Below are 72,089 nucleotides of genomic sequence, written 5' to 3'. Positions count from 1 at the left end.
TGTTTTGTTTTTCTTATTTTGTTTTCAGGTAATCCGGAATTCTGGGAATTTAGTGATGAGAGATAAAAAAATGAAGTTCAAGCTTCTTAAAGTTAATTCATTTTGTTTAATAATATGACGTAGGTTGCATTAATTTTTGTTGTATTTGGATTGTGGCGTTGATTTGATATCTGTAATAGTAACACGTTAGCCTGTTCCGTGTTGGGGTGTTACATGGGGTATGAAGTACTCACCTTCAAGTAGTAAACTTGAAAGATGATAATTTGGAGATTTGTCAGAACGACGAGTTTAACGCACAATGCCTAAAAAGAAAACAAGTCTTGAATTTAGAAAGGTTGTCTTGAAGGTCTTTAAACAAAATAAATGTTGAGAAATGTAAATAATTAAAGTTCAAGGTTTAAAATGTGACTATTTAAGAATTTATAATAATAACCCTTTAAAAATGTAAGTTTGCTCGAAACCGGGTTAAAGTATCTAACCTTAATATTCACTCAACCTATGTTAAGTAATAAAGTGGGTAAAATGCAAGAATGCAAATCCCTTTGGAATAAAGATACTAAAACGGTTTTTTTTTATCAAGTGTTCGGGTTGTCGGTTCGGGTCTTGATAATTGGTCAAACCCAAAGTCAACTTTCCAAAATATTGAATGTTATGAGATAACTCAATAAAATTTAATAAGACTTAACCAAGTATGTAGTTCCATTGTTTTAGAACTAACAAAAGCGAGTGTTCGGTTTTGTCGGTCCAAACTTTGTTATGAGATCAAGTTGGATCCAACATTTCCAAGTACTTAAGAAAATATTTAAAAATCAATTTGTAACTATTTTTAAAAAAATATACAAGTCTTGATGGCTAAAAAAAAACACACTTGTGTGTCTTAAGCGAGTAAGAATCGGTTTGGTTTCCACATGTCCAACCACTAAAGAACTTGTATAATAATGTACAAATAAAAAAAATACTTTAAGTTTTACAACCAAAAGTTAACAATAAAGTTTTTAAACAAAAGTTCGGTTTTCGGTTCGGATCGTGTTTCGGCTTAAGACCGAGGTAAGATTCTACAAACCCATAACCATAGAATTTGTAAAAATGATTTTAGAAACTTAGATCTAACAATAAGCATGTTTAAACAATTATTTAACAAAACTAGTAACAAAGTTCAGTTTACGGTTTAGAGCTATTTACGGTTAAACCGAAGCATAGACTCTTAAAAACCCATAACCATGGAACTTGTAAACATGACCAACAAACTAAAATAAGCAAGATTAATATCTATGAACAAGTTATATAGATGTATACATATCAAGGACACGAAGTCCTCCATGAAGCCTTGCTTTATGAGGTCCGAAACCTCACCGACCGGAATCGAAGAAGTAACTACCAAAGGTAAACAAGGGGTGTATATTATATATATGTTGCACAACCATAAACAAGTATTAATATGGCTACATAAACTAATTAAGATGAAAGACTAAAAACCTTCAAGAACACTTAAGAAGATAACTTTGAATCTTTGATGTTTGAGAGAGTTTTTTTTTTTAGAGTTGTAGCAAGGGAAAATGAAGTGGAAATGTTGTGTATATATAGGGTAATGTTGGTGGTCAAATATGGGTGTGAGACATAAGAGTTTTCATGCAAAATGGATCAAGACAAAAACACAAAACAAAAAATAATAATAAAATACGAATAACGGGAATCAGTGGTTGCTCGAGTAGACCAAAAGGTCTTTGATGTTCGGCTTTAACTTTTGAGCAAGTAAGACATTTAGATACGAATAACGCTACGTCCTTTTTCATACCCGGCCACCAAAAGGTAGCACGAAGATCGAAATACATCTTATCCGCACCGGGATGAACGGAATACCGCGAATTGTGAGCTTCGTCGAGTATACAAGTACGAAGGTCGTCGCGATTTGGAACCCACAAACAATTGAGAAAGTACAAAAGACCATCGGGTTTGGTTTCGAGTTGAAGTTCGGCTCCACATGACATTTCGTCATACATGTTACCTTCTTCAACGGAGGTACGTTGAGCTTGGAAGATTCGAATTTGAAGATCGGTTTGAATGACAACGCTTAGACGCAGAACGGATTTAACATTAACCTTTCGACTTAGGGCGTCGGCGACAACATTCGCTTTACCGGGATGGTAACGAATTTCGCAATCGTAATCACTAAGTAATTCGGCCCATCGTCGTTGTCTCATATTGAGATCTTTTTGGTCAAAATGTGTTGAAGGCTTTTATGATCGGTAAAAACCACACATTTCGTACCATAAAGGTAATGTCTCCAGATTTTGAGAGCGAAAACAACGGCACCAAGTTCGAGATCATGAGTCGTGTAGTTCTTCTCGTTGACCTTAAGTTGCCTTGATGCGTAAGCGATGACTTAACCTCGTTGCATGAGGACACAACCAAGACCTTGATGAGAGGCATCGCAAAATATCACGAAATCGTCGTTTCCATCGGGAAGGGTTAAAATGGGAGCATTGCAAAGCATGTCCTTGAGAGTACAAAAGGCTTTTTCTTGCTTCGAACCCCAATCAATTTGTTTTCCTTTATGAGTGAGGGAGGTAAGAGGCAAAGAGATCTTGGAAAAGTTTCGAATGAAACGTCGATAATATCCGGCTAAACCGAGGAAGGATCGAATTTCCGTGGTAGTCGTTGGAGTTTTCCAATCCTTAACGGCCTCAATTTTAGCGGGATCAACATGAATACCTTTGTTGTTTACGATATGTCCCAAAAATTGAACTTGCTCCAGCCAAAATTCGCATTTGGAGAACTTGGCTTAAAGTCGTTCGTTTCTAAGAAGTTCGAGAATGGAACGCAAATGATGCTCATGTTCGGATTTGGATTTGGAAAAGATGAGAATGTCATCAATAAAGACAATAACGAATTTATCGAGGAATGGTTTGCAAACGCGGTTCATGAGGTCCATAAACACCGCGGGTGCATTTGTTAACCCGAAGGGCATAACCAAAAATTCGAAATGTCCATATCGAGTACGGAAAGCGGTTTTTGGAATGTTTTCTTCGCGAACACGCAATTGATGATAACCTGATCGAAGATCGATTTTGGAGAAGCAAGTTGCGCCTTGAAGTTGGTCGAATAGGTCGAGGCAAGGGATAACGATTTTTAATGGTGAGTTTGTTAAGTTCCCTATAATCGATGCACATACGAAACGAACCATCCTTCTTTTTCACGAAGAGAACAGGAGCGCCCCAAGGAGAAGAGCTAGGACGAATGAAACCTTTATTGGAAAGTTCTTCGAGTGGGTTCGATAATTCTTGCATTTCTGACGGGGCTAAACAGTAAGGAGCCTTGGCCACAGGCATCGCGCCGGGCACAAGATCGATTCGAAATTCAATCGGACGAACGGGTGGAAGGCCGGTGACATCGTCGGGAAAGACATCGAGGAAATCACGAACAATAGAAATATCTTGGATTTTCCTTTCCTTTTTGTCTTTTGTCGGCCAAGAGAGCCAGGAGCGGAGCATACTTTTGGCGTAAGTATTTTTGCGATTGAGAGCACGACATGAGATTAAGCCTTCTCGAAGTAGCTTTTCCGAAGACCTTAAGGATTTTACCGTTAACAAGCGGAATGCGAATGAATTTATCGAAGCAAACAACTTCGGCACGGTGCAAAGATAACCAATCCATGCCTACTATGACATCGAAACTTCCCATTTGCATCGGGATGAGATCGATGGAGAATTTATGGTTAGCAAGAACGAGAGTACAATCGCAGACGACGGAATTTATGGTGATGGAGTTCCCATTGGCGACTTCAACAGAAAACGAACGGGAAAGCTTGGTTCGAGACACTGCAATTTTTGACTCAAATTTCAAAGAAATGAAACTTCTATCGGCACCCGTATCGAATAAAATGGAAGCCAAATGTTGGTTCACTAAAAACATACCGTTCACAACATCGTTTGCCGCTTGAGCTTGATTAACATTCATCATGAAAGCTCGTCCTTGATTGCCTTGGTTGACTTGAGGTGCTTGCGGTGGTGGAGGAGGTGGTGCTTGTATGGCTTGGATGGGTTGGATGAGTGGTGCATTGTGTTGGGAAAGTTGAGGTTGGTAGGTTTGAACTTGGTAAGTCTGAGTTTGGTAGTAAGGTGCGGTCATGGTTTGGTTAGTAAGGATGAGGCGAGGACAATTGTTGCGGAAATGGTTAGGGTCACCGCAATTGTAGCAAGCCCGGGGTTGTTGAGGTTGGTTTGGTGGGTAAGGTGCATATCGGTGTTGAGTATTTTAGGGAAAAGTTCTTGGTTGGTTTGGTTGGTTAGGTTGGGTTCGTTGTGCGGATCGGCATGTGGTGTTGAGATGACCAAGTCGGTTACAAATGGTACAATGGCGACAAGGCATGTTTGGTGGGTGATGGAGTTGGCAAATGTTGCATAGTGGGGCGGTACCGGTATAGGGATTTCGGGTTTGGGGTGGAATTTGGGTTTGTTGTTGAGGTTGGGGTTGGGTAACGGCATAGTTTCGGTAGTTGGTTTTGGGTTTCCTCTTGTTGTTGTTATTGTTGTGACGGGAAGAGTTGGAGTAGTTAATGGCTTGTGGTGCGGGTTAAACCTTGGCTTGTGGTGCGGGCTCGGGTTTGGCTTTTTCGTTTGGTTTCTTGAGGGTTAGGGTACCCGCTTTCACATGATTCTCCGATAGCGCACCGGCTAGAGTAATGGCATCCTCAAGATTCACGGGTTTGCTACTCATGACTGAGTCCCGGATTTGCATAGGTAAACCCCCAATGTATTTGTCAAGCTCACGCTCAGCCGGGGTAAACAAATGAGGGACGAGAATGCTCAACTCGTGGAAACGGAGTGAGTAAGCGGCGCTATCACCACTATCTTGCTTGAGGTTCCAAAATTCCTCCTCAAGATTTTGAAGTTCGTGTTTGGGACAAAACTTCTTCATCATGAGTGCCTTGAGGTCGGACCATGGAAGAGCCATAGCTATTTCCGACCCCTGGAGATGCATGACATTACCCCACCATGTTATAGCGATTTTTCTAAACATGCTTGAAGCGAAATTTGTCTTTTTCGCTTTGGGGCACTCGCTATATCTAAACACATTCTCCATAGACTCGAACCATTGCAACAAGGTAGTCGCACATTTCGTACCCCAGAATTTGGTTGGGTTGGCACTAGTAAATTGCTTATATGGGTAGGATACGGGTTTGGGTTCAACGGGTGCAACAACGGGTGGAGGAGGTTGGGTAGCTTGGATTTGAGTTACAAGTTCGGGAATCACAGCGGCCATTTGCTTGATGATAAAAGCAGCCATACGTCGGTTGGTGCTCTTGCGCGGTCTTAGTGGAGGCATGCTAAAAGATTATAAAGAAATGGAATAAGTTTTAGGTAAAAAAGAAATGGATATGAGAGTGTATAAAATAAGAATAAGGTAAAGTTAAATTTTCTTTTTGATTGTGAATCCTAAAGTTAGTGAGGAGTAGATGTTAGTGTTAGATAAAATATAAATCTTTGTATATAAACAACAAACTGGAAACAATCGTAAATGATTTTGAGATTTTGAGGGGTTAAAGCTTAAAAATTTGAGATTTTGAGGTTTATAGAGTCGGAAAATCGTACATGAACCACCATGATTTGATATTCCAACTCAAAAAAAAAAATTTATAAAACACAACGTTGGAGTCTAAACATGTGCACGAATCACCGCAATTTTTTTTTTCATGTTTTCGACTCAAATAACGATAATAACACCATAAATCGGGATACAACGTCATATCAAAGCACTAGTCCACGAATCACCGTAGTTCTATTGTTTTGACACCGAAAAATTAGGAGGCGACCGGAACGCTCGCATTCGACTACTTAAAGTATTGACATGTATAACATGGTTTGTGGCCTAGAAAACGAGCACTATAATCCCACCATTCCAGGTAAGTAAATCACCTTCGATTCTTGGAATCTTTTTGTCAAATGGTCGTTTTATAATGTCTCGCTTCCTATGAGGGCTACGAACCCGATATAAATGCAACCTTTAAGGGATTATAGACAATGGGATCCAAGTTAATCTTGTAATCCATAAAACACAATGAAAATCTACTTTTTGCGTTTTAAGGTAAGGATACCTTGGAAATACTATGAAAGTGTGTGTATGTGAACATTTGGGATATTGGTGAATTTTAAACAAGTTTATAAAGAATATGGGATATGAACAATCAAAATAGAGTAAACACGTATGAGCACACGTATAGGACCCTAAGCATAACAATACTAGGTCGTTACGTCTAACCACCTATCCTATTGTCATGGCTCTGATACCAATCTGTCACACCCCGACCAAAGGCGGCGGAACATGCCGAGGTGTAACAATTGTCCATAAGCACATAACACTAATTAAAGTGACAGTATTTAATAAACTCATTTCATTTCACAACATCGAAAATGTCACATAACAATTATCCATAAAGTAACCATAAACAAGACATCACAAAATATGGCAAATTGATATTGTTCATTTTTACTAATATCCTAAGGTCTTTGATATCGTTTCCTTCACAATCATAAATCAACCAAGATGCAAACCTGCAACATTTCATAAAATAAAGTTTGTCAACACAAAGGTCGGTGAGCAATTCATAAGTTTGATCATATTAGTATATAACAAAGATAGCCACAAAACTTGCATACGAAACGATAAATAAAAGTGGTAATTTGGATAAATAGATATCGCTAAAAACATTAGCGACACCTAGCTATAAGGGGATGCCAAATAGTCTAGGATTTTATAGTTATCGTTAATTGCATTACGTTAACGACACCTTGCTATAAGGGGATGCCAAATAGTCTAGGATTTTATAGTTCCACCAACCAAAAGCGATAAACACATAGGCATATAAGCATAGAACACCAAATCGAGCAATTATTTAGGTAAAGTATACAACTACGTTTGTGATTTAAGATTCAAATATAAAGCATTTTGTTGAATAAGTATGAAATGTCACCCCCAAAATAAAAGATGGAAAATGGGGTATGAAGTACTCACCTTCAAGTGGTAAACTTGAAAGATGATAATTTGGAGATTTGTCGGAACGACGAGTTTAACGCACAATGCCTAAAAAGAAAGAAGTCTTGAATTTAGAAAGATTGTCTTGAAGGTCTTTAAACAAAATAAATGTTGAGAAATGTAAATAATTAAAGTTCAAGGTTTAAAATGTGACTATTTAAGAATTTATAATAATAACCCTTTAAAAATGTAAGTTTGCTCGAAACCGGGTTAAAGTATCTAACCTTAATATTTATTCAACCTATGTTAAGTAATAAGGTGGGTAAAATGCAAGAATGCAAATCCCTTTGGAATAAAGATACTAAAACGGGTTTTTTTTTATCGAGTGTTCGGGTTGTCGGTTCGGGTCTTGATAATTGGTCAAACCCAAAGTCAACTTTCCAAAATATTGAATGTTATGAGATAACTCAATAAAATTTAATAAGACTTAACCAAGTATGTAGTTCCATTGTTTTAGAACTAACAACGCACGTTAAGCGAGTGTTCGGTTTTGTCAGTCCAAACTTTGTTATGAGATCAAGTTGGATCCAACATTTCCAAGTACTTAAGAAAATATTTAAAAATCAATTTGTAACTATTTTTAAAGAAATATACAAGTCTTGATGGCTAAAAAAACATACTTGTGTTTCTTAAGCGAGCAAGAATCGGTTTGATTCGGTTTCCATCTCACAACAAGTTCATAGATGGTTTCCACATGGCCAAACACTAAAGAACTTGTATAATAATGTACAAATAAAAAAATACCAAAAGTTAACAATAAAGTCTTTAAACAAAAGTTCGGTTTTCGGTTCGGATCGTGTTTCGGGTTAAGACCGAGGTAAGATTCTACAAACCCATAACCATAGAATTTGTAAAAATGATTTTAGAAACTTAGATTTAACACTAAGTATGTTTAAACAAACAAAACTAGTAACAAAGTTCGGTTTACGGTTTAGAGCTATTTACGGTTAAACCGAAGCATAGACTCTTAAAAACCCATAACCATGGAACTTGTAAACATGACCAACAAACTAAAATAAGCAAGATTAATATGTATGAACAAGTTATATAGATGTATATATATATCAAGGACACGAAGTCCTCCATGAAGCCTTGCCTTATGGGGTCCGAAACCTCACCGACCGGAATCAGAGAAGTAACTACCAAAGGTAAACAAGGGGTGTATATTATATATATGTTGCACAACCATAAACAAGTATTAATAAGGCTACATAAACTAATTAAGATGAAAGACGAAAATCCTTCAAGAACACTTAAGAAGATAATCTTGAATCTTCGATGTTTGAGAGAGTTTTTTTTTTTTGGAGTTGTAGCAAGGGAAAATGAAGAGGAAATGTGGTGTATATATAGGGTAATGTTGGTGGTCAAATATGGGTGTGAGACACAAGAGTTTTCATGCAAAATGGATCAAGACAAAAACACAAAACAAAAAAATAATAATAATAAAATAAATAAATAAATAAATAAATAAAAATAAAAATAAAGGTAGGATGTTTTCAAGACCCAACAAACAAGTGTGAAACAATATTGTAACATAAATCCATCATTTTGATTATAACATAAGCTTCAGTTTACAAATCGGGTCGGTTTACATAATAAACAAATACAAAAACGAATACAAACAAGACCCGAAATTGACGAATGTCACAGACTGTACTGAACTCGAGATATGCTTATTTGCACCCATTACGTAATTTTATGTCTTACATTTTACGTCATATACTTTTATACGTAATAGGGTTTACCTAGTAATAAACAATATATTTTATATAAATATATAAAACATAAATATTAAAGTTTACTTTTAATCGGTTTATAATATGGCAATCTTACGATTATTTTTCTTAGTCATACACTTCAAACCCAAAAACTATATGTGACACAACATAAGACGATATGTAGCGGGAAACATCACCCCCTCCCCTTGGGCGTTATGGATACAACTTTGGTCTCAAGTGTGATCTGGGCAACATCACCCCCTCCCCTTGGGCGTTATGGATAAACTTTTTTCTAACATTACTATAGATAAGCATTTGATTTTTTATTTATTGTAGCTTTATATGATATTTTGAAATTTTGTAAGTGAAAGTGATATGAGGGATTATTTAGTTTTATAAAATAGAAAAATGTGAAGAAACAATAATAGGGTATTTGATCACGTGGGAGGTCCCACAAGTGGGACCCAAGTATGTATACACCAAATATGACCTCGTCTTAACAGGTCAAACACGCATTCTCTACAAACCTCCAATCCAACTACGCCACCAAATATTATGAATATGAATACACTCCAATACTCCATCAAGCTTTTATTAAATGAAATAGGATAGATTTATAGTTAATACTTTAAATGAGTAAATATAAATGATTAAGCAAAAAATAAAACAAGTAAATTTGTTAGAAAATGTGTAGTGGGACCAATATATTTTGAAAAAAATTAATCATGATATAAATCATCTGCTTTTTTATTATAGTTTATTTTCTTAAAATTACTTTCAACTGAGTATTTAAAAGTAGATGCAAAAAACTATCATGGCCTCTCGGTTGATTTTTTTTGTCACCTCACTTTATCAATCAATAGTTTAACTCTTATTGGAATGTATAAAAAGTAGGTCGAATTATGAAAGGAATAAATATGTCTAAGCTATACGAAAAGTATTGTTATGCTAGTCAAAGCTAAGCATGGCAAAATGGGATGGGTGGCGACGACAAAGATGATGGAGGTGGCAACATTTGTGGGAGAAGGGGTGGTGGAAGGTGGTGATGAACGCAAATGCGATGATGGTAATCAACGACAACTGGCGAGGTGACAATTACGAGAATGGGTGACAACTACGTTGGTGGAGGCAATAGTGGTAGCCTAGTGGTGTGGGACTGTAGGTGACGGTGACACTGTTGGTGGCAGTAGTGAGAGAGGGCGTGGTGACAACACATGATGGTGGTCGGTGGTGTTCTCTCAATTGGACTGACTAAGCTAATAAATTTTATAACAGTGACATGGTTAAACTTGAATCGTATGATTGTATGTTCTTAACAAACACAAATTGTTTGGTACATTTGATGCGTCTGTCCTCGTATGTTTTGACACTTTCACAATTTATACTTATTTTAACCCAAATAATCAGTTTTAAGTAGTTGCCAATATATTATGTAAAACCTTCTAACATGCTTTCAAAGGTGGAAAGTTGGGTGATGAATTGGTTTTCAAAAGTTTTGAGTAAGTTAAGTTATTATGTAACTAATTATCCAACCATCTTGAGTGGTTGCTTGCTATTCAAGTTTCAAGTTTTTAACAAAATCTTTTCACCTTAATTCAACCACCGTCCACCATCAAAGTTGTCCTAGCTTCCATTTTCACCAACCCCCTTCTTTGTTCATAGTCTTTAAATGTTTAGCGTCTTTCCAATACATACACGATCTAATCATCACCATTTTTCATATTTTCAACGTCATCTTATCAGCTGTTATACCAATAAACTTTATAAATAACATAAATATTTGATTTTATAATAAAGTATCTTATTTTTTTTCTTTTGCATAAGTGAAACCAGAACCACCGAAATAATGCTTCTCTATAGAAAACTCAATAAACGTACACTTGGTAACTAGATGTGCTAGAGAATTCTAGAACTTTAGCAAGGATGCCAAACACTTACCCATAAACCACCCATGATGTGTTATATAAAGAAGGATGACTGTTTCTCAATGACTCATAAGTCATAAGCATAATACAAAGTCAGCACAAAAATAAGCATGTTTGGATTTCGTTAGTGTAACACGTAACAAATAAGTTTGTGTCTAGATTGACCTATCTAGCACACTTGACAAGCATGTTGTGTCAGACTATGCTAAAATTAAGCAAGTCGACCCAACTAACCTGTTTAATGTTAAAATGCAAAAGTAAAATAGAATCTGTTAATTCAATCTAGGTAACCGCTTATAACATTTTTACAACTCATTTACGACTTGATTACAAATGTCAACCTGTTTTGAGCCGCCAACTCATTTAACTTGTTTAGCTAAATGGGTCACATGCTTGCGTTTTGCTTAGATGGTTGTAAGTGTGTTGGATCCAGTTTTAATTTTTTTTACACAAATAAATATATGGGCGGTGTTTAGGCTCAAGAATCTTAATTAGTCAATCTAACACAATTCTCACCCAAGTTATAAACTAAGTGATTTTCTTGCCACACTAAAAAATATTTGTTGATTACATATATAATATTAGGGTGATATCATATATTTTCAAGCTATTAAATGGTAATCCTAAAAGAAATAGGTTATTACTTTGAGCAAAAGTTAGTGTACACTCAAAAATGTTAAAATGGTAAAGGAAGCTAGCTCAAAAGAATCATACAAGTCATCCAATGTCAAAACCAACCACCTTAAATGCTATTTATTTGGGACATATTTTGTTTATTATAAGGATGGGTTGCTTATAATCTCTGCAACAAGGACATCACCCAATTGGCCAATTGCATACAAGATGGGGTCTTTGATAAAAATAAAATAAAATAAAATAAAATAAAATAAAATAAAATAAAATAACAAGCATTTGGTTTTATTCAAAGAGCTAAAATTAAAAATGACAAAGGCAAGTAGTTTGTACATATTTTAGTGCATGATTTACAAGTCACAATAGCAGGCTTGGTTTTGGCCTTTGGGAGTTGTTTGAGAACAATTTGCTTAAGAAGACATCAATGGCTGGATATTTGTCGGGTATCACGAGCCCCACTTTATCACCAACCGATCACATGCAATTTATTGAACTACATTTATGGCTCCTCTAAGGGATATTCACGGCCCATGGCCGGGTTAGAATGGTTTTGATGAGATTTTTCGCCAAACCGTTAACTATGATTTTGTTTGAAACTAAACCAAACTGGTGGGCTGTCCGGGTCGATCAAAACTGGTTGAATTTTAAGGAAAGGTTTCAGATTTGGCAGCCCGAGACAGGTTTTTTCCAATGTTGTTGAGACCGGACCGGTTCAGCTGGTCGGATCGGTTCGACTGGGATTCGGTCTATTAACCGGTCCGGTTCTTTACAGTTTGCTTGGATCCCAGAGAACCGGCCGGTCCGAACCGGTCAAACCGATCCCACCAAAAACCGGACCGGTTGGACCGGTTTTACTATAAAAATATTTCTTTTGAAATTTTTTTTAGCCATAACAGCCATTTTTTAGACGAAAGTTGTTCGGCCGGTCGGACCCAAGGGCGAAGCTTCCTTGGGGTTGCGGGTGGTCCCGCCCCCTGTTTTTTGCGTAATAGTGCAAATTGGCCCTTTTTTGGCCTGAAAATTTGTATACATAGTGTAAATTTACCCGTTTTTTACCGAAAATCTGAGCACAGACCCCTCGTTTATGATTTTTTTTAATACATTTTGAGCCCGGCCTCCCCGACGATCTCGTCCAAGCTTCGCCACTGGTCGGACCGGTGAACCGGTTATCCGTCATCCGGTTCACTGTCCGATCCAGTTATGAAAATACTGGGTTTTTCTTAAATATAGAATCGTACTATTAAATCTTCAAAAGTTAGATAAAATGGGACACTTTAAAAAAAGACCCAACTTTTTACCTTTAAAAGGTGGGACACATTTAAAATAATAATCCACATGTGTTATAAATAAAACTCCTAATGCACGTTAAAACTTATAACTGTTAGATTCATATATATGTGAAGAAAATATTTTGTTTTAATATTTCATTATAGTTAAAGAGATCGAATTTTTTTAATTAACATCTTGGCCGGCTCAAGTTACATGACTGGTTTCAAACCGTAAACTAGACCCGTAGGAGAATCTGGTTATCACTTGGCTAAAGCATATGGCTAGCATGGTTTCTATTTGCTCAGAGAAACGATTGCGTCTCTTGTTCATATCTAGGTTAATTTTTTTTGCTTCATGTCGTTGTTCATGTAATTGGGTTTTACAGTTGGGTACGTTGGTTTCAATATAACTTTGTTTGTCGTTAAAAAAATGGTTTTCAAATCATAACCGAATCATATTGCTCCTTAAATAGTTAAAAAAATGGTTTTCAAACCATAACCGAATCATATTGCTCCTTAAATAGTCAAACTAGCTGATTTAGAACGGTTTAGACGATTCAGTCTGTTTCAACGGTTTTTAACATTTACGCTTACCCACTTTCTTCAATATATGGAGTAATGCTAAATCAACACTTATCGTTTCATATTATTTGATAAGGGGTAATTCGACTTATTTGCTTATTATCTAGTCGATAAGGGAAGGGCGATACAATCCACGACCTATTTATAACTATACCGAATGATGAAGTATTTATTTAAAATATGTAACGGCTCAACATGTTAAAAGTAACTAGTTACTACAACTAGGGGTGCAAACGAGCCGGGCGGCTCGTGAACTATTCGAGATTGGCTCGTTAAAAAGCTCGATCAAGCCGAGCTTAATCGAGCCTAAGCTTCACTTATCAAGCTCGAGCCAGCTTGCGAGCCTAAACTAGCCTGCCATTTATATGATTTTTAATAATATATATTTAACAATTATATATATGTGTGTGTGTGTGTGTGTAATGTTATGAAAAAAATAAATAAAAATAACTAAATAATATATAGTATTTTATACATAAAATTATTATAGAAAAATTATATAAAAATATTTATAATTATATAAAAAATAATTGATAAATAATAAATGAGCCGAGCCCGAGTCGAGCTCGAGCTTAAAAATCTACCCACGAGCCGAGCTCGAGCTTTGAAAATAGAGCTCGAAACGAGCCGAGCTTGAGCTCGAGCTCTGTGTAAGTTAAACGAGCCAAGCTCGAGCTCGGGCTCAGATCGGCTCGTTTGCACCCCTAACTACAACCTCCTAAATCATTTATAAATTAAACTTTAGTTTCTCTAGAAATTTTCTTAAGTCATATTTAGGCTTAACAAGTTCGAAAAAAATCTATAAAAGCAAACACGAATTTGTTTTGCAAGTCAACCAATATGAATCACCACCTTTGGTCCAAACAAAACATGACAAGCAGATCCATCTTGACCTATGTAATCTACACAAACAATAGTATGCATAAATGGGAGCAACAACCAACGTACGATACATAGTTTCCGTTAGTATTTCAACTAATTACATCGGACAATTTGATCACGTAATGTCTTTTAACAACTTGAGAGGGGACCTTTCTCTCCCACTTGGAGGCAAGAAAGAAAAAGCCAAAAAAGGTAAGATAATTGATTAAAAGACTTCCTACTTTACAAATGTTAAACCTTTTGGCAACTAGTTGTTGCGGTTTGTACGATTCCCTTCGGCTTTAATTCGTGACGGGAAGTTTTGGTTACTGTGATGCCTAGCTGATCAGTTCGGTTAATATTGATTTTCAGTTGAAGGTTAGGTATACGAGTTAACTGATCGTTTTTTAGGATTGGTGAAGCCTTTTGTGCTTCGACTATATAGTTGACATGGAGGAACATTTTTTTGTTTTGTTTTGTTTTTTTTATTTTTTTTTTTGGGGGGGGGGGGGGGTTATTAAGTTAAATTATACCTATATTTATTTTCTTATTGGCTAAGTTAGAAATTGTAATCTTGTACTTAGCTAATAAAAGAATATCCCAGTTGCATCTCGTGAACGTAGGCTGACTTGAACAAACGAAGTAAAATCTCGTGTTTTGTTTGTTGCTTTTGTGTGTGTGACAGTGATTCCGTTGTGTTAATTGCTCTGATCGATGCCTAACATTGACCGCTCAGCTTCACTTTTGGATATTGTTTAACGGGTATTGCATAGTAATATTATGACTCTGACTATACGAAAAGCCTGTAGTTTTTAAAACATTAGGTTTTGTAATTCAAAAAGGGGTAACAGCACAACTTGTTGTCCGTTTGCCTTCTGTTTCGATGTAATTACTACTTTATTTTTTAATAAATCGTGCAATTTGATGCTGATATTGTAATTTTAACAAAAATAAAAGATTTCAACAAATTTAACATAGGGTAATCGTCTAAAATTTAGACTTCATAAAAAAAGTGAAAAAAAAAAATAAAATATATCCGGTCTGATATTTTGGTGAAAGGTTAATTCGGTTATATGGGTGTTCTTATCATAAACCGAACTATCGGTTATTCTTGTTGTTTGGTATTTTCGATTATGGTTATCTTCAGTCAATTTTTATGATCACCCTACTAATTCTGTCCACATTTGTTGTGTTATTTTCCAACAAATCTAAGATAGATCTTCATTATCTTATATCAAGATTTAGAATCACACCCTTTGCTAACACCAATAGATATTGTTGCTAATTCATTAAAACCCAATCCTGATCTATCTCAAAAGAGTGGTATGGAATGAATATAAGGATGGGCTCCCCAATCAACAATTTACAAACCAATCAAACCTCATATGATACAAAAGCAATTTATGAACCATGACATATGTGAATAGGACTCGAGTATAGCCTATCTTCACTATATGTTGATGCCACTATCTTAAAGATAGATAATAGATAACGGTTAAGGATGCATGTGTAATTGCAACATACCAAATGTGATGCTTGTAAATGGTAGAATATCTTATTTGTAGAGACGTGACAAACCAAACAGTTTTAAAGGGTCAAATTAAAAATTGGCTAAAAAAGAAATAGTGACGTAATATAGGATTTATTTTTATGAAGGGTGATTGATGGGCTTAACCAAGAAAATTATTATTATTATTATTATTATTATTATTATTATTATTATTATTATTTTATATTTTTTTTGAGGGGGGGGGGGGGGGGGGAATCCGGATTATGGGTATAATAACAATAGTAAAAAATTTTATATGTGGTGCAACTGCTCTTGTCCTTTGCATGTAGGCTAACCATATTGGCTACTTCCATTTATTAGGTTTGTCACGTGTAGGTGATCGGGTTGGATTTATTTGGGTGCTTGGGATTTATTATTGATGTAATTGATTTATGAGGTTGCAATCAGGGTTTTATGATAGTTGGTATTAGTTGTTGGTCAAATCGGGTCATCCTTATGAATAAATAGCCATGATTTAGGGTTATTGTGTGAAGGATAGTTGTAAATTCGTAATCAAGTTTTGAGCTAGTATATTGATTACAATAATACGAAAGTTCATCCTAAGTTGTGTGTTTGTTATGTGTTTCTAATTACCAGCTTGCTCTTGACGCTAATGAAAAAAATTAAACATGCCAATTTGATTAAGGTTGACTAATATTGTAATATATATGGCTTAGAATGGTTTGTTGAAATATTCATATTGCTATGAATTTGAATCGGATACCATTGGTTGATTCGAGGGATCACATTAACCGACGAGGATAGGTGGAAAAAAATTTATAAAAATGACAAAAGAAGTTTATAATTTTGTTCTGTGTTTTTGATTACTAGCTCGCTCTTGACGCCAATGACGAAAAAACATGTCAACTTGATTAAGGTTGACTAATATTTTAATACATACGACTTAGAATTGTTTGTTGAAAGATTCATATTGCTATAAATTTGAACCAGACATTATTGGTTGATACAAGAGGTCAGAGATTAACTGACGAGGATATGTGGAAAAAAATTGGTAAAAGATGACAAAAGAAGTTTTATAAAATTGGAATAGTGTGAGATGATAGCAATAATGTTGGAGAAGCAAAAGCAAAATTAAAAAGCTATGAAATCATGCATAACGTGGGACCTAAAAATACTGAAATTGAACTTGAGTTATTGTTGTTGATGTTAGAAATAAATCTAGAAAGATACTCCAATATTAATACTTGGGTCAACAAAATTAATTTATCTATTAGATTATTAAAATATATAGGTAAAACATCGCTATAGGAAAGGTAATCAGGTTAGATGGTGTGAATGTTATAGCCTACTATCACAAAGATGGCAAATTATATTAAAAAGCAACAAAGTCGTGTGAAATACATCATGAGTTTACCTCCTAAAAAAAGACTCATAAATAGTTATTAATAATATTATAGATTCAAACATGTTAGACCTCCTTAATCCTTATCTCTACATTTGCCAGTATCAGAGATGTATACGAAACCGGACTGGGCCCATCGACTCGGTTTATAACCCGACCCACTTTATAAAAAAGGTTAAAAGTGGTTTGGACATGACCCAACGCCAGTTCGTAGTCTTGTTCCCTTAAACCGGTTTGGACCCAATTCGATTGAAAAACATGCCAAAAAACCATTTTTTATGTCCAAACTGATTTTAACCCGATCAAAAGCACGCAAGGTCTACACCTAGCTAGGCGCTCAAATAGACACAAGGCAATGTTCTTTCTCTAGGCGTGCAAGAGGCGCACACCTCTAGCCATACACATGAAATAGTAGGCGTGAGGGAGATCGAAGGCTTTTCTTTTAAGGTGTTAATTGCTAAATGATGACAATGAATGTTATGAGCTGTTACTTATTTTGTCTTACTTTTCTTATCGTTTGGGGCCTGTTATACGTTTTAGCTATGCCTAGTCCAGCCTGGATAAACTTTTTACGTCTTGAGTTGGTCCTGACTACTATGTATATAAATTGTGTGAATTTATCATGGTTGTTTTACTTTTATTATCATGGTGTATAAAAGTGTAGATTTATAAGTATTATTAGGGATGAGCTTGATACCGTATCGGTACCGGTAATGAAAATACCTCCCGAAAATCACGAATTCTTGGTACCGGTACCAAAATATTCGGTTAAAGGTAAAAATTCGGGACGATACCGGTACGGTACCGGTACCCGAAAATACCGATACCGGGACGGTACCGGTATTAAAGGTAAAAATTCGGGAAATACCGGTACCGTACCGTACCGGTACCCTACCATCCTGAAACTCAAAACTTTGGTACAAATTCGGTACCGACGATACCAATTTCGATACCAGTACTGGTACCAATCGGTATCGGTACCTAACTTACGAATCTCTAAGTATTATAAGAGTGTGTACATTAGCATTAGCCGTTTATAAAAAGTCTAGCTAAAGATGCCTCCAAACGGCTATTGGGCCATGGATACTATATCAGTGGGTTCCAATTCCAAGTTTTTGAAAGACTGGATTGTTACTCAGGCCCAGATTGAAGCTACATGGATCATTGGGTAGAGGTGGGCAAGCCAGTTTTTGTTTAGGAACCGGCTCCAGGTTTAATCAGCATAATATGGTTGGTAGGACCGGTTCCGGTTATGATCAGGTTTTTTTACCGGTTTTTTCCCAGGTCGGATTCGAATAGAGGTGGAACAGGTTCTGGTGGGTCCAGGCAGCTCCAGGTTCGGGTACACTCGGCCACTCGGGTCAGGTCTAGAACTAGGTTTCATGCCCAAGTCTGCCAGGGGACGTTGGCGCCTGGCGGCGTGTTGGAAATTCCTTAAAAGCCTTAAAGTTTATATATTAGCTTTGGAAACAACTTTTAAACCATCGATTTAAAAACATTTTAACATCGTCAATACTTTATAGTAACTAAACAACATGTTAACAAAAATCAACTTTGGATATAAATGTATTAAAACTTATATATACATTGTAAAACCATATTTGAAATGTTAATTGTATTAAGAAAATGAGGTACTAGATTGAGACTTCAAATCCAATGAGAGAATGTCCTCTCACCCAAACAATAAGCAACCAGTTCCTTGTTGATTTGTTTTCTGTAAGATTGTGACAGAGAAAAAGCTTGAAAGTGCCATCATCTATCAGAAGTTTGTATAAATATGTATTAGATACAAAACAATGGAACTAGTAAACCTTAAACTTTACAAAACATAATAATAATAATAATAATAATAATAATAATAATAATAATAATAATAATATAACTTAATCTATACAAACATACTTCTATAATTTATGGTTTCTTACATACCAAACAATTTGAGCGGAAGAAATTTGCCTACCCCTTGTGAAGATGTAATCGCATGCAGGGCTGACTCTGATAATTCACGCATCCAAGCGAATCACAAAAAAATAATGTAAATCATCTTTTTGAAACGATGATTAAAGTGATAGTATTAAAGATAACAATTAGTAAAATCATGATATTAGAATGACTTTATGACATACCAAATAGACGACAAAGTGTTTGGGTTTTATAAAATTGTGGGCTTATTAGAGTCCAGTTATTTTAAATATATTAGATCAGATTTTTAAAAAATTTTCATGCCCCCGGAAAACACGTACCCCGGTCGGCGCCCACATTGCCCACCCTCAATCTTACGTATTGCAAATTTGACGGAGCATAAAGAACATGTGATTGAACGTAGGGATGAGACCGGTACCGAAAATCTCGATCCCAAAAATTGCAAATTCTTGGTACACCGGCACCGATATCGAAATATTATCGGTTTGGTATGGTATGGGTATTGAAGGTAAATTTCGGGAAATACCGGTACGGTATCGGTACCAACGGTGCCAAATCAGTGCCGATTTCGATATCGATTGATACCAGTACCGAATTTGCTCTGTCGAACGACGGTCACTCTTTGCCGATTAAAGTGTATCAATCCAAGTATATTTGGCATGGTTGAATATTTGGGAGTTGGGACATCAGTATAGGTCCAATAAACAACACCTTGAAGTCTTGAACTCTAAGTGAAGTGAATAGAAGGCCCATTTTGCATCCCCATAATTGCGATGTTGGGCCGTGTTAACAAATATGGGTGGTTGGGGTTGGAATGTTGGATAGTCGAAAGCTGTCTTTTGGAACAAGTGAAAGGGTAGCTGACTTTTAGAAGAATCAAAAGCAAAATAGTCAATCATCAAATGTTAATTCATTTGTATAATAATGCTGAATTTTCATAGTATTAATATTAAAGCCAGTTTACCTAAAGAGGAAATGTTTAAAAGCTAGTATATGTTCCTTTAAAAGGAAAAGTAGTTGTGTATCTATTGTGTAGCAGTATATTTTTATGTTAACCGGGTTGTTAAAAATATACGGGTGTGTGTATTTAACTTGTTCTGTAGTGTTCTCAAGTGTTTCTGTAAATATGTTTTTTACAAACATTTTGTGATACGATAAACATAATTTTTTTAAAACACATAATTATAAATCAATTTTCTTCAAATCATTATGCTACTACACAAGGCAGATAAAATATTTATACATTTGAAAAACTTTCACTATCACGTAATGACGTAAACCGTAAAGTTTGTAACGTTATTATTTATTACAGACCTCTTTCAACCGAACTCAATCTTCTCTGTTGTGACAGTATCCGACTGTTCTCCCTAAGGATGAGCTCAGAAAGGTACCGTTCCCAATCTTGAAATTTAAAAATATTTGGTACCGATATTTCATGAAAATATCCGAACATACCCATATCAGTATCAAAAACTCAAAACTTACCGATTCGATACCGGTACAAATATCGAATCTGCTCATCTCTAATCCGCTCTACCCGACCCCTATCTATTTTTCACAACCTTACCCTAGAGATGGGAAAATTCGGTACCGGTACTGAACATCGGGACCGATTTCGTACCATCGGTACCGAATCGATACCAAAGTTTTGTGTTTCAGTACCGGTACCGATAAAATACGGTACCTTACCAGTGTTTCCCAAAATTTACCTTAATAACCGGTACCGACATACCAATCTCATCCATACCTTAGCACAACATATTTAATAACTTTCAAATTTCATAAAAAAAAATAAAAATAAAAATAACTAATTTAATTTCATTTCATTAACCTACTTTCACAAACACAATATTGGGCCACTATACACAAATTAAACACACCCTTTACACTTTCTGAAGAAGCAGCAGCATCTCTTTCAACCTTCTCCTGCTGCCGGTGATCGGAAACCAGTAAGCACCGATTATTATTATTATTGTTATTATTATTATTATTAATTCATCCTCATGTTTATTCTCCATTAACTCAAATCAATTTAACCTAATCATATTAATCAAACTTATATTAGTCGTTTCATTCACCGTATTTCATTTCTTACGATTAGGTTTTTCACGCTTATAATTTCCGATGCTTAACTGTTACAAATCCGACATCGTTTTGTTAGCTTCTTCGAGAAACTGCCAATTATTTCGATGCTTATATATATATATATATATATATATATATATATGTTACGATTAGTTTTTATACAGCATGATTCGATGTGTAATTGTTACGGATCTGATATCGTTAGGAGCCGTATGTTAGTTTCGTAAATTGCTTATTCGTGCTTTGTAATTGTGCTCTGTGTTTGAATTTGAATTTGTGAAAGTGTGAATCATACTTTAGGTTATTGGATTTGAAGTCTAGGTCATTCACCGTAACCGATATGTTACATTGTGGTTTTTCACGCTTGTAGATTTCGATGCGTAATTGTTTTACTGATCGGACGACATAACGATCCGTTTGCTAGCTTTTTTGTGGTTTGTGCGTTCTGTGTTTGAATTTGAAATCTAGGTTATTGTTTCGAGTAACTGTGAATTATACTATATGTTCCGTTTATTAGCTTCTTCATGCTTTGTAATCGTGTTTTCTGTTTGAATTTGAAATTTAGGTTATGATTCGTTTACTAGCTTCTTCGTGCTTTTTGACCGATTTCTGTGGTTGAATTTGAAATCTAGGTTGTTGTTTTGGAAAACTGTATATTATAATTATGATTTTTGATATGTTTGTTAGCTTCTTTGTGGTTTGTAATCGTGTTCTGTGTTTGAATTTGAAATCTAGGTTATTGTTTCGAGAAACTGTGAATTATACTTTATGTTCCGTTTATTAGCTTCTTCATGCTTTGTAATCGTGTTTTCTGTTTGAATTTGAAATCTAGGTTATGATTTGTTTATTAGCTTCTTCGTGCTTTTGTGATTGTGTTCTGTGTTTGAATTTGAAATCTAGGTTATTGTTTCGAGAAACTGTTAGTTATGCTTTATGATCCGTTTATTAGCTTCTTCGTGGTTTATAGTTGCAATCTGTGTTTGAATTTGAAATCTAGGCCATTGTTTCGAGTAACTGTGAATTATACTTTATGTTCCGTTTATTAACTTCTTCATGCTTTGTAATCGTGTTTTCTGTTTGAATTTGAAATCTAGGTTATGATTCGTTATTAGCTTCTTCGTGCTTTTGTGATTGTGTTCCTAGGTTGTTGTTTTGGAAAACTGTTAATTATACGATGATGGTGATGATGATGATGATAATTTATGATATGTTTGTTAGCTTCTTTGTGGTTTGTAATCGCGTTCTGTGTTTGAATTTGTAATCTGGGCTATTGTTTTGAGAAACTGTTAGTTATACTTTATGATCCGTTTGCTAGCTTCGTCGTGGTTTTAATTTGTGCTTTGTGACCGCGTAATTGTCTCTACTGCAATATGATCCGCGTTCTGTGTTTGAATTTGAAATCTAGGTTATTGTTTCAGAAATGAGAAACTGTTAAGTATACTTTATGATCCGTTTGTTAGCTTCTTCGAAAATCTTCGTGGCTTGTAATCACATTCCGTGTTTGAATTTGAAATCTAGGTTATTGTTTCGAGAAAGTGTTAATTATACTTTATGATCCGTTTGTTAGCTTCTTCGTGGTTTATAATTGTGTTCTTGTTTAAATTTGAAATCTAGGTAATTGTTTAGAGAAATTGTTACTTTTGCAATCCGTTTGTTAGCTTCTTCGTGGGTTATAATCGCCTTCTGTGTTTTGAATTTGAAATCTAGGTTATTTTTTCTAGGAGCTGTGAATCACACTTTCGTTACGCTATCTGTTGTACTTGAAGCTTTTTGACGTACAATTAGAAAGATGTGGGGGATTTTGAGGCAGAAAGTTGGAGCTACCGGATTATCATCTCAGGTAAATGAATTGATGTAGCATCTGATTTAACAAATTAAAATGTTGTTAGTAGGAAAACTGGTTGATGCTTTGTGTTTATTTAGGGTTTGGGGAATCAGATGTTGAGATTAAGGCCTGTTACATCAGCTGTGAGGAATTATTCATCTGCAGCAAAAGAGGTGATTGGAGTTTTGCTTTGTACGCTTGTTTGTTATTCTAATTTTTGTTTATTTTTATGCACAACTGCCCTTGAGGATTTCTGACTGTTGGTTGATTAACGAGTTAAGGTTGATATGATTTTTGACACTTATGACTTATAAGAAGAAATTGTTAAAAAAGAGGTTAGAATTATAGTTCAATTTTGTTATATTGCAGTAGAAATAAATAGATGCCACAGATACAGAATGTAAATGATATTTAGCATGTTCATGAACTATCTGGCTTCTTTATACCGGGACAGATTGAAACTCAAAAATAGGCCTCAAAAATAGGCCTGCAAATGAACAAGATTTTAAGGTCATTTAGCTAAACAAACAAACATGAACACATGTCTTGTTTATTCATTTATGTTTGTGAATGTTTGTTTACATTTGCTCATATACGTTTGGTTATGCTTGTTTGTTTACATATTCCTTCAAACTTTTTAGGCCCATTACACTTTATTATAACTTTATGCAATTGAAATATCACCAATTACAGTTTAGTCTAGTTTTATTAATTTTTTAGGGCTAACACATTGATGCTCATTCATCTATGTTAAGTTATGTTCGTTGACTTTGTATTTGTATTTGTTTATACTATTAACGAACGAATGGACACAAACAAACACGAACACACTCATTTTCTTAACGAATGAACATGAACAAGAAACTCTGTTCGTTTAACTGTTTGTGTTCCGTTAAAGTTAAACAAACGAACACGGACATGCCTTGTTTGTGTTCACTCGGTGAGTTTATAGGCCTACTCAAAAGTATCACTGCAATTTAATATCTACAATTTATTTCTGTCAAGCAGTAGAATTTTTTTATGTAGATTTAGATTTTAGATTTATAATCCAAGTTGTTACAGATGACAGTACGAGATGCTCTGAACTCTGCTCTTGATGAAGAAATGGCTGCTGATCCCAATGTTTATGTTATGGGCGAAGAGGTAAAAGTGTTTTTACTAAAAGCTACTGAGAGCTCTATTTTTATTTGTTTGTTGTTTATCTTTTTGTAATGCGCAGGTAGGAGAATACCAAGGGGCATACAAGGTTAGAATTTTATGCTTCTCAGTTCTCTCAGATTCCTCAGATTCTACAAATAAATAATATAAATTTATGTGTTCTTGTCTCACTAGCTGTATTTTTAATTTCTAGATAACCAAGGGATTATTGGACAAATATGGTCCAGAAAGGGTTGTTGATACCCCTATCACAGAGGTATGCAAGTTATTCTCATCAGTCTTACTATATACTTTTACTTTTAACCGCTTATAGAATTTATATATTTGTTCATTATTTCAGGCTGGATTTGCTGGTATAGGAGTTGGTTCCGCATATCATGGTTTGAGGCCCGTGATTGAGTTTATGACTTTCAACTTCTCTATGCAGGTTTCGTCTTCAATCTTAATTCTCTTTATAATTGTTGTCCCTATTTTATCCTTTACATTTTGGTGATCTTCTGCAGGCAATTGATCATGTCATCAATTCTGCAGCAAAGTCAAATTACATGTCTGCTGGTCAAATTAATGTACCCATTGTTTTTCGTGGGCCAAATGGGCCCGCTGCTGGTGTTGGTGCTCAACATTCACAGGTTTGTTTGTGTGACCTGACTTGACTCTTTTAGTTTCTCATCAATTGCCACGTGGTCCCCACACGAGTGATTAACAATGTTATGCAGTGTTATGGTGCATGGTACGGGTCAGTCCCTGGTTTGAAAGTACTTGTACCTTACTCTTCTGAAGATGCTCGTGGGCTTTTAAAAGCTGCAATTAGAGACCCTGATCCCGTTGTTTTTCTTGAAAATGAGTTGCTGTGAGTAAACCATCACATTATTGAACATTTATTGCTCATTATTGTTGTTACAATTCCTTTGATTTTTTTATTTATAGATATGGCGAATCTTTCCCTGTTTCGGCTGAGGCACTTGATTCAAGTTTCACTCTTCCCATCGGAAAAGCAAAGGTTTATCACCAAAACCGATTTTAACTTTTTTTGAAAAATTGTTGTTCATTTTATTGGATTTGTTTACTGTATTTATTTGTCACAGATTGAAAGAGAAGGCAAAGATGTCACAATTACAGCTTTCTCTAAGATGGTTGGCTATGCTCTTAAGGTTTGTTGGAACAGTTATTGTAGCCTATGAGGCGATCTTTGTTGTTATACATATATATATCTATATGTATGTATGCATGCGACTGTGTGTGCGTATTGAGAACTGCGAGAACCGCATAATAACTTGAAGTTTATACACACACATACGTGACGATCATTTCAGAACTTTCAAATATTTTAAGAAATGTTAGATTTTTAGCAACCAGTCCTAGATGTGTGTGTTTGTGTGTGCTCGCACACATGTTAATTGGGTTTCTAATCTGATGTAATTGTGTTGTGCAATTTTAGGCTGCTGAAATACTTGAAAAAGAAGGTATAAATGCAGAGGTAATAATATTTATATGACTAAAAGCAAATTATTTTTCTTTTAATAAAAAATATTGTGCTTATTTAAGTAAAAGTTGCAAAATATTTCAGGTTATAAACTTGCGGTCTATTCGACCTCTAGATCGAGCCGCAATCACTGCTTCAGTCAGAAAAACCAACCGTCTTGTCACTGTTGAGGAGGGGTTCCCTCAACACGGCGTTGGTGCTGAGATCTGGTATCGTCTTTTTTCCAATTTAATTTCTTTTAATAATTAGTTTGTGAGGCAAGTTTGATTACAAAATTAAATTATTTTATAAGTAAATGACACGGATGGTCCTTGTGGTAAGGCCATGCTACGGTTTTAGTCTTTCCTTTTCAGAAATTACATCTATGGCACGTTTGGTCTTTCGCTAACTGACATGACCTTTTTACCCTTACCGTGCTGCAGTGCATCGGTTGTTGAAGACAGCTTTGGTTATCTAGATGCACCCGTTGAGAGGATTGCAGGGGCTGATGTTCCCACGCCTTATGCTGCCAATCTCGAGAGGATGGCTTTTCCTCAGGTAAAAAATCTTTACTATTTTAATACTTGCCATTAGTTTTTATAAATTATATATATTTTTTTCCGGCAGATTGAGGATATTGTTCGGGCGGTTAAGAGGGTATGCTACAGGTCAGTATAGGTACTTCAAATGCTTCTTGAAGGATATCAAAATGCGGACTCTTTTTGTTTGAGAGTGCACCAAATTTTATTTTTTTACTTCCTGGTGTACCGTGTGAATTAAACATGTCGAATTCTCTCTACGCATGAATTATTGATTCAATAAGGCTGGATGCAAATGCAATGCTAAAGATCTCGTGTTTTGGGTTCTTGGCATGTATTTTCTTTAATAAAACAAAGTTTACTTAGAAAACCGAGAATATGAAAACTTATATGATGATCATAAGATCTAAATTTGAATGTTAAAACGAGGTTTGCTCGAAACAAGTAACAAATAGTTATTGAGAAAGTTGGAGGGGCTAGGCGAGATTGCTTTAGTTTGAATGTTTAGAGTGATTGATATTAGTGTTATGCAATAAGGTGTCAAGAATTATAATAAAGAGTTGTTTTGTGTTCGTGTTTTTGGACACATGATTTCCAAAACAAGTGGGCTTGAGTTCAAAGCACCAATTTCTATTTATAAGGTTTTATCACAGATACGTAATACGGTTTCATCACAAATACATATATAGTATATAATTATATATATTACAAGAGATTGAAACTAGATAGCATCAAAACACAATACACTACACAAGTACTAGAAGTAGTAGTGGTGGTGGTACTTCATTTGACCACCATTTATTATTGTTTGCACTTTGCAGTTCAGTTGTGATTTTCACCCCAAACATGATCAGTTCCCGTCACTATCATTGTGCCTAACTGAACCCATAAGTTCTGGTCCTTGGAGTCTTGGATTGTTCTTGAAACTGAATCAAAAACAGCTTTCATATGTTTATTACAAGGGCCACATTCAGTACACAATTGTTTAATTATAGGACCACATAAACACCAGGTATGTAAAACAATGCAAAGAAGATAAACAAGATTGTTAAAAATGGTAGGATGTATCACATTTATAGCAATAGTTATAAAAGTGTATATGCAGAATGCAGTTCTAGCAGCTCTCTATTTAAAAAGTGGTTTTGTATTAAACGCTATATAAATATATTCATTTTTCAGTATGTTTATAAAATATGTGAACAAATCAGGCATCTTTATAATATTTTTATTTTTACTTTATTTTCACATATCCACTTTAATTTTGTCCATTAATTTTTTCGAGAATCTGATTATTTTGTAAAGTATGAAGTGTGGAAGTTCTGGTTATTCGCTAATATAAAATGGATACTTGCGATTTGTTCGCATGTACTATTTTTGGTTTTGTCTTATTAAAATTCGAAGAAAATAATGTGACTAACACAAAGCTACAAACTATATCAAGAAGACTCACCTTTCTTCTGTCAACTTAGAGAAAGACCCCCAAGTTGGAAACGTGCCGCATAAATCGTTATTCGATACATCGCTGCATAAATGTAACTATAAACAGAAAATAATATAAAAGTTTTAGAGAATTGTGAGCTCACAAAATCTTAAGGTTAGGAAGCTTGGTAAAATCTTTTGGAATTCTTCCTGTCAATTTGTTGCCATTGAGTCGCCTACATTCATAGAACGGTTTTCTATTCATTTCAGTTGTCTTCATCCCATTTAATGATGAAGCGGGTCAAACAGGTTAACACGTTTAAAAGCTGTAGTGTTTAACACATTCAAACTATATCTATATTTTATTTAAAATGGGCAAAAAGTGTTTTGGGTCAGCCCAACCTGTTTTGACATGCACCAAAAATACGTGTCAAAAACCACTGTTTTCGTAACCAGACCGGTCACTGAACCAAGCACCTTACTAGTCCATTGATCAAACCGGCTTAAAAAAACCAAACTGCATAAAAAATAATCTAAAACGTTAAAAACAAAACATGAAACCACCATATCTTTTGATGTCGATTTATAATGTTAAAAAAATATAACGCCTATGGCTATAACACGCAAAACATGGTGTTGAAAGAAAAAAAGTAATTTTTATTTTCCAAAATCCAATCGAACCATTGGTCGGGTTTTTGAGAACAGTGGTTTTGACAAGTTACCTGACCTGACCTGACCTGACCTGACCTGATGTGACCCATTTTCCCACCTCTAAAGTGTATTGTATATATGAAATATATAAGTAAAACATACATGAATTTGATATGGGAAAGCTTGGAAAGAGGAGGAATAAAACCAGTGAGGTTATTAGGAAAGAGATCTAAGCTTATAAGATTCTTAAGTCCTCCAAGTTGAGATGGTATTGTCCCCACAAAGTTGTTCCTATACAATTCCCTGCAAACAAACACGCCATCTAAACATGTAAGAAGCGAAACGAGCATTAAAAGAACGCTATGGCCCAAAAGCCCGTCGAGTTATGGAGTTTGATGAAGCATGTGTTCTTAAGTTAATTTAGCATGATTCAAAAGAACTCAGAAGTGTATCGTGAATAATAATATCTTTTATGTATTGCAAAGAATAATGATAAAGCTAACCAACTAATGCTAATAATAAAACAGTAATAACTATCGCAATATTCAAGCCAAATATAATATAATAACTAATAAATAAACGTACATATAAATGATAAATCAAATAATAATTATTATAATAGATAATAAACTCGGATAAAAACTTACAAGTATTCAAGATGCTCAAGCTTCCCCAATTCAGGAACAAGATTGCCCGACAACTTTGCATTTCCAAGATCACTACACCCAAAATATATAACATATAGTTTAAAAAGAATATATTAGATATTTATATCTCATCAAACTCAAAATGGTTATAATATTATTAGATAGTAATTATACAACAATAAACCTTATAGGAATTAAATAACATAACATAAACAAAGTCTAATAATATATTATCTCATGACTATATAATAGTATTCTACTATATTAAAGAACCCTTAAACAAGTCTAAGCTTACAGTCGGCTAACCCGGTTATCCGAATCACAAGTAACATGAAACCAAGTACATGGATCAACCAAAGTTGGATCCTAGCTTTGAAGAACATTGGTGGGGTCCTCCACTGCTCTTCTAAAAGCATACAAAGCATCACCTATTTAAGCATTCAATTTTTCATCAATAATATTCAAAATCAAAAAAGGATTTTAGTGAAGATGAATGATTTATTTACCTTCAATGTTGGCATTTGCACATATGAATATTTGAAGAACAAGAACAAGATGAATAGAAGTTGCCATTTTTAGAAAGTTTTAAAAGGTTTGAGTTGTGTTTTTTGTGTACTTGAAGAAGCTTTAAATGGGGAGTGAGTTGGTGCGGTGGGAATTTATGGAGACAAATATGGGTTATACCCAAACACAATATGATGACCGTCCAATGTAAACTAAAAAGAATCTATGTTGTTTTGACTTTTTTTTTTCTTTTTTTCTAAGAGAATATTATGATTTTAGAATGATGTTATGTTGTTTAATGGATGTTGATATCTATTGTGGTATGATATTTATGGGTATTGATTCCTAATACGATATAAAAACAATTAGGTATTGAGTTGCTATGCATAACTCGTTTAATAAGCATATCTTATTTGGGTTGACATGTTTACTATTTGATTCCAGGTATGATATAAATATAATGAGGTATTGAGTTTTATGCATAACTCGTTTAATACGCATTTCGTGTTTGGGTTGACATGTTTAATTAAGTGGGTCGTGTTCAGGTTCCCCATTAACCTGCTTGCTTAAATAAATTGACCCTTTAACCTATCTAAGACATGTATTACAAGTTTACAACACTCCGGCAAGGACAGCTCAGCCTATTTCGAAGTCTCAAACAAAATTGTAACTTTCGAGGATTTTTCTGTTAAAAAAAAACTTAATTGAGACGAACATCAATAAACTAAAAGTTTATAGTTTACAAAGTTCAATAATTAACGTTTGAGTTTTATGCATGTAGGATTAAAAATATATATCTTATTAACACGAGACTGGCCATGTCCTCCAACTTGTTTAACACGTTCATAAATTCATTTAAACCATTTAATACATCATACATGTCCACCACCGTAAATTAAAATGGGTTAAACGCGTCGTTTTCAAGTTACATGATTTTAAATTCTTGGTAACATACAACTTGATACATTGAATTTGATGCATGACTTAGTGTTAAGACCACTTGATGTTTCACAAGAAGGCAATATAATATTCTTTTAACTATTACAACACAAAACTCGTATACATCATTCAACATGAAATCAAACAAAGTAACACACAAGCATGGCTAAAGTAACAAATAAGACTCACATTTTATTTTATTTCTTAACATACACCATCTAATGGATGTACGTCTTTTTAACTTCCATAGAAGCTTGGTGGTAGACCTGAAAGAATGTTCACATTAGGCCTCCTTTAATCAAGATATTGTTGTAATCATAAAAACCATACCTCAAATATTTTGAAGTGTATCCAAAATATGTTGCAATTCTTGTACAACCCTTTTCATACCCATCCTTTCTGATGGAGAATCAAGAGTGCATGATATTCCAATCCTCAATATTAAAGCCAAACACTCCTCAATTTTCTTTACATTTTCTTCTCTGTTTCGCATAAAAGTTTCATTCTCTTCATAAACATTTAACATGCTAGCTTTAATAGCATCCATTACATGGTCTGGCAAGGACATGGCAACAAATTTATGAAGGCTAAGGCTCTCTTTAAAAATATCATTAGTCGGTTTTTTTCCTGTCATAACCTCTAGTAATAAGATTCCAAAACTGTAGACATCTCCACTACTTGACATCTCATTTCCAAGAATTTACAAGTACTTTAGAAATAAAGGTAATACTATGAGTAAGTACATGCTAAAAGTTTAATTTACCTGGAGCAACATAACCGATTGTTCCTCGAATCCCAGTTGTGCTTTCTAGGTGTGAAGTTCCAAGTAAACGAGTTAACCCGAAATCTCCAACATGAGCCACCATATCATCGTCGAGCAGAATGTTGCTAGGTTTCAAGTCACCGTGAACAGCACTTGGTATGCAATGATTGTGAATATAATCAAGTGCAAATGCTACACCAATGAGAATATTTATTCTCTGGAGAAGGCTGAGTGCGGACGTGCCTTCACTTGAATGCAACCAATCTTGTAAACTCCCTTTAGGCATGAACTCGTATACCAAAGCTTTGAAATCGTTTCCTTGAAAGTCAATGCTTGAGCATGAAGTTAGAATCCTCAACAGGTTTCGATGGCGAATGCTACGCCATGCTTCACACTCCCTCATAAAGCTACTTTGAGCACCTCGATTTTGAAGATGTAGAACTTTAACCGCAACATTCCTATTATCATATACATCAAGGATTCCTTAAAGAACAGAACTGAACCCACCTTTACCAATCAAATTGGCTTCGGAGAAGTCGTTGGTAGCCTTGAGAAGTTGATCATATGAAACTTTCAAGAATCGATCTGCTGTTGATGATTGAGATGGTTGACTCTTGCTTTTTTTCTTAAGCCAAACATATGCCAAACATGTTATGGTGAAAAGTGTGGATGAAATCAAAATGACTACTACAAACATAGGAAACTTCTTTTCATGTTTCTTTTTTTCCTTGCATTTGGGTAACCCAAGTTCAACAATGCCACCGCAAAGTCTACTATTACCCAAAATAGAGTATGCACTTGCATTGGCAAACACTCCTAAAGTTGGAACTTCACCTTCAAAATCATTATATGAGAGATTCAAATATTCTAATAATGAAAACTCTTCTAAGAATTGAGGAATTTGGCCTGATAAATTGTTTTGAGAAATGTCGAGTTTCTCCAATCCTTTTAAGGAAGCTAATGATGGTGGTATCGTGCCTTGAAATAAGTTACCTTTGAGAATTAACCATGAAAGACCAACACAGCCACCAATGCTACTAGGAATATTACCCGATAATTTATTATCAGATAATTCTAGTGCAGCCAACATATTGAGGTCTCCAACTTTTGTTGGCAATGGACCAACCAAATTGTTTTTTGAAAGACTCAACTCCATGGTTAAAGATGAAAGTTTAAGAAGTTTTATAGGAATGCTCCCTTCAGATTATTTTCATCAAGGAACAACCGTACTAGTTGATGACAATTTCCCAAACTTGATGGAATAACCCCTTCCAACGTGTTTGAATTTAATTCAAGAATGAACAATAATGATAAGTTCCCAATGGCATCAGGAATCTGCCCTGAAAGTTGGTTGTCAAATAAAAAAAGGCCTACTAGCCTTTTAAGGTTAACAATGGTTGACGGGATGCTACCGGTGAATTGATTCGAAAACAAGGACAACGTGGTCAAACCGCCAAGGTTACCGATCGAACTAGGGATGTTTCCATGTAACCGATTTTTATATAAGTATATATATTGGAGTTGATTAGAAAGATTACCAATTGACGTGGGGAGCGCACCTTGAAACTTGCAACTAGGAAGACTCAACTCCTTTAATTTGGTGCAATTTTTCAAACTATGAATAAACTTCATTTCATCTGCTTCTTTGCTTCCAAAGTTGTCATTACCTAATCTTATATAAGTAATATCTCTTAGGTTTGCAAAGTCGATTTCCAACTTTTCACTAAACTCGTTGTAACTCATTTCAAGATATTCTAACCTCGAACAATTAGAAATGGACGGTGGAAGAGGCCCTGCTAGTTGGTTATCCCGTAACTGAAGGAAGACAAGATAAGGAAGCATTATGGTTAGAGGTAGACTGCCTGTGAGTTGATTTTCAGACATGCTAAAATGAGTTATGAGTGAAAGGTTATAAAGAGAACGAGGGATGTCTCCAGATAAATTACAACCCCCGCAGTAAATTCCTTCTAATGTTTTCCAATGGCCTAAGGTATTTGGAATGCTCCCACCCAATGGGTTATTGACAACAGCAAACTTTTTCATTGTTGTGATATTTCCCAAGAAAGGCGGTATTCCACCTGTTAAGTGATTATTCGCAAGGTTAACAAAAACAAGTTTGGAGAAAAGACTAATCTCTTTGGGTATGCTTCCCATTAAATCATTATTGGAAAGACCAAGCACTTCACGAACAGCACAACCAGATATGTTAGTCGGAATGACCCCGCTGAATTTGTTTTCGTACAGATAAAGAAAACGCAGCCTTGAAAGACGACCGATTTCATAAGGGATGACTCCTTGAAAGCTGTTGTTAAAGAGACTTAGCTCACGTAGGAAGCTAAGGTTCCCTACATGAGGAGATAAAGAGCCTTTCAAACCTTGCGAGTCCAATGCTACACGAGTCACTCTTCTATGCCGCTTTCCACATGTAACACCAGTCCAATCACAAAAATGAAGGGATTTGTTCCAGGAGGTTTGAGCTCCTTGAGCGATCATGGACTTGATCTGGAGCAAAGCGTGATGATCGGTCTCATTTCCGCGGTCATAGGAAGCTGAGATGGAGGTGAAATTTAGAATTGTAATAAATGCATAAAAGAGAAAATGGCTACGGGAGGAAGATAAGAAAGACATGGTTGGTTGCTATGGATTCATTTTTGGAAAGAAACTTAAGATCACAAGGATAATCGTTGGCCTTTAATATGCATGCTATCGACTTATCGTAGAGTACGGGATTCGATCACACGAAGACCCTTTCTTGGAAAGTTACTCTATTGTTATTTGTTAAATGTTATTTGTTAACGAGTCTTGCACATGGCATGAAGATATTTAATGGAAAAAGTATTGATTGAAGTCAACAACTCTTTTGGTTTCCTCGGTCTTAATATGTGGAGTTACTTACCCGTATTCAATGGGTCGTGCATAGTAATATTATGATTTCAAGATTTAAATATAGTTTTTAAAAGATTGGGTTTTATTATTCAAAAAGGAACAACAGGTCTAGCGACGCAGTTTGTTGTCTGCTTGTCTTCTGTTTTGATGTAAAAATAAAAAATAAAATTTGAACTGATGTTAGTTAAATATGATTATTATTTTGAAACAATAAAATATTCGTTCTAAACTTTTGTTAATTGAACAATTCATATATTTGATGCACGTGACATTGTTGTAATACATAGCTCAATTGTAATACGCGATATATTAACGTAATATTCTAAACCATATTTTATTTATTTAAAAATAGGCCAAGCCATGAGCAAGGTGGGCCTAAGCAACCACTCAGGGCCGGGTGGCCGATCGACTCCGGCCCAACACAATAACATAGGCTCGAATATTCTTTTTAATTTTAGTTATATATATAAGATGGGGTTATTATAATAAGAAAACCAATGTATCTAAAAAAGATAGGAGATTGTGAGCCCTTAGATGTAGAGGTTCATAACTAAGATTAAAGTTACTAAAAATTATAGTGTGTTATATTTTAAAACTGTGTTTTTTTACTTTAAAGGGGCATTATGGTCATGTGTTATATCATTTCCTATAACTTAGCCTTGATTCAAGAAAAAAAAATCTTTTCATATTTTGAAGAAACAACTCATCCGGACGCATGAGCTAAAACACTATGGTTATGAACTAAAATACTCCACATAAATCTTGGTAAGCTAAAACACAATACGATGAACTTTATTAAGTAAAACACACTATCTTAAAGATCATGAACTAAAACACAATATAACATCATACCAAAAACAATATCACGTCTATTTTATAATACTAAATAATTGAACATGCAATCGTATGAACTAAAACACTACCACTTTAAAGTTTAAACTAAAACACACATCATTATATAAACTAAATTGTGACATTTGTCAATTTCGGGTTATTTTATACTTGTATTCTTAATGTAAACCCGACCCGTTTTGTATCTCGAACCTTTCGATATTATCAAAATGATGAATTGTATGTTAAATATTTGTTTTATAGTTGTTGGATAAAAAAACACCATTTTCGGTTCTTAAAATTCCCCGAAAACGTTCAAAACGAACTCCAGGGACTAAAACTACCAAAATGGAGACTTGAATGACCCATTTGTAGTTTGTGCTTTCTTGGGTCTATAACCAACCCATTTTCATGAAACACCCTTTATGAAAGACCCATTCAACTTACCCTATATATACACATCCATCTTCTTCATTTGTGCTTGCTCATTTCTTCATTTCTCTCTCAAATTCTTGAATTCTAAGGTTGTTCTTCATAAGCTAATCTTTCATTTTAACTAACTTCTCAATACTTAAAGCTTGATGTTACAACATATATATAATATACACTCCTTGTTTACCTTCGGTCTTTCATTTCTCCGGTCTCGGCCGGTTGAAATGTCGGACTAGTAAGGCAAGATTACATGGAGGACTTTGTAGTCCTTGTTTATATATTTAACAAATCTAACCATATAACTTGTTATACTTGCTTAAATTCTACATATTTTAGTTTATTTTTCATATTTGTCAAGTTCCATGGTATTGGGTATGTGGTGACTAGCCTCGGTTTCATCCCGAGTTGAGAACCGAACCAAAAACCGAACTTTTGTTTAAAAGCATTATTGTTAACTTTTTGAATGTAAAACTTGAGTATTATTATTTATAAGTTATTTTACAAGTTCCATGATAATTGGGTATGTGGTAACCATCATCGGTCTTATTCCGAGTCAAGGACCGAACCAAAAACCGAACTTTTGTTTAAAAGCATTATTGTTAACTTTTTGAATGTAAAACTTGAGTATTATTATTTATAAGTTATTTTACAAGTTCCATGGTAATTGGGTATGTGGTAACCATCCTCGGTCTTATTCCGATTCAAGGACCGAACCAAAAACCGAACTAAACCGAGTTCACTCGCTTAAGACACACAAGTGTGTTTTTAGCCACCAAAACTCATATTTTAAATCAATTTTAGTTAATTTCTAAACATACTTGGCATGTCGGTAACCAACTTGATCTTATAACAAGTTCGAACCGATAAGGTCATATACTCGCTTAACGAACGTTAAGGTTCTTCACAATAGAACTACATACTTGGTTAAGTCTATTTTGATTTTATTGAGTTATCTCATAACATTTATTATTTTGGGAAGTTAACTATGAGCTTGGTCAATTATCAAGTCTCGAACCGACAAACCCAAACACTCGTTTAAACCTCGTTTTGGTATTCTTATAACCAAAGGTTTTGCAATATCGCATTTTAACCCACATTATTACTTAACATAGGTTGAGTAAAAAAAAGAAAAAAACTAATGAATAGAATACCGAGACCCGGTTTCGAGTAAACTTATTTTACAAAACTTGTTTCTTTAATTTCTCAAATATTTACATTTTAAATCCTGAACTTTATTTATTTACTTTATTTGTCATGTATTTTATTTTAAACCCTTCCAAGACTACCTACTAATACAAGATCCGTTTAATATAGGTCTTGCTCGTTAAACCGATCTCTCCGATTATTCACGACACTATCTTTCAAGTTACTTGTTAATGTGAGTACTTTTTCATCCCCCGTTTTCCATCTTTCGTTTTGGGGGTGGCATTGCATACTTATTCAAATTCAAATGATTTATACTTGAGTCTTAAACCACAACACGTATTGTATATGTTTACTTAAATAAATGCTCGATTTGGTGTTATATGTTTTACATGATTATGTGCAAATTCTTGAATGCTAAGGCGGGTAGCCTCTTGAATGCTAAGGCGGGTAGCTTCATCAAAGTATGATCATACGTTAATTCCGAGTATATATGGTATCCCCATATAGAAAGGTGTCGTCAATGTATTCTTATTGACGATTTCATTATTGTCATCAATGTATTCTTATTGACGGTTTCATTTATCTAAATTGTTGCTATTATATTGTTTTCATATACTAGTTGTGGATTTCATACTATATACTTATTGTCCAAAACTATGAAAATTGCTCACCAACCTTCGTGTTGACAAACTCTATTTTATGCAATGTTACAGGTTTGATGTTAGCTTGATTGGATTACTTGAAGAAACTTATTATCTTGGCTTTAGGATATTAGAAAATAAAAGAACAAGTTATTTGTTTATCTATCTATTTGACATTTTGTATGAACAATTGTTGTGTTAATTATGATGATATGGATTTAAATGAGTTGTTTAAATATTCTAACTTTATAGTGTCATTGTGCAATGAGCAATCATGTCGCGCCTCGACGTTTCCACCTTCATTGGTCGGGGTGTGACATAAATGAACCAAAACAATGTACCATCATTGATGAATAAAAACACACTGATGAATACCATTATTGATTTCAAATCACGTGTATTGACTTTTTTATTATTATTATTTTTTTTTATTTTGTTGCTGTGTAGATGATGTCGTGTGTTTTGTGTTTACTTGACTATATGTCTGCTTGAGATTGAATGAATTATTAATAATAAATAGTAAAACGTACAATCTGGGACCAATTTCAGTCTTGAAATTCTTGAGATTTCCAACTGGACTTTAATCCTAGAAATGTAGAATACCATTTGAATAATAAACAATAGAAAATACTATTAACTGGAACTCCTTCCAATACGGAACATTATTGAGTGGAGCTCTTCATCTATTATATATTCTAAAGAAATATGCAATCAAACGGAACTAAAAAAGATTGTTTGTTTGATGAAATCGCATGGAGGGAGGGAGACTCTTTAAAACCAAAGTAAAACCAAAAGACAATTATACCCTTTTGTAATAAAATTTCAATTTCCGTATATCAACTTGTCATTGCTAATGCTTCCTACACTTTCTAGGAAACGAAGACTTTTTATTTTAACCTTCTAGAGTTCCAGGAAACAACTTGTCATTGCTTCCTACACTTCCTATATATATTTTGATAAAAAATATGCATTTTTAATGTTTAAACCTAATTATTCAATTTACACAAGGCCAAAATTTTGTTTGTCTTCAGCGCAAAAATTTTAACGATTTTCAGAGACTCACCGCTGTAGCCCGTTATCACTAGGAGCCTAAAATTGTTTTCTAGTCTTTAATAACTAGTTTGCGTATGAGACTTGAATATTACTGTGTATTAGATTGATTACATAACATAATGCATGTGCTAAATCCGTTGCAAATCCATAACAAGACTCTTTTGCTACGGATTTAGTTCGTAGGTACAAGTCTCGTAGCAAATTTTTTTGTTACGACTTTTAGCTACGGAATCATCATTTGCAACCATTTTTGCTATAAAAAGAGACGTCGCTATTTTAGCTATGGATTTGCTAGAGAAATATTTTCTACGGATCTTTAGCTTGTTAGCTATGGAGTTTTGTTACGCTTTTAGCTATGAAATTTTGCTACAGTTTTTTAGCTACGGAATTTTGCTACAGTTTTTGAAACAATGGAATTTTGTATGGGTTCTTTTAGCTACGGGTTTGCTATGATTTTTGCTACCAATTCAGCTATGAAATTTAGCTACAACTTTTGTATGATTTTTGCAATGAATGTAGATACAAACTTCCGCATTATTTTGCTATGAATTTTTTTTAAGATTTTAGCTACATATTTAGCTATGTATGAAATTTATCAATTTTTTATATATTTTTTTTCCAATATTTTCATGTAAACGTTATTTTCACGTTTTGTAAAATATAAAATATCACATAAAAAATAAATATTCAAACTAAATAGAATCAAATAGCTAAATGTAAAACAAGAATAACCATCCAAAAAACTATACAATATATATTCAAAATATAGTTCACCAACATAAACCCGTATCTTCACTTAGTTGAAATTTTCTTCAGTTTTTTTCCATCATAGCATGTTTCTCTATATTTTCTGTTCTAATTCAACTATTTTCTCCACCAACCGGTGTACTTGTAATTATTAAAGTCGCGCTAACCACACATCAATGTTTAATTCCTAATATAAAGATCTTATTACGACTTTTACCAATTTACAAGCAAATATAACTCAATTTAAATTACAACATCCAAATATGAACCATTTATACTCGTAATGATACATTCTAAGAAACGTTGACTTGTTAACATTTGTTTTGACCCGTTATAACTAAATATAACTTAATAAAAGCCATTACACAAATATGAAATGTTACACATTACAAACTAATATAGCTTAACATAAAGCCATTCCTTTAAATAACTTTCTTTACATAAATATGATAACAAGATAAAAAAAAAGTTAAAAATTTTTAGTTTTTAACGGATGGTATAATTAATGATATTTTTCTTTTATGATATTGATGAATCTGAATGATCACTACAAAAGGCTATGTGGTCTTAATTCTTATTTCAGTTTTTCCCCCGAAAATGTAAATTTGAGGGTGGAGTTTAATTACTTACCTTCGCTTTTCTTTCCTTTTTTCCCCCTAAATTCCCTTTTTAAATCACAGATTCAAACAATGGAGACAAAACAAGACCTAACTCAATTTTTACTAAAGAAGAACGCAAACCTTATCACTTCTCGCAGATAGATTCGAACTGCCATACTCAGCTTTGACAATGCACCCTGGAGTACTATGATTCTTATCAGTTCCTTATCAAATCCATGTAACAAACATATGAAATCATTAAAACAATAATTGCTAATGCTAGAGATGTAAATTAAATCCACTTATTTATAAACAGACCGACTTAAAAAGTTTAGCCAATAGGAAACATGTAAAAATCACCCAAATTTTTATATTCAAAAACTACGTATTATAAATAAAATTATATAAATATGTACTCATAAGAAATGCCCAAAGATGATGTTTGTTTTTTAAGTGACAAAAACTCATGTAGTTCACCTCTGATGCGTCAGAAAGTACTTTTGTTGAACAAGGCAGTTTGTTTAATTAAACACATTAGATCCACATTAAATGTCTTGATATTCAAATCAAGCAGCATATCTGTTAAATCATAAATGAATATATAATATACATAAACACATACATACATAAATTGTGTATATGAAAACAAAAATCCAGTCACACGGATTAACAAGAAAGAAAGTTTGTGTTACCAATGATGCGCTCATTATTGCTTTCCATTTGAGTTTCCCATTTCGCTATACAGTTTAATACGTGACACGTGACATTTACTACTCGAAAGTATCATTGGGGTGGTGCATGAATATGGGTCAATCATCAGTTTACTTACATAAGCGCAAATAAACTTTTGAAACTAAGAAACTTTGGGGGTCCATGATTTAGTTATGAGCTCAAAAATGAGTAGCTTTGAATGTGAAAAGCCCATTTATGATCGGCCAATTCGGTCTACGACTCCACTATACCGAGCTCCGATTCTATTATGCATTTATAACAACGATTGTGTACTTTTATTATACATTTGAAATTTAATTTGGTTTTATCTTTTTGTTATGTTATTCGACCAGTTGCTTTCCGAATGTTTTCTTTTTTGTTTTTGTTTTTCATAACAATTTTAACATCAGTCTGAACAGTTTGCTGTTAAAGCGGTTTTAACTTTTAAAATGATATACGTTAGAACGGGTTAACATTACACATTTTTTAAAATTAGAAGGAAAATTAATTGCAAAAGTCGTTTAACAGATATTATGGCAGAGCCTGTTCGACAGCAGTTTAACAACAAAAATCTGTTTAACAGCATTCGTTAACAGCAGTTTAACTACAAAATCTGTTATTAAATAGCTTAACAAAATCTGTTACGAAACTGATCGACTCACTTCAGGTAAGCCGGTGCTACTCAATAGTTGCACTTCGAAGCAATATAAGATGCAGACAGGCAGTCACCAAGCTTCTATAATACTAGCAAAATACACGTGGGCGGTCCCAATACATAAAGACAAAATACCTGCATATCACCATAACTTTCTGCCACACGAGCTGCTGCAGACCCGCAGGGCCGTCTCCGAGAATTTAAATACCTAGGACGAGCACTAAAAAAGGGCCCGTAGGCCCTAACGAGTAACGAAATATATAAGATATTTTTTTAAACGAAAATAATAGGCCATATTTTCTGTTAGTATTAGTATTTTATTTCTACACATGAAAATAATAACAAAAGGTTATATACTTTTGGAAAATTATTAATGAAAGTAATAATTTATATAATTAAATTTAGTGAGTGTAAGTTAAAATGTTAAATGCTCCGATAATATCCAGTAAAGAAAATTTATATTTACTTCAATTACAAATAAAAAATAAAATCACTTAAAGAAATATATATTTAAGAAAAGTAATGGATAAACTGTTTGTAGCCATTGGCCTATTTTCCCTTCTCTCTAAATTTAGAATCAAACACATAGCCCTATAAAGTTACTTTTCTTCTTCTTTTAATCTTTCTTTGATCTTCATGGCATAGAGTCGCCTCCTTGGCCGGAAAACTCATAAATATTATGTCTTTCTTCTTCCTCTTTTCTAACTTTAGATGCCCAAAGAAGCATAATATTGACGGTGGGCACTGATCAATTGCTTTACTAATTTGTATCTGCAAACACGGCTTTCCGGTAGTCAAGCTCTAAATCCGCCTCATATGTATATAAAATTTTGTGCCAAGTGCCCCGGCCGGTTGTCCGGGTTGCACCACCCAAGAGCCGGCCGTGCAGACCCGCACCAACAACAAAGATCTGCTAACAGGTACCCAACATGTTTTACCATAATTCGGTTTCGGTTTTCTAAAAAATTCTAACTTAACTAATTCGGACTAACAAGCGGGCCCGTTTGACCTTCTAGTGTTGATAAGAACACAAACATTCCAACCAGGCCCGTATCCATAATTCGTAACACCTAACACATCCAATGTACTGACTAAAAGACTATAGACCCTCGCAGATCTACATATATGCTGTCGGTTCAACCGACACCATATATTTTTGCGTTTATATACAACGTAAAAGGCCAAATTTTAGACGCTGGCTTAAGTACAGACCATGAAATCATATTCTGGTCAAATGTTTTGTTTTTGTTTTTGTTTATTATTAAATATATTTAGCAATACGTCTAACCCGAAAATTTGTACAACTTCACGAGCAAACTTTCTAGGCCCCCACCTAATATATATTTTAAGTCTGGGTAACATAATACTACTTGGTACATTGATCATGATGCATGACTTGGTGTTAAGACCACTTGATGTTTCACAAGCGTTGGCGAATCCACTGCCATTACATGGGGATCGACCGAATTAAATTTTGACACTGACCCCTTTAAAAAAATTTCTGGGCCTATCACTCTTCACAAGAAGGCAATATAGTATTCTTTTCACGGTTACAACACAAAACTCATATACATTATTCACCACGAAATCAAACAAATTAACAAACATGCATGGGCAAAGTTATAAAGATTACTCACATTTTATTATATTTTTTAACGACAATACACCATCTCTCATCTCTTAGATGTAGTTCTTTTTAACTCCAATGGAAGCTTGGTGTTAGACCTGAAAGAATGTACACATTAGGCCTAGTTTAATCAAGATAGTGTTGTGAAACATATAAAACTTACCTTAAATAATATAGAGAACCTGTTGTGAATGCTCTTCAACACTAACCTCATACACTTTATTCAACAAGAAATCAAACAAACTAACAAACACGCACCACAGAGTAATAATGAAGACTCACAATTTCATATGATACTTTATTTAATACGAAAACTCCCCATGTAAGCTTGGTGTTAGACCTGAAAGAACATTCACATTACGCCTACTTTAATCAATATGCTGTGAATCATAAAATCTTTACCTCAAACATTATGAATTGTATCGAAAATATGCTGCAATTCTTGTACAACCCTTTTCATATCCATCCTTTCTGATGGAGAATCAAGGGTGAATGATATTCCAATATTCAATATTAAAGCCAAACACTCCTTAATTTTCTTTACATTTTCTTCCCTGTTTAGCATAAAAGTTTCATTCTCTTCATAAATATTTAGCATACTAGCATCAATGGCATCCATTACATCGTCTGGCAAGGCCATGGAAGCAAATTTATGAAGGCTAAGGCTCTCTTTAAAAATATCGTCAGTCGATTTTTTTCCTGTCATAACCTCTAGTAATAAGATTCCGAAACTGTAGACATCTCCACTACTTGACATCTCATTTCCGAGACCATACTCTGTAATTCACAAGCAAGTATTTTAGAAATAAAGGTAATAATGTAATACTATGAGTAAGTACATATGAAAAGTTAAATTTAATTACCTGGAGCAACATAACCTATTGTTCCTCAAATTCCAGTTGTGCTTTCTGGGTATGAAGTTCCAAGTAAACGAGTTAACCCGAAATCTCCAACATGAGCCACCATATCATCATCGAGTAGAATGTTGCTAGGTTTCAAGTCACCATGAACAACAGCTGGTATGCAATGAATGTGAATATAATCAAGTGCAAATGCTACACCAATGCGAATATTTATTCTCTGGAGAAGGCCGAGTGCGGACGTGCCTTCACTTGATTGCAACCAATCTTGTAAACTCCCTTTAGGCATGAACTCGTATACCAAAGCTTTGAAATCATTTCCTTGAAAGTCAATACTTGAGCATTGACGTAGGCTGTCGCGGTCTACTCAAACAATTAATTTTAAGACTTAAATACCTATAATAAGTACGGGTAAGTAAGGTCGTCTCCACAAGGACTCAAGGAAAGTGCAAGTTTATTTAATTTATAACTAATTATAATGTAAGCGGACAGACGATCTCAAGCGGTTTTTATGAAAAGATTTAATTAAAACTAATTATTACTTAAAAAGATTTGTAAACAATATTATTTAAAAAGTATTCATTCTAGATTCTTTAGTCTTTGGTTTTATAATAATTGCTAGTCCTATGGTTTGATTTATGACGACAAACGATACCCTAACTGAATTGTTGACACAAATGCACCCGGACACCACAATTACCAACTCTATGTCTAAGATGATTAACTCAATGATAAGGTTTGATGATTCTAGTCCAATGACACAAGAGCCTAACCCTAAGTGTTGATGGACAACCAAACAAACGTTACACAAATCAATAATCGCAAACTCAAGCTTTAATCAACCAAATACTAATTAAGCAAGACAAATCATATAAAATTAATCAAGCTATATTCATGAAGCACAAGAATCTGATCATAACAGTATATTACACAAAACCTTAGCCTAGAACGAACACACACGATTAGCCGGGCATCGACATAATCGTTAAAGCACTTATCTTGATGAACATACGATTGTAGCACAAAGCTTCGGGATGGCTGAAAATTGTCCTAGAACACCTCTTCTGTCTCTGGAAGTCTTAATATTTAGGGTCAAAAAATCGTTTATATAGTGAAAACCCTAACTTTTGCCGACATTGAGCATCTTCGCGTATCGCGAAGTTATCGCGAAGATGCAACTGATGTGACAATTGCAAATTTCAGGTTAACTCTGTTAACTAAACCCAGTTAAATCCTGTTGACTATGTCTATAAACTCAGTTAGTTCTGTTAACTATGAGTATGAACTCTTGTACATGTAATGTCATGTATGCGTATATTTAAGTCAACGTGTCATTGGTGACTTAAACAAGGATAAGTGACTAATTATAACTAGGATAATAAACTCGTCTTGCATGTTATAATAAACATGTCATATAACATGTATGATAAGTATAATGTGCTATGTGATTAATATGTTATATTATGGTTATTACATGATGATGTGATTGTAAGTAAGCTAAATGATTAAATAGGTTATATTGTATGTCATGTAACATGTTTATTATTTAAATGGAACCTTAGGTTATGTTACAGAGGAAATGTTTATTAAAATATGTAGCATGTCACACATGAGTTAATAAAAGTTAACCTAAGTAATTTTATTCATTAAATCAATCATAAAGGGTTGTTAATAACAAGGAGGTTACAACTATTGGATGCCAACACCTTTTCCTTTCCCTCTTCCTCTCTCTTTGGCCGTGATACTCACACACACACACATACTCTCATTTTCTTTCATACAAACAATCATCTTCTAGTATTTTCTCCATAACACAAGAGTTGGTGATTTTGGTAAACAAGGATTTAAGCATTTGATCAAGCAAAGTGAGTAGATTATTATGTTTATATGTTTCTTTTTCTTTTAATTCATATGAACCTTGTATCCAAATGGTTGGATCATGAAAGGGGATGATCAAAGTTTGACAAGTAAAAAGGATTTTTGTATGTGTCTTGATTAGTATTTTTGAGTCTTTTATAAATACATGTGTTTTTACTTTTCTTATGAAATCAAATGGATAAAAATAAGACATGAAATTTGATTTGGTAAGAATGTTTCTTGATGATTTTGAATCATAAATGTTTCTTGATGATTTTGAATCAAAAGGATAGAAAAGTTGTGATTTGTAGTTGATTGTGGTTAAAACTGTTTATTGGCAGATTAGATGTTACGGATTTGGATTGTTGATAACTTGATGATATGTTTGAGTTTTTGATCGATTTTTGATTCTATGAACATGTACTTTGAATCTAGTTTTCAGAAAGTCCGAAATCTTAATTTTTGGACACTGTTTGAATACTTTTTATTAATTTACAAAATCAGGATGCAAATCTAAATTAGAGAAAATAATTCTGAGTTGAGTTGTAAATTTCATAACTTGATGATAAAAATAGATATGGATATAATTCTACTTCTAGGATGTTGTAAATTAAATTAGGAATCTAGTCCAATTGGTCTTGCATCAATTTGACAAATATGGAATTTTTGACAAATTTTTGATTACTGCTGTGTTGTTGTAGAAATATAAATCATGTTGTTGTAGTATATGAATATTCTGGACGAATTGGTAAATCCAAAAATTGTGAGAAAAATATATGTTGAACCTAATACTGATGTGTACATGTGTGATTTATTTGGTAATTTAATTGTGAGTTTTGATTGATGAGAAAAATCGGTTTAGGTGGTATAAATTGTTAAAGGTGATAAAGGTTTTGGTTGAATTGAGATAATTGCAAATTGTGATATGTTAGTTGTGGTAAATTAGAACTTTGACTTTTTAAGTCAACTTAGAACTAGTTGACTAAATAGTTAGTCTTGCTTGTGATGTTGTGAAAGTGTATTGATCATAGAATTGCAAGGAATATGGCTAAGTGTGTATACTTGATGATTGATTAAGTGTGACTAGAATTATAAGGTAAACATTCTAAGTCCAACCTTTTAGTCAAAGGTCAATATTTTAGTCAAAGGTCAATATTTTAATCAAAGGTCAAAACTTTAGTCAAAGTCAACTTTAGTCAAAGTCAACAAAAGTCAAACTTTGGTCAAAAGTCTTTTTAAAAACAATGGGAGATTGTTGGATACTAGTGGTTCTAGGAACCATCCCACAAGTTACTTACGTACTTGCATTTTTAGGGTCTTAGCACGTGACGCATTTACTTCGGTCGGATTTGTGTAATACCCGAAGCACCAACAAGGTGAGTTTACGGCCCCACTTTTATACCTTTCCTTTGGGGGATGAAACATGCAAAACTGTTTTACTTTACTTGCTCTAAATCTTTACACAACCGTTTGGTTTCTTATAACGTAGTGTTTCTTTGCCATGGAAAGTCCTCACGAACATCGGACCGTTAACTAAGGTTAACTGGCGTGGTAAATTTAAATAGTACTATTGGGTTTGACAAACCCCACCCTGCATTATTCTCGACTGGAGGTCGAACGGGGTGTAACTTTGACCAAACATTGTTAAGTTTTGGCAATACTTGACTTGAGGCAATAACTAGTCAGCTTCGGTCGTGATGGAAACATAACACTATGCGGCGACGAGTTAACTAAGTGTAGTTAACCATGGGCCACTTTTATTTATAAATGTTTATGAACTGATAGAGCATAACTTACTTTGAAAACCTGTGAACTCACCAACCATATGTGTTGACTCTTTTTAGCATGTTTTCCTCAGGTCACTAGCAAGCACTTGGATTAGGATAACATTGCATGCATGGACTCGCATTGGTTTAAGTTTGAAAACATTTATTTGATATTGGTTTTGCGCTTGTAGCGCCATGAATTAGTTAAACTTGTTTGGGAGATGGCTCCCGCACTTTGTTTAGCTTCCGCACTAGCACTTAAGTACTCTGAACATTTTATTTTGATTTGTTAAAACTTTTAAGACCATATAGATATCGTTTGGTGTGATTAATGTGTTCGGATCCTGGTTTGTCACCCGCCTTACGGTAAAACTCCGTTAGTGGAAATTTGGGGGTGTGACAACTGACTTCAAATTCAGATTCCTCTCTTCGAGAAACATGAAATTCATATATTATGGATTCTGTAACTCATTTTCTATGCCGAGATATGTCCGTTTTACTAAAAGACACTTTCCTGGTGACCCATCTTGTTTAGTTTTCGCTTCGGCCTCATGTTTCTCATCCAACCCTCTCCTGAATCCTTCTTAACCCTCAATACATGTTTCCCCATGCTTCCATCATCTCGAGGCTTGCTTAATCTTCATCTGGATGGCTCTGAATTAGCTCGTTTAAGCTCCATAACTTCCAATGTCTTGAAAACACATAGCAATGCTTGAAGTACCAACGTTCATTCATTTATTTACCTAAATATAACTAATTAATATATAAAATTAACTAACTTTTACCCAACCATCACATCCCCACACTTATCCTTTTTCGTCCCGAAAAAGACTTTGCAATGGAATCAGAATCAGAGATCATTCTCAAAATACTTCATAGATTATCTTAATTAAGCGCAAAGAACACAAAAACCGCGATTGCTGATATTGTTGTCCACTTAAACCCATGCCTTAATACTTACCGGGAAAAATAATGTGCGACAGTTTTATTAATTCATGTGATTAAAATGGAACCCACACCTCAAAACCCTAAAGCCGCCTTACCATGCGTCATTATACTTTTACCGAACAAGACCACCCCAATTTGACTTAAACCTTAAGATTAGACGATCAAAATTTTGCACATGTGTATAACTTTTAAGCCCATATGTAATAGCTAAGACAATCTTGGATATTCTTATCGAACCCAAACTTAAGCATTAAAGTATACCAAAATGGTCATTAGATACAATTAAGGTACAATTAGGTAACCAACTAGTAAATAGCCCCCACTACATGACATACCCCCGTTATCAAGCAATACCCCGAAGTCCATCACCATACATGAGTAGGCAGAATTCATCTGTAGGGCTTACATATGACGTGTCCCGTGTGATCCGTTTCTTAATGGTAATGAGACGCGAGCACTAGAACCCCATATGACTAACAGCGTGGATGATCAAGTCAGTAGTGAATTTGTACTTTTAAATCACTTTTTGTGATCATGTTTATTGACTTATGAATTGGCAGATAACTGCGGGTTTGCTCTTTGAGCTCTTTTTAATATACATAAATCCACTTAGGATTTAGGCATACCCAGATGATAAACCGCATACCGACCCATGGTCTCCGTTCCCTGGGACATCCCATCAATATAGGATTTAAGGCCATAAAACCATACGCTTATGAAGTGTTAGCCACTTAACTAGCAGTTTTTTTATTTATGTTTATATCATAAGACATTTAGCATACTCTAATGTTAAACCTATCTAACTATTATACTATAGACTATTCCTATTAAAATATATTTTTGGTGATCAAATCTAATAGAAAGGCTTGAGTATGGCCTAATCTTTCATTCCAGTCCTTACACAGGCTTAGCTAAACAAACAAAACCTTGAAGGCGTTTCCCACTAAAAATCAAGCATTTAAAGTTCAATTAGGTCAACAACCAAATTATCCTTTCATTCTCACGGCTGAGCCTACCGACACATCCCAAATTAAGTGTGTTCCCGTTTTCTTTATCTCATATTATATAATAATTTTGAAAAATAATCCTCGATTTTTCTATCATTTTCCGTTTTTGTGCAAAAAAATCTTAATTAAAATAACATGAAAACTTTTAAATTTCAATTTCTCCCCCATCCCCACACTTGAGGCAAACATTGTCCTCAATGTTTAAAATTTAAGACATAAAATAGGGACGGGGTTTAAAATTCACTTTGACAATTTTAAAACCGGGCCTAATGTGATGGCAGTTATTAAATATACACAAATACAATTACACTTTTAACACAAAAACTAATAAAACAAAGAAGGTTATGAAAACGAAATCACCTGATAGAAAATATAACTCTCATGTGCAACTTTCGTGCCCTCGGTGATCTCTTGGTGAACCTTACCTCCTCAACTCTCAAAAGAAAATCTGCAAACTCACACACGTGTAGAAGCAAGCTTCTCACAAATATTAAAAATATAGGTCTTTTAAACCGTTTGCAAAACCATTAATTTTAAATTACCAACCGAGATTAATAAATTTCATGACCAAATTTGTTAAACGAGTAAAAATGTTAAAAGACCTAACTCACTTTCGTAGGAATCACGATTGCATTTAGCGTATGCAACAAGCCCTTTAACCCCCCCGGTAGCCCGGGTGGACGAGTATGGTCTCGTGAGGGTTTATAGTGAACTACACCCACAAAGTTCAACTACAAAATATACATGTACCTGAATACAAGGCCGGGTTGCCTCCCGGTTAGCGCTAAGTTTTTGTTAAGGTCTTCAGCCGGACCATTACCTGATTTGGCGGTTATAGTGGTCTAATGGAGTGCTTACCTTCCTCCACCTCGTTCTTCTTACTCCTCCAACATAGTGGTACACTGTCCATGACACTCTATCTTGGCCCAAAGCATGCCAATCTTCTTTGTTCATTTTCAAACCCCGGTGGCTTCCTCACAGTCTCCTTCTTTGACGATTTCTCCTTACTAGTCTTACCTGTCTCATCATGAACCACCTTTTTTTCTTGCATGTTTGAAATCATCACCTGACTTTGCCACCTCTGCAACACGTTCCATGAGGTTAGAGCTCCTTGAGAGATCATGGACTTGATCATGACCAAAGCGTGATGATCGGTCTCATTTCCGCGGCCATAGGAAGTTGAGATGGAGGTGAAATTTAGAATTATAATAAGTGCATAAAATAGGAAATGGCTACGGGAGGAAGATAATAAGGATATGGCTGGTTGCTTTGAATTCATTTTTGGAAAGAAATTTATGATATATCACAAGGATATATTGTTGGCCTTTAATAGGCATGTTACCGTAGAGTACATGAATAACATGACATGAAGATATTTTCTTGGAAAATTACTATAGTCTTCAATCATCTTTTTAGTATGCATGTTAAACCCTTTGCACACGAAATGAACATATTTTCTTGTAAAAGTACTGTAGGTGATCATTACTTTAAAACACGAAAATATTCGTTCTAAAAAATTAGCAGGAAAATCAATATGTTTTGAGGCACGTCATATTTTTATAATATTCTTATAATAGTTCAGTTCTAATACACGATATATTAACACGATATTATATTAACGGGAAAATTAAAATATAAAAGGAGACAAAAGTGAGAAGTGTGGGAAAGATTTGTGGCAAAATGCCCCCCTAAAAATTCAAAAAATAAAAAAATTATAACTCAAAATATAAATAATAAAAAAAAAACTAAAATGTTTCCCTCATCATTCCCATTAAAAAAACGACGAAAAGACACAATGCTGAGAAAAAGGACACGATGACGAATATAAACAAACACAATGATAAATAAAAAACACAATAGATCGCAAAATATAACACAAAAACGAACAAAATATAACACAATATGAATAAAAAAAAGACACAATGTCCAATGGCGGATCCAGAAAATTTTTTTACAGGGGTCGGAAATATTTTGGTCGCCACTCAGTAATATATATATATATATATATATATATATATAAATCGTTTCTGTTCGGCCATTCAGGTCGAGTCAAATCGAGTATGTGATTTTTTTTTCCGTTTCAGCCGTTTCGGTTGGGTAGGGTCATATAAAATATAATTTCTACTAGCATAAATGTATATAAAATGTATATTTTCTGTTGATATACAACCACTTGACCTATTTTAAATTATACCGATCAATATCTGCTTTAAGGTTTTATATATGGTACTAAGTTAAAAAAAGAAATAGAAAAGATGCTAAGGGAAACTAAACAAAACGTAAACGATAACGCTTGAATATTAAATCAAACAAATCAATATTAAACTATAGTTACATATTTCTTATATGTTTTTTTTAGGTTATAAGAAAAATAAAGCATAAAAAGCGCTTTCGATTAATCAAAGATATTTCTTAACCTTTTAAACAGGGCCACAAGCCCACAAATTAAAATTTAAAAAGCCTAAGCAAAACAGAAATAGAGGAGTAGGGCACCCGTAAGCAGAAATGTCTCTTCTCTGTCATTCAAATAGCACCAACACTACCAGCAGAAACAGCTGCCGCACTGGCCAAAGAAACTTCTTCTGGTCATGCTACCTTCTTTCTTCCATTATTCTTTCATCACCCATCGGATTTTGAAAACCCACAAAGGTTAGTGTCAAAATTTTACATGTGTCGGTCAGAATTTCAACACTATAAAAGCATTCATTATTATTTTTCTCATAGGGATCGACCGACCCCTCATACCATATGGATAGGTCCGCCTCTGATAATATCAAGAAAAAAAGACACAATAAATGACAAAAAATAAACAAAAAAAAACTTTGAACCTTCTATTAACACTATCTGTGTTGAACGAATTAAAGTATTAAAATAAGGGAGAATTCCCAAAATGACCCTATTTTGGAAATAGATTCCATTTTTGTCCCCCAAACTAAATAGATTCCATCTTTGAATATGTGTTAGGAAATCTATCAAGTCTTTGACGACGTGTATGTATTATGAAATCTAACACATCTCTAACGACGTGTTATCATGGCACGTCGTCAAAGACGCGTTAGATTTCCTAACACATGGTTAAAGATGAGTTAGGCCTCCAAACACGTAGTCAACGACGTGTTAGCATCAAACATATAGTCAAAGATATGCTAGCCTTTTGTTTGTTTTTTTAATATTATATTTTTATAACTAGTTTTACTTATATTTGTTTTTCTTTTATAACTTTTAATATATAAAGTTTTATATTATTTGGAATATACCGACGAGACATGCTTACTTTTATCTATTGGCCGACATAAACTTACTCAAACTCGAGCCGTGTCAAATCAATATCGAAATGTTCAATAAAATTTGACCCTCGGTTGTAAATAAAATTTATGTCAACATGTAGATAAAAGTAAACATGTCTCGTCGGTATATTTAAAATAATATAAAACTTTATATATTAAAAGTTATAAAAGAAAAACAAATATAAGTAAAACTAGTTATAAAAATATAATATTAAAAAAAAACAAAAGGCTAACATATCTTTGACTATGTGTTTGATGCTAACATGTCGTTGACTATGTGTTTGGAAGCCTAACTCATCTTTAACCATGTGTAAGAAAATCTAACGCGTCTTTGACGACGTGTTATGATAACACGTCGTCAAAGACGTGTTAGATTTCCTAAAAGATGAGTTAGATGGGACATTTTTGAAATTATTAAGTTTGAGGGACAAAAATGAAAACTATTTCCAAAATAGGACCATTATGGGAATTTTCCCTTAAAATAATTAGAGGTAACACGACATGAAGATATTTTCTTGTAAAATTACTTTATAGTCTTCAATCACCTTTTATTATGCATGCTAAACCTTTTGCACACGACATGAAGATATTTTCTTGTAAAAGTACTATAGGTGATTATTACTTTAAACTAAATATTCGCTCCAAATTATTAATAGGAAAACGAATATATTTGAGGCACCTGCATTGTTATAATAGTTCAGTTCTAATACGCGATATATTAACATTATGTTATATTAACACTATGTTTTTGTTAATAGCAATTTCATGTGCAAAATATAATAGTAATTACTATCTATATTGAATTAATTAAGTTGGAGGTGTAAAACCATGAAAAGTAACATTGAAACGTTTTATTGAACTCGTGCGTTGATGCAAACGTCGGACCCGTGCTTAGCAGTGGGACCGTTAAGCCGAATGAATAGTATATGCAAAAACGTTAAGCCACCCACACCTGGTGTGACGTGTTGACACGCAAAAATTAGACTGAGACGTAAAACATAGAAAGAGTAACTAAGCCGATTTATGACCTAAACGTTGAACGAGGAAAAACATACATAAAAATGTTGACAGTACACGAAATTTAGATGAAACATTAAACAAAAAATGTCAAACATGAAAAGTGTATAAGGCAAAGTTGAAAGCGAAAAGGTGATTGGGTTAAAAATGAAAATGTTTTTTTGACAAGTTGTAAAAAATAAAAAGTATAAGGGTTAAAAATAAAAATATTAGTAGTATATGGTTAAAACTTAAAGTTAATAATAAAAAAGATTGAAAAACTTTCATGCATAACGTACAAACCTTAATGCACACAAAAGTTGATGATAGTATATTGTCTTCCTATGACTATTGCCGAGCAGAATAGCATTTTTAATGGCCTTGTGATCTCTAATGCACACTATTGATGGTTTTTTATTTATTTATTTTTTCTGGGTTTCACGCATTTTTTTCAGCATCCTTATCCGTCATAATCTAAGGTATGTTTTTGCAACTAACCGTTTAAAGTACATTTTGTGTGGACATGTGGTGTTGGTTTTCAAGTATGTTAAAACAGTAACAGCAGTTTCAAACTTTCTTGCGTTTCAAGAATTTTCAGGTATAAATGACCCCCAAAACCAACACCACGGGTCCACACGGAACTTATATATATATATTTTTTGCTTAATTCTAGTTTTCATTTACTTTGTACAACCAGGTAATGATGATTGCAGCCCTTTAAACGACCTGAAACATGCTTCCTACTGGTCGAAATCAACGTAAGCCTACTTTAGTATGGTGGAACCCATTTAATAACAATTTTAACATCAGAGTCCGTTAACACCTATTCTTAACTGACGGGTCTATTGATGTGGTACCGCTTAGGCTTGATTTGCTTTTTTATTTCTTTCTAATTTTTAAAAATGTTTTATGCAATATGTTTAATTTTTTATAAACGTTTTATAGGCCAACAGGATCTGTTTACCGATCGGATTATCAGTCTGAACCATTTGGGCTCAGTTTGCTGTTTCGGCGCGTTAAAGCGGTTTTATATAGATACAAGTTAGACAGGTTAGCATGACACATTTTTTAAAATTAGAAGGAAAATAAATTGCAAAATTTGTTTTAACAGATATTATGGCATATTATGGCAGAGCCCGTTCGACAGCAGTTTAACAACAAAAATCTGTTTAACAGCATTCGTTAACAGCAGTTTAACTACAAAATCTGTTATTAAATAGCTTAACAAACTCTCTGTATCACACATTTGCCTACTATTTAGACCAATAATTATCAGGACGTTTTCGAGGATAATTAAGGCTGTGGCTGCTGTGAAACTGATCGACTCACTTCAGGTAAACCGGTTCCACTCAATCCAAAAATATATTTTCACTTTGAAGCGATATAAGATGCGGACAGTCGATCACCAAGCTTCTATAATACTGGCAAAATACACGCGGGCGGTCCCAGTACATAAAGACAAAATACCTGCATATCACCATAACTTTCTGCCACACGAGCTGCTGCAGACCCGCACCAACAACAAAGATCTGCTAACAGGTACCCAACATGATTTACCATAATTCGGTTTCAGTTTTCTAAAAAATGCTAACTTAACTAATTCGGACTAAACAAGCGGGCCCGTTTGACCTTCCTGTGTTGATAAGAGCACAAACATTCCAACCAGGCCCGTATCCTGAATTCATGCATCCATAACACCTAACACATCCAATGTACTAGACTAGAAGACTATAGACCCTCGCAGATCTACATATATGGTGTCGGTTCAACTGACACCATATATTTTTGCGTTTATATACAACGTAAAAGGCCAAATTTCAGTCATTGGCTTAAGAAAAGACCATGAAGTCATATTCTGGTCACATGTTTACAAGTTTAAGGTGTTTTATTCAACGATAATAATGTCCATAATAAATGTGCTAATTCCAAATAGTTATTTTAGATTACATTGGATGTCTTCTAGCCATAAAACCACCTGAAGTACCGGCTCAAAATTGACCCAAATTGTTTTATTAACAACACATCAGTAAGAGTCACGCTTAGGCCTGAGATACGGAAGGCGTTTGACCAGTCGGAGGTTGAAAACGCAGAGGCACCGCTCGTTGTTGCCATGAGTCCATGACATCAACAAAGGTCTCAAAATTCATCCGTAAGTCTATCAGCCAACTCTTCAAATCCCTTTCACTATAGAGTGACAACAATACTAACACATTAACAACAGTCGACATGCAGCTCAGCTCGACGCCTGTCACTTCAGTGTTTGTCAATCCGTTTATTTCCCAGCAAACATACTGGTATCATGTATCCATCTTCTGCAACAACGGTTCACCGCATGCATATTACAAGCCTAGAAGTTAGGAATATTTATATGTAATGCTCCGCCAATACTTGGATGTTTGTTAAACACTACTTAACTTTCTGTAAATAATAGTAGTTAATCATCTATAATGCGTACACGTAACTGCAGCACCGCACAACCAAGTCTGGCACACTAGTTTATAATAATGGATGCAACAATATCATCCCATAATAAGAAATAAACATCAAGAATTTAGGAGATAAAACATAATTAGAAGATATATACATAAAATATATCAAGATCTTCAAATATCTCCAATAGAATGACACTTTCAAAAGAAACCAAATCCTGTGGCCTCATATCCCAATGGTCTAATTTAAATGACGAAGTCTCTAGCACTTTTAGCTCCATTTTTGACGGTCTTATCCGTAATGAATTCAGCGTTTTTCATACTCCACGCTCTCATTTGTGAAATCTTGGCGTTTTGAGTCCCATTGTTAAAAGCAAAGAGATGAGCATCTTCATAGCTAGCAAATTTAGGGTAGACCCGACTTGTGATACATGCTTTACTGAATTATCTATCTGTAATATCCAAGAGGTCAAAAGTGGTAAACTAATCATTCATTGGCTTTAAATGAAACCGTATGTATCAGAAATATGTTAAGAAAAACTAAACCAAGTACTCACCAAACTTCTGAACAAGATTTCACTGTAATGAGGATCTACGTCAACAAATGCGCCAAAACTTGTTGTGTTGATCTAGCAGTAGCCCTTTTAACCAAAAATTGGTTATTGTAAATTACAAAGTGCATGTGTTAACAGTTGATATAAGAAAAACTATCACAAACCTGCTTAGATCATGGCACACGAGCATCCTCTATTTTGGTTTTGGAAAACCCTAAAAAAAATAGCGGTTTGTTCCTTCAAATCTTTAGATGCCATAACCAACAACCCAAAGGCCCGAACACACCCATATCAGTAGCATCCCTTATGGTACGATCGTGTGGTGCCATGTCATATCATACGACCTTGTCAACTGGGTCCATCTCGACCCAACAATTTACCCAAGTCACAAAGCCGACATCAACAGTTGTTGGTCTGGGTCCGCCACTATTCTTTCGGGTAACATCCAGATCATGCTATACCCAAGAATCGATTTGCTATCCCGCCAAGTCCAATACCTCATGTGGCCCGAGTCATGATGTGAAGTTTTAGGCCAAGCGAGGTCTTGGACTTGGCGGGATAGAGAATCGATTAATTCCTAGGTATATATAGCATGACCTGAACGTTACCCGGAAGAATAGTGGCGGACTAGGACCAACAACTGTTGACGTCGGCTTCATGACTTGGGCAAATTGTCAAGTCGAGATGGATCTAGTTGACAAGGTCGTATAATACGGCATGGCCCCACACGATCGTAATTCGTACCAAAAGGGATGCGACTAAAATGGTTGTGCTAGGGCCTTTTGGGTTGTTGGCCATGGAATCAAAAAACTTGAAGGAACAAACCGCGATCTTCTTTAGGGGTTTCCAAAACCAAATTAGAGGAACGATCTAAGCAAGTTTTTCTTATCTCAACAATTAAACACAAGCTCTTTGTAATTTACAATAACTCAACGTATGTCATTTTTGGTTAAAAGGTCCATTACTAGAAACAACACAAGTTTTGGCGCATTTGTTGACATAGATCCTTGTTACAATGAAATCTCGCTCAGAAGTCTGGTGAGTACGTGGTTTAGTTTTTTATTACATATATTCTGATATACACGGTTTCACTTAAAGCCAATGAATGGTTAATTTACCACTTTTGACCTCTTGTATATTGGATTTTACAGATTGATCATTCGGTTATCGAGAATTTTGGAGCAGAGGGTAAAGCGTGTATCACAAGCCGGGTTTACCCTAAATTTGCTAGCTATGAAGATGCTCATCTCTTTGCTTTTAACAATGGGACTCAAAACATCAAGATTCACAAATGAGAGAGCATGGAGTACGAAAAATTATGAATTCATTACGGATTAGACTAACAAAAATGCAAAATGGAAGCTAAAAGTGCTAAAGATTTCGTCATTTAAGTTAGATCACTAGGATGGGAGGCCAAAGGAGATGGTTTGGTAGATTTTTAAAGTGTCATTCTATTGGAGTTATATGAAATATATATATATAGAGAGTTATGTTAGAATAAAAACCCACTTGAGTTGTGAAAACTCTAGAAACCCATTCTCAACCACATGTTTTTTAATTAAAGATTAAATCTTGTGGCACACAATTAAAGTTAATAAAAAAATGTAAAAGTTAATTTACACTTTCTCTCTCCTGAAAACATATATAAAAATGTAAAAAAAAATAGCAAAACATTTTTTTTATGTTTTCGATGTTTTGTATTAAATGTAACAACATATATTACATGTAACAAAAAAAATACAATGTTACATAGGGTTTTCACAACTCAAGTGGGTTTTCATTCTATACTTTGCCTAGGGCTGTAAACGAACCGAACGAACACAAACAAGGCCTTGTTCATGTTCGTTCGTTAAGAAAATAATGTGTTCACGAACGGTTCACGAACACTTACCGAATGGGATTTTATGTTCGTGTTCGTTCATTAAGGAAATTAAGTGTTCACGAACGGTTCACGAACACAAATAAAATCGAGAAAGCCTAGAGATTGAGACTGATGTATTCATCAATGTAAATAATGAAAGCCTGTAAACGAATCGAATGATCACGAAAAATGGCATGCTTGTGTTCTTTCATTTAACTTTAAAAGAACACAGACACTTAATCGAACAAACATTTATGTTCATGTTCGTTTATTTAAAAAAGGACATTTGTGTTCATTTGTTTAAAATCTAAACAAACAGAATTGAACAAAGATAAACGAACATACATGAACAAATGTAAATGAATACAAACAAACATAAACAAACTTAAATGAAAACACCTAAATGAACACAAATTAACAAATATAAAACCTTTAAGAAGATGACTTATCTAGATAATATTAATTATTTTCTATTAATACATAAACGAACATAAACGAACAGACATAAATGAACCAAAATAAGCGAACATAAACGAACGTTCATGAACATAAATGAACTAACAGAACATGTGTTCATGTTCGTTCATTTAATTAAACGAACACAAGTTTTTTGTTTATGTTCGTTCGTTTATTAAATAAACGAACTTCCCGCCGAACGGTTCACGAATAGTTCACCGAACGTTCGTTTCGTTTACAGGCCTAAGTCTTTGCCTATATATATATATATAAAGGAAGAGGATGAGAAAAATGATTACAATTGTTTGCTCCATCTTCACCATATAACCAAAGATTGACAAGTGAGGTTGGAAAGTTCAACAAGCCCCCACTCTAATATGGGCTTCTACCCCACAGCAAAGAATGTGTCAACCTGACATTGATTTAAAGCAAAATTAGACTAACACTCATAAACAGTATAATTGATTTAGAGAAGACATATTAAAATTAAAGGTAATATGACAAGCTCTTGGAAAAATTGCCCCCTTGCCATGTGCTTCAATTAACTGTCACAATTGGTTTCCATTAGGGGTGCAAACGAGCCGAGCGCGGCTCGTTTTAACTTACACAGAGCTCGAGTTCAAGCTCGGCTCGTTTCGATCTCTATTTCTAGAGCATGAGCTCGGCTGGTTTACTATTTTTTTAATTAATTTTTATATATTTATAATTATTTTCTTATATTTTTTCTCAATTATAATTTTATATATAGCATAAGTTATATTATTTAGTTATTTTCATAACATTATATAGATTACTTAAAAAATATTAAATATATATAAATATAAATAATTAATAAATACTATAAAAATCATATTAATGACAAGCTCGTTTAGACTCGTGAGCCTGCTCGAGCTCGTTTATTAAACGAGCTTACTTTTAGGCTAGAACTCGGGCTCGTTTGCACCCCTAGTTTCCATGTTCTCATACTCCATATTGCTAATGATGGGAATCCCAATTTATCAATATAGCCTCTGCCATGCATATAACAAAAAACGACTTCTTTACAACAAAACACAAATATATTGAAAAGTTAACTTTTTGAATAATATGACAAATATTACTGGAGATTAGAGTACCCTCTTGATGCTGCAACAAACACAAATATCACCAAGCCTAAGGCATTGGCACCTTCTAAACCAAGGGCTAAAACATAGGGCATCAATATCAGATTCTGCATTATGCACCAAAAAAAGTTTGACAAAGTTTAGGAGTCCAACACATCTTGCTACATAGAGAAATAAAACATAGTTTAGTAAAACAGAAACTTACACCAAGGCCATATGATCTACATCATTTGAGATTAATCAAATGCAACAAAAACAGTTGATTATATGATCATGGTTATTCATAATCACAAAATAACTTTATTCATTATTATGTAGAAAATTTAGTCGAATGATGACAAGAACTTACAGACATAATCCAACTATCCAATCCGTTGACTACCCAAATCACAAACAATAATGTTGTCTTGAAGAACAAGGTCTGCATAACGAAATAAAACACATTTTTTTTAATAAAAATGGTCAAAAAAATAAAAGGAATTTTAATATACATCAACTTAGATTATTTATTTTCCAAAAAGTTTTAGTGTAGATATTTTAACGATACAATGAAATAAAACTGATATTAACAATGGCATTTTTTATAAATACCTGCCGATACGCACGGAAGCAAGAAGAGATATATTGGACTCTTGTTTGATGTTTAAGCCCTTAGAATATATAATTAGTGGTCACACAAACATTTAACGTGTCAGGGAAAGTTATTAAAACAATGTCTTGGTAGTTTTGAGTTTCGGCCATTTAGATTAATACTCACAGTGGGTTGTCAATAGTGTTTATCCAAGTACTCTTCCTATTTAATAAGCCAATCTTCAAGCAAAGCGGATCACGTCTTCACAATCCACAGACGTTTGTTTGTTGTCATGCACCCCCAACACAACCATTATTATCAACCTGCGTTATGCCCATACCCACCACACATGTTTCAAAAAATACAAACATAAAAAGAGTATAAACTCATCTCAACCAACTGTACATGCCAATATAAGAGTGTTCCACATTGATCCCTACTCAAGGTCTAGAAGAGTGTGTCCAAGAACGAGTTGCACTTGTTTTCGCATAACAAAACAAATTTTTATGATGGTTTTGTGCAGAATTTCTATATGTGCGAATCAACATTGACCTGTAGTTATTTTGATCATTTACCAACAACCGCTTTCAAATAGCCTGCAGAACCTGCTATTTTGCAGACAAACAAACATAAAGACCTTGACAATAAGAAACAAAATGTTTATGCCAATTATAGTTACCTTGTTTGAACACTTACGCTGTTGAATTCGTCCAACATTTGTAACTTGGACAGTACTATCGTTCTCCTTTGTCATGGAAACCGTATACTCATAAACCAAGCATGAGCAGAAGTTACACATGTATGATTCGATTTGTTTCGCGTGTACAAGTTAACATTTTGTTCGCATCAGGTTCACATGTATGACTCAATTTGTGGTTTCGGCACACACTTACCAATGCCGACTATAAACAAGACATTGCAAGACACCGTCTCTCCAGATATTGTCAACACTAAAATTGTCCATACCACTCATAAAATATGTTTTGGTTGAAAAGTTAGGCTTTAAATATTAATACATTATAAGAAAAAAGAATGGTAAAAACATCTGCATCTGATATTTTGGTGTTTTAATTCATGTCGGTTTCCTTCCGACTATTAGTGAGTAAAGTTACTGGAATTATAACTTCACATCTATTCTGGAAGACTGGAAATATTCCACATCACTATACCTTGCACAGAGCACCTGTATTAGTAATAAAAAAGCACGATCGGTTTGATAAGCAAGTAAATTCATTAAAAAGTTAACACTTAGCAGATATGTTTGGTCAAGTGTGACTCGCAGCAGGAGTAACAACTGCTGCCTTCTAATGTTTTAGGTTTGACCTTTAAAACCAACAAATCAATTCATTGTTAGAACTTGGAACAAGGACATATTTTGTATTAGTTCATTTGGGTTATTATAATGATGGGGAATGTTCATGTACATTTTAATCTTAACATGAAAACGTAGGAAATAATACCAATTTATAAAAAAAATGAGAACATAAGAAACAATACCAATCTACATAAACAATGATTTAAATAACAAATAAAAACACCTAAAAATAACAACAAAATAATAACAGCAAATACCAACAAAAGTAAAAATCCAATAATAACAACAAAATATAAATCAGCAAATACTTATAACGTCTCATAATCGAAAATTAGCAAATACGAACAAAAAATAACAGCAAACACCTATAAAAATAAACCTAATAATAACGGCAAATTGGCTCTCACTGTTTTCATGTTAAGAATAAAATGTATTTGATCATGTTTCTTATAATGATATTGCTTAATAAATCTCTATACAAATAACATACCCCTGACTTGTTAATCTCAAAAACAGTAAAAATGGGTTTTCAATTTGGCTATCATTTGAACCAATTTATTTAGCTTCAATAATGACTTTTAAAGTAGCAGATTGTTAACAGTTAGAGATGAAACGAAATCAACCAATTACAACATGAAGTAATGTGATCTGTAACAAGTAATAAACAATTGTTTATGATTAATCAATAATAAAACCCTAGAACGATGAACAAATGAACAATTCTCACATATTGATTTATGAATCGAACAACGTGCCATTGGATTTGGAGCCGATGATTGACGATATAATCAAAACCTTGCAGCCAATTAATTTTAACGGCGTCAAGTGATCAATGTGCTTATTGTGTAGTCTCTTGTGAGTAAAGAGGTGGTTAGTTCCTAAAATAAGCATTTATAGTAAAAAATTGAAAGAAAATGATATTATAAACTATTCTTGAACCAATTAAAAATTGCCGAGTGTTCTTAAACTAATCGTAACGAGCACGTTCACTAATCATTTACTCGTCACGACTAAATAAGTTGTATGCCTCGTAATCAACGTCCACGAGTAATTTATAAGTCATTTAGTCGCGACGACTAGTTTACCCGGTTTACATTCCCTACACGAATAGTTTATTAGTATTTAACTCGTTGCGACTAAAGTACTTATGAATTACTCGTGGACGTTGATTACCAGGCATGAAACTTATTTAGTAGTGACGAGTAATTGATTAGTGAACGTGCTTGTTACGGTTAGTTTAAGGACATGTGGCAAGTTCTAATTGGTTTTTAGTTTCTACAAACTACTCATCACGACTAGTTTATAATACCTATTTCTGGAATTTTTTGCAAATGATACCTAAAACTATAAATTTGTTTTCATAAATACTTATTTGGAATTTTTTGCGTATTTAAATCTATTTTGGGTTAAATAATGCATTAGCGTCCATATGCATCTTCCTTTGATGCTTTCCAATTAAGGTGACACGTAATTAAGTACATTACGTTTCTTTGTTTCTTTGAAAATTTTTTTCGTAGTTGGCGAGCCTTCTACTAGTGTGACACAAAAGTTTGACAACTCACTCGCTTGTCTCATCGGTACAAGCCTCTAATGTGATACAAAAGTCACGCTCGACGTGATTATCTCCATCCTCCTCGTGATCTTCTTTGTTGTGTTCCACCACTAGCGGTTCCTAGTCCATGAATGGCGGTCAATCCACACCGTTTTTATTGTCGTGTGTTTCAAAGATACATACTCATTTATTTCACGACAATCTACGCCAACAGTCCCCTTGTCAAAATGTATAAACATGTCACAAATTAAGAGCTTAAATTTTGCTAGAACAAAAGCAAAGGAAAAGTTACATGTTAAGAGCTTAAATGCCTTTGTCCGTAGTAGCCAGTAACCTTATGTGTTATAAAGCAACAAAATTTGAAATGTAATGTATTGTTTTGATACTAGGATAGAGCCCGTATGATATATGTGTGGTTAAAAGAATACAACAAGAAAGCTAAATTTAATAATAACATAGGGGGAAGTGAATACGGTGCTGTAACGCGTCTAAGTTTAGCCGGAAAACCTATCAAAACTATGTTGTTTTGATTAAAAACAATCAAAAACTAATTTATTTCCTAATTCTTACCATGGATCAAGCTAGGTCTCCCACTCATTGTCTCCCAAGTCATGAATATGCAAAGAGTTTTTCAAAGATTTCTGTTCTCCTACCGCAATTAGTAGTGTGGCAATCAATCAATTTTTTCAATAGATTTGTTTCTTGTCTGACGATTATCAAGCACTTCCTAATTAAATACGTGATTGCATATGAACTTTGTTGTTTTAGCAATTCTATCAAAACCAGGTCTTAAATAATGTTTGCTTACAATAATTCTTTTTTCTTGTAATCATGCGACTTCGTTTGCTTTTAGATTCTTCCTTGCCAACTAATTGTCATCTCACAACAAAACGTTGGTTACATGCATTAAATGTTGATTACGCACGTCTATGTGTCAGTTACGTGTGTTCCGATGTCAATTACACGTGCCGGTTAGCGTTCAATGTTTGCATTGCGCGCACTTCGGCACAGGGTTGTGCGCGTATCAAAAGAAATTGTGGTCACTTGATGCTAAATATGTTATCATGAAAAATCAAACAAAAAAAGAAAGAACTTTTTGTCTATAACTAGAAAATTGGGATGCTCATATGATTTAAGGATTAAACCATTTGAAGGTACATAGAAATGAAAAAAAAATCATCCCAACATAATTGCATATGTGATTTTAATCAATTGTTGTAATGTGACAACTTGGGAGACGATGAGTGGGAGACCAAGTTTGATCCTTGGTTGAAATTAGGGAATAAATTAGTTTTCGATTGTTTTTAATCAAAACTATGTAGTTTTGATAGATTTTCCGTCTAAGTTTAGACGTGTTAGGCTGAGGGGTGTGGGGGGCGCGAGAGGGGGCGCGAGTGGGGGCGCCAGCCAATAATATTGTGACGTGTGGCAGAGAGAGAAACTTGATAAGATGGGTGTTGGTTGTGGTGCTCGAGCCCCGGGACATGGTGTGGAGGGGCGCGAGAGGGGGCGCGAGCGGTTTTTTTTTTATTTTTTTATAAATGTATTAAAAAAACGTATTATTAAAAAAACTCATAAATTATTTAAAAAAACACACATTAATTAAAAAAACACATTAATATCTAAAAAAAAATTAAAGTACTAAAAAAAACATTATTCTTATTCTTCGGCTTGGTCTTCTTCGATCAACCTCTTCCGGATACGTTCCTTTTGTTTTTCCATCAGCATTTGGTCGACCGGATTTAGGTTACTGAAGTCTCTTGTAAGGAATTCCAAATCTCTCATTCTTTTTTTTCCTTTTTGTCATTAGAGACCACCTCCATGGTTTTGTTGAATTTATTGAGGGATTCAACAAGATCATTGATGTTTACGGCTTCCCCCTCAGCCGGTTTTTTGCCCCTGGCGTCCCTTCCCAATGGCCGCCTCCTCGGCGGTGAAGACGTTTCCTCCCCCGCAACGTTTAGGTCGAATCCAACCCGGCAATCCGACCCGGCGGAAGTGCTATACGCTCCAGACGAACTAGTTTTAGTCCGTTTCGGCCCTACTTCCGCATCAAGGTCCGGCGCCACCAGCTCAACCCACTTAGAACACCTTCTCAACCTCTCCCACACCTTTACACCGTCCCACGTCTTCACCGTCCCATACCTCCGCAGGCACTCCTGCTTCCACTCTTCGACAGTGAAATTATAAACCGCCAAATCGTCACTGCCACTTGGTCTCATACGACCGGCGTTCCTGTTGAACAGATTAGTAAACAAGCCGACAAATTTTCTGATTTCGGTCCACCGACCCGAAATCATATCGGCGTTCCGCTCTGTACTCCCAACGAGCGAATAGAACGTCTCCCTAACCTTTGTCCAAAAGACCTTGCTCTTTTGGTAGTCCGCTGCAAAATGCATAAATAAATTTGTAAGTCATTTAACTTTTTTATTTAACTTTTTTATTAAAAATCATTTTTAAAAACGTTAAAACAATTACCGCAACGCCGATCCTCAGAAATGACTATCCAAGCCCGACACAGGGCTTCCTTCTCATATGATGACCACGGAGTGGTTTTCCGTTTCGTCCTTCCAGTCGAAACCGAACCCGACCCGTCCGTTGCAACTTGTTTTTTCCGGTGGACGCGTCTTCTTTGTCCCGCAGCTTCACCTTCTGGTTCTTGTGTCTCCGGAACTACAAAGTTAGGAGACGGTTGTATGTTGGATGGTTGAAAGCCGGATGATTGTTGCGACCCCGAATAAAACATCGCTTGGTCCGGTGCCGACCATAAATCGTCGTAACTGTAATCTGAATCTAGGTTTGGGTACCAATTTCCAGCCATGTTTTTAAAAAAAGGTTTGAAAGATGGGGTGATTTTGGGTTTTGGGTGTGGTATGTGATATTGGTATGTGATATTGGTGTTGGTTTGGGTTTGATATAGGTTTAATAGAGAGAAAAAATTGTATGTTATATTGTTGTTGGTTTGTGTTTCATATAGGTTATATAGAGAAAAAAAAATTTTTTTTTAATAAAAAACGAGCCCAACGGCTCTATTCACGCAACCCAAGAACCCTTCACGCTATTCCCAGCCGCTAGCCCATCCGCGCCTGCCTCTTTTTCCGCGCTCGCGCCCCTCTCGCGCCTCGGTGGTGTGGTGCTCGCGCCCCGGGGCGCGAGCGGAAGGGCTTTCGCGCCCCTTCTCGCGCTCCGCACCCCTCAGCCTTACAGCACTATATTCACTTTTCTCTTATTAAAAAAAAAGTTTTTGTAGGATACTATATAAAAATTATTAAAAGGGGCGGGTATTTTAATTAAATAGGAGTTTTTAATCAAAACTACGTAGTTTTAATTGGTTTTGCATGTAAGATTACATGGCTCATAGCATCGTATCTACTTCCCTCTTAATGAAAATCTCTTCCATAATTACAAAACATAATTATTAAAACTTGTTTAAAGTTTTACTCGTTGTCACAAGTTTACTGAAAATACTTCATTTTAGCTAGTTTAGTTATAAAACATTAGAATTCAACTATGAACCACTTAGAAGCATTATGGAATACAATTAATTAAAAATAAAAATAAATTAAAGTGTAGAGAATATTTATGTAATAATATGTATAATTTAAAGCACATTAAATATAAACATAAATATGTAAATGAGAGTTGACTTTCGAGATAATTTGGATTTGAGATGATTGATATATAAATTGATGATTTGTCATGATAAATTGAGATGAATCGGGTTTGCCGATTTCAAGTTAAGGGGTTTTGTCAAAACTTCTGATCAATCAGGAATTTTTTTTATTGTGTGATTTGACTAATGTTTTTTCTTTGTACTTCATAACAGGAGGATCAATATTCCAACCGTATTTCGTACAAAGTAATAAATAAGAAGGAAAATTGCGCAACAAACTAGTTTCGAACATAGTCCATAAGGACATTACTAAACTAAAGCGCCATTTTATGAAAAATGGGATTAGTGTACATGTGATTTTTGTGTTCTAAAATAAAATAAAAATAATTTGAAAGAGATTACTTATGCAATGCAATTGATTTTATAACAATTAAACTAAAGCTAAATATTTAACTATTAATTTTTATAACAATTAGTTAATTTTTATAACAAGTAAACAAATTAAAGCTAATCAATTTAGATTAAAATTTACCAACTATAAATAGAGAGTAATTAATTTGAATAATATTCACTATAATTCCAAAGAAAAATATCAAGTGTGTTTATTCCTCCTTGTTTATCAAAAAGAAAAGTTGTGTTTATTCCTACTTTTTTTATTAAAAAAAGAAGAAAACAAAGTAAGTGTAATAAATGCAAAGGATAATAAAATTATAAAAAGGAAAATTTTGATGTAAATACACATTAATTATATACTAAACACTTTACTATTTTTATTAGAAAAGTAATATATATACCCATATACATGTATGTAGTATACGTACCAAAGAAAAAAAAAGATGAGCAATAGACAAACAAACTTTGATTTTATTCATGTTGATTGTCATCATGTACGTCATCCGGTAGATATTTTTCTCTTTTGTTTGTCTATGTTTCTACGTGTTTTATTTCATCTAATATTTGGTTATTTAAATTATTTTGTTAAAGGATGTGGTTAGATACTATGGCACAGGATCGCATATGGTGTAAGAGTGAAAATTATTGTTTCGTTTCAACCAAAGGTTGCGAATGGTGTATTGCTCAAAACGCAGTATGTTCTACCACGTGTCCTGCCCAATGGATCGAGATTTTGTAAGGAGACATGATATTGAAGGGGAAGCGAATCGTATATAAGACATTTTATGATTATTATATTTGAAACCATACGATAAGAAATATTGTCACTTTTTTTCAGGACTACGTAAGATGAATGAAATATTTCCTTATATTAATAAAATGCTTTATGTATTAATATTTTATTTTTTGTTTTGCACAAGTACAAATATTATTGCATGTTATACTACTAATAATGATTAAAAAATGATGGTGAATGCATTTAATGCACAAGTTGAAGTGTGTACTTTATAATATAGATATTTTTACGGCACCCTATTTTTAAGCTGTAAACAAACATAAAATTATATAATTATACAAACTTGTGTCATGTAATGTTGCGAAGTTGATCAACTTGTGCAGATTAACATGTATAATAAATTTTTTAAAGTATAAATAGTCAAAGGTATTAAAACTTACCATGCAATTAGTTGGCAATAAATAGCAAATTGACAAAAAGAAATAAATATTGTGAAATATTGAATCAAATCTCTTTTATACCACCCCAAGTTTTGTTGTAACTTGTAGCCTTGTAGGGTTACCTGATTACCTCTGAGATTACGAATGTCATGTACAACTACTAGAAATGATCCCTTAAAATGCAAATAGAGATAGTATGATGAGATGAGAGTTGATTTTCTAGATCAATCGAATTTTAGATGATTGGTAGTATAATTGTTGAGTTTCCAAATGATAATTTGAGATCAATTGGGTTTGTTGATTTCTAGTTTTTGGTTCTAAGCTTCTAATCTATCGTAAATATTATTAAAAAGGATAGTGATTTGATTTTGCTACTATTATGATCATAGACTAAATTGTTAATTGTGTTTAATGTTTTAAATGGTTAACTAGGTTTAGATTGGCTATAAATTTTAATTTGGTTATTGGACTAAAATATTTTTTTATTTTCCCTTTGCGCTCGTTAACAAGAGCGTCCATATTACAAGTGTATTCAGTAAAAAGTATTAATAAGGAGTAAAATATTAAATTGTGCAGCGATTTAGTTTCGAACTCGGGCCTTTATGAATAGTAGCACAATGCTATCTATAATTACTCGTGCGTCGTGACGGAACGCATTAAAAATAAATATTTGAAATCTATATTTATTTTCCTTTGAAACTGCAAATTTTATGGTTTCGTGTTTATACTATAAAAACATAATGTAACACATCATCATCTTGTATGGTACTTTTCTTTAATAAATGTTAAAATCAGACATACAAAAACAATAAATTAAGGTTCATTTACACACATATGCCAATTAATTGATAAATAGTTAAATACTCAATTCTTGCAAGCGGTTTTACCTTATATGATTTGATATTTATTTTATTTTATAAACTTTTATTAAACATTCTTTTATGTTAGTTTTTGTAGATCCCTAGCTGGATCTTGATGAGATTGATACGTACCATCAGAGGTGCGGAATCCTTTTGATTAACACTAAAAAGAAGGAAACAAGAAGATATGAGAAGAGTCACTTTTAGCTATTTCTTCTATTGATTATAACAAATACAATCAAGAAGAAACGAAATGAAGAACTTGAACCAGTTGTTCGTTTTCTCTCTAGAAGTCTAGAAAGAGCTGGAATAGCTAACCTAAAACTAAGTCCGAATTTGTCTTTATATAACATACAAGTCGCCTATTACATGCTAGGCGAACTTAAGTAAGCCCATTGCTATTCCATTAACACATAAAAGACAGTTACATGATAAGCTGAATGACTGATCTATTAGGTTGCATGTTGTTACACAAAATATGCACCAACAAGCAACCCCCCCCCCCCCCCTCTCTCTAATAATAGCTTCATAGATACTTGCTTGTCTTTAGTCTTCAGTCTCCAACTTCTCAATGACTTCGCTTGATATATCTTCTTTCTCGAATATCTTGCGAATATTCATTTTCTACATCGTATTCATTTTTAATTAACTCTTTCTCTTCTAATGCTGGTCTTTAATAATCTTCACCCTTTGACGTAATAATCTTCAACAAACAACTAAATGTACCCCCTTGAAGTGTAGATAGCATCCAAATATTGTTGAAGATCTGACTTCTCCTAAAGTATGGCTTACATACATATCAAGTAATATTGTTGAAGAACTTGATAGTTTACTAACTTCAATAAATTAGAGTTTAGATCATCATCAGTCTTCACGTCTTTTGACTTTATTTTATCTGTTTACCAACTTCAAAAATCTGTTTCTTCAAACATCCCCTTATTTATGACTTCTCCTCTTAAGATGCAAGTCTCTTTAACAAGTAATACCTACGTCTCATACGCAAACAAGTTAAAATATTCAAAAATTTTCAAAAGTTAACTTTTCAAAAGTCTATTTTCAATTTTAGAAACCATAATCTATTTTCACTTTATTTTAAGTTATCTTTGTGTAACCAATGGAATAACCATTAAGTTTAAAATAAAATAAGAATGCATAAAAATAAAATATCATGAAAAAATAAAAATACAACTAAGAACTAAATAAAAACAAAGCTAAAAGTACAACGAGTATGTTTTTGTTGGGATCAGATCGTTTTTGGCTTAGTCAAGGAACACTTTTTGGCACACACCTAGTAAGCTATATTTAGTCGATCGTCGGTATTGTTATCTTCTTAAGCTCATGCCTAAATACTTACTTGGATGATGTGACATATGTAATCTAGTTTGTATGATTTGGTGGCATATTGGCATCCACACCTATAAACCTTGCAGTCACCTTACCTTGTTTCACTATGGTTTTACCGAACCGAATCATCCCAACCTGACTTGCACCTTTTATCACTTGATCAAAACACTTTAGACACATAAACGTAAGAACTCTAGTTTTGGTAACTCCTCTCTTTTAAGTTCACGCATTTACTTGGATAGCAAGATTGACCAACAGTAATGTCATTCATGGAGGTTTTGTTTGACACTTGATATAATACTTTTTCCCTGTTGCTCTTTGCCTTTTGGCATTGGGCATTTTGCTTTTGCATTTTTGCTTTTTGAAACATGATACTTGTTAAAACATGACCTTTAAGATTCCAACACATAGGATATTTTTACAGACCGCCCAAGAACTAGTTTTGAAAATAACTCTTTAAGGATAGAGGCATGATACAATCTCACTGATCTAAAGTGTTATTTTATGAAAACATGTGATTTTGTGTTCTAAAATAGCATAAAAATAGTTTGATGAAGATTACTTTTGCAATGCATTTGATTTTATAATAATTAAACTAAAGCTAAATAATTTAACCATTAGTTTTCATAATAATTATTTAATTTTTATAACAAGTAATAAAAGCTAATCAATTTTGTTTAAATTAAGTAATTAACCAACTAATTAAATTTGAATAATTAATTACTCAAGTAATTAATTTGAGTAATATTCACTATATTCCAAAGAAAAATATCAAGTGTTTATTCTCCTGACCTTTTTTTATTAAAAGAAAGCACAGAAAGTGTAATAAATGCAAAGAATAAAAAAATATTAGAAAAGGAAATTTTGGTCGCTTAACGTAAATACACATTAATCTTATTATACTATTAAACTAACACAAGGTTTCCACATGTTATTCAACTAGCATGTCTATATAGGCTTCCAACTCATCAATTTTTCATTTTATATAATTTCTACATGTTAATTTGAACATTAATTTTAAATATTAACTCCTAAGTTGAAGAAAGTTTCAAAATAAATGTTATAATCATCATTTATTGAGTGATAAAGACAATTAATTATTTTCATTGTTATTTTTTTAAATTTTGAGACTTTTTATTATTATTATTTTTTGGATTTTGAGAAATTATTTATGAGCCTTTGGACTGGATGTATGGATGTTTGGATTGATATAGTGGTTTAAGTCACGAGGTTTAGATTATATTGTTGCTTTATTAAATACGCGGTTTGATAAAATTATAATTATATCTTATTGTTATATTCATATTTTGAGCATTTTATATGTTGTGTACTTAAATGTTTTATAATTTCAATAAAAATAGTTTTATAACACACAACTTATGTTACAACATTTACATATTTACGCTTCATAATTTACAACATATGACTTCAGTAGATGATGAAAAAAGTTAATATGTCTTTTTGTTTCATTGTATAAGTTATAAATATGTGGCATAACTTATAATTATGTTTTAAATTGTTATTTTTTTTCTATTTGTCTTTTGTATGTTGGGTTTTTTTAATTAAAATAACAATGTGATACCTTATAATAATAATAATGCTATATTCTCCGATGTTTACAATTTATTAAAATGTGTGTAACACACGCGCGCACGCACGCGCGCGCGCGCACACACACATATATATATATGAAGTTTTATATATTTTCCATCGTGTGTAACACGGATTTAACTTAGTTAAATACTAAAACACTTTCATTATTTTTACTAGAAAAGTAATATATATTTTATATTTTTGTGTGTGTATATATATATACGCATATACATGTATGTAGAGAAATCCAAAGAAAAAAAATAAGCTATACACAACGAACTTTGGTTCTATTCATGTTGATTGTCATTATGTCATCCGGTAGATTATTTTTCTTTTGTTTATTTATGTTTTTATGTGTTGTATTTCATCTAATA

At 33.9% G+C, this 72,089-nt stretch overlaps 1 protein-coding gene, 1 long non-coding RNA gene and 2 pseudogenes across 4 annotated transcripts; 1 reads left to right on the top strand and 3 right to left on the bottom strand.

Moving 5' to 3' along the window:
• Window positions 1–20,677: 20,677 nt before the first annotated feature.
• LOC143535190 (pyruvate dehydrogenase E1 component subunit beta-1, mitochondrial-like) lies at window positions 20,678–26,113 on the top strand. Of its 2 annotated transcripts, none has more exons than XM_077029511.1 (15): window positions 20,678–20,803; window positions 22,661–22,779; window positions 22,863–22,937; window positions 23,827–23,907; window positions 23,984–24,010; window positions 24,116–24,178; window positions 24,263–24,349; window positions 24,426–24,551; window positions 24,639–24,772; window positions 24,850–24,922; window positions 25,008–25,073; window positions 25,361–25,399; window positions 25,490–25,614; window positions 25,828–25,942; window positions 26,012–26,113. In XM_077029511.1, the coding sequence occupies exons 2-15, from the start codon at window positions 22,729–22,731 to the stop codon at window positions 26,060–26,062; spliced, it is 1,113 nt and encodes a 370-aa protein (XP_076885626.1). In that variant the 5' UTR covers window positions 20,678–20,803; window positions 22,661–22,728; the 3' UTR covers window positions 26,063–26,113. The 2 variants fall into 2 exon arrangements, with proteins under 2 accessions (XP_076885626.1, XP_076885627.1); XM_077029512.1 differs by having other exon boundaries at window positions 20,745–20,803; window positions 22,647–22,779.
• A 588-nt stretch (window positions 26,114–26,701) lies between these two features.
• On the bottom strand, window positions 26,702–29,213 carry LOC143535189 (uncharacterized; annotated as a pseudogene). The gene is made up of 7 exons (XR_013135672.1): window positions 29,147–29,213; window positions 28,936–29,068; window positions 28,641–28,712; window positions 28,156–28,296; window positions 27,507–27,578; window positions 27,374–27,445; window positions 26,702–26,849 (listed from the first exon to the last, which is right to left on the bottom strand). The product of XR_013135672.1 is annotated as an uncharacterized LOC143535189 (transcript).
• Window positions 29,214–30,321: 1,108 nt separating this feature from the next.
• Window positions 30,322–33,474, bottom strand: LOC143535213 (uncharacterized; annotated as a pseudogene).
• Window positions 33,475–41,979: 8,505 nt separating this feature from the next.
• Window positions 41,980–43,323, bottom strand: LOC143535188 (uncharacterized). The gene is made up of 3 exons (XR_013135671.1): window positions 43,038–43,323; window positions 42,577–42,951; window positions 41,980–42,337 (listed from the first exon to the last, which is right to left on the bottom strand). It is a non-coding gene; the product is annotated as an uncharacterized LOC143535188 (long non-coding RNA).
• Window positions 43,324–72,089: the final 28,766 nt, after the last annotated feature.

Source organism: Bidens hawaiensis, unplaced genomic scaffold, assembly GCF_021521415.1.
Source record: "Bidens hawaiensis isolate Kalapana, Puna unplaced genomic scaffold, B.hawaiensis_p1.1 tig00010432_1, whole genome shotgun sequence".
NCBI classification, from domain to species: domain Eukaryota; kingdom Viridiplantae; phylum Streptophyta; class Magnoliopsida; order Asterales; family Asteraceae; genus Bidens; species Bidens hawaiensis.
Note: the sequence above shows the minus strand (reverse complement) of the source record. Positions and strands in the feature narration are given on the sequence as shown.

Excerpts from the sequence above, each read along its gene's own strand:
- LOC143535190 (XM_077029511.1), top strand. The coding sequence starts at position 22,729 with ATGTGGGGGATTTTGAGGCAGAAAGTTGGAGCTACCGGATTATCATCT. Across the intron at positions 24,773-24,849 it reads TTTCTTGAAAATGAGTTGCT|ATATGGCGAATCTTTCCCTG; the intron begins GTGAGTAAACCA and ends TTTTATTTATAG. Across the intron at positions 25,400-25,489 it reads AAGAAGGTATAAATGCAGAG|GTTATAAACTTGCGGTCTAT; the intron begins GTAATAATATTT and ends AAAATATTTCAG.